Source organism: Melanotaenia boesemani, chromosome 12, assembly GCF_017639745.1.
Source record: "Melanotaenia boesemani isolate fMelBoe1 chromosome 12, fMelBoe1.pri, whole genome shotgun sequence".
Classification (NCBI taxonomy): domain Eukaryota; kingdom Metazoa; phylum Chordata; class Actinopteri; order Atheriniformes; family Melanotaeniidae; genus Melanotaenia; species Melanotaenia boesemani.
Window position 1 is genome coordinate 5,817,001 of NC_055693.1, and position 60,948 is coordinate 5,877,948.

The following is a 60,948-nucleotide window of genomic DNA, read 5'->3' on the forward strand; positions in this document are numbered from 1 at the left end:
AAAAACTTTCACCTTCAACAATAAAGTTGCAGCCTTATAAATTTGGTACCATGTGACAGAAAGATCTGTTTGTGTCTTGTGTTGCTCTTCTACTTCCTGGTTAGAGAGCCAATCATGTTTCAGCACCAGATAGTACCTGGCAATGTGCATTCAATAGAACAGATAGAATTCAATTTGTTTGGAGTAATATGAATGCACATTCAACCCCTGGTGTGAATGAGAGAATCAAATTTTAGACCACTTGGTTTCACTTGCAAGTGACCCTGCGATTCACTTGCCTTGTGAATTCAAACAGACCAAGACCAAGTTTCCCTGCATTTTCTAAATCAGATGGGGTAGACTTGGTATTTCCTCTCAATAGATATTCCATCATTTTTTCTATTGTGTTTAATTTCAATCCTTCTTTTTTCATAACAGTTTCTTTTTCTCCTTGTTTTGTTTGGTAACAAAATTTCCTAATTTGCAGTATATTTGCCAATCTGATTTAAGACTTGATGAAATTTCAGTTGATTTTGCTTGATTCCTTTGCATTAAATGTTCTTTTAGTCCCTCATCCAACCATGGGCTGTTGGTGTTTTTAACCATAAACTTCTTTAATGGTGGATGATAATCTACTGTCATAAAAATTTCATTAAAATCCTGAAATGGTTGTACTGGATCACCTTTGACTATTTTGCATCTTTAACATCTTCATATGTGGCCTGATTAAATCTCTGAAATGATCTTTTACTTTGGGACCAGGCTCAGGGACTTTCGTCTTCCTCACAATTACAATGAGATTATGGTTGCTGGAACTATTTACATGGATATTGAGTTAGTGCAAAGTTCTGGTGTATTTATAAACATATACAGTTAGCTTAGCATACAGTTAGCATAAGACAGTTAGCTACTCGAGTGCCATCACTCTAAACCAGGGCTACTCAATTCGGACCTACGAGGGCAGACTCTGGGGAGGCAAGAGGAAAAACAATAGTTATACATTTCTGTAGAAAGGATCCTCCTTCCTGAAGACCTTGGGTGGACACACAACTCCAAGAGCTGGCGTCAAAACAACCTCACATAGCTGTGTCTCCACCAATGAAGCTGGTTGGAGTGTGCCTACCTGCACATACATGTATGTGCATGCGCAGTGTGGCATTGGGGTGAAACGCCGTCGTGTGCAGCACAGAAAGTGTGTAGAGAGAAATGAGAAGCTGTGGTGTAGATAAGATAAATAACATCAGTGTTCTGGCCACAGGCTGCATCTTGCAGCTGGTAAATGAGCATCTCAACTTTAAAGTGTAACCACACTTTTTGCATAACTCCACTGACTGCCGAATTTGAAAAATGCCTGAAACTGAAAGGTTGAGGAGGGAGATGTGGGGTGATCAGGGAGCGGAGAGTGGGTGGGTCGGAATGCAGGCAGAAATGATTGACATACAGCAGCTCATCTCAATGGCAAGATGCAAAGTAGGGGTCTAATGACTCATTTAAACAACAATTCGATTCATATCATGGATGATATTGGTTCATTGGTCAACATGATTTGGCTGCAAGACACTTCTCTGTAAATTGACTTTGTCACCAGCAGTACTAAAAACTCACTCCGCTGGTAGACTGGGGCCGGGAATGCAAAGGTACTGTTTAGTAAGGGTTGATAGTACAGGTGGCTATTTCTCCTGAGGTTTCCACCATTGCACTGGCATTTTCAGTCAAAGGCAACACATCATTTGCTTGGTACCTGATCACCTCTGTTCTGTCTCACTTGTGGATTTGCTTTCTCTTTGGGTAAAGGAATCACCAAACAGTTCATCCAAGGCCTTCTTTTTAAAAGGATAATATAAGAAATGTATTTCAAAATACAGTCATGTAACTCATTTCTTTTTACAAATTTTCTCAGTCACCACTTTGTCTATTACGGGTCGTGGGTAAGCTGGAGCCTGGAGCCTATCCCAGCATTTGAGCAGGTGAGCGGCAGGATACACCCTGGTCAGGTCACCAGTCCATCACAAGGCCAACACAGAGGGACAAACTACCATTCCCACACACACTCACTCCTAGGGAGAATTTAGACTGACCGGTGAACCTAACATGCATGCCTTTGGACCAGGGGCATTGCTAGGCTTAAAGTTCTACTGGGGCACAGGTCCCCTACCACATATCCCCTGTCTCCCATACACACACACACACACACACACACACACACACACACACACACACACACACACACACACACACACACACAACTACATGCCACTGACACATTCCTACCAAAACTACTAATTGAGATATTAATGAGTGTAAGAGCGTATTTATTTTAACAAACATTTAACAAACACTTTCAACATGGCAGCAAAAGCATAAATGCCATAAAAAGACAATGGTAAGTCAGAACTCTCTTCATACACATTCCAAAGTAATGGTTATTGTTTAGTTTTCAGGATGATTTAACTAATTCTTAACAGTATGTTTAATTAAAATATGAAGCAATTCAAAAGATTTAGCACCCTACATGTTATTTCTCTGTTTACGTCAGAAGTCCGCTTTTTTTAGTATGAAAATATTGTTTTATGTCCTTTATGAGGATTTATGAGACATCAAACTGCACTGTGCGCTCACCGCTCACCCAACACAGGGAGAGCTGCATGACGTGTGTGTGGTTCACTTGCTGCTCGTGCACGGTGACATGCAGAGACAGAATGTGCTTCTGAGCTGTTTCTTCTATTGGAGTTAACGCTCTTGCTGCGCATTTGAGTTGAAATATATATCTTCTCCCATTTGACTTATTTGAATTAATGTAAGACAAACATTTATTGTCGAAAAATAATCGTAGCATTTATACTGGGGCACATGCCCCAGTAAATGGGGTCTGGCGGTGAGAGGAAGAGAACCAACACATACACGGGGAGAACATGAAGACAACATGTATAACATATATATATATATGTATAACATATATATATATATATATATATATATATATATATATATATATATATATATATATATATATATCACAGGTATGTGTGCTTGTGTGTGTGCGTGCTTATATGTGTGTGCCTGTGCCTTGCCCTTCCCGCTAGGTAATAATCAGTAGATGAGAATCACCTGGGCAGAGAAAAAGGAGCAGAGGGACTGGCTCGTCGTTTGTGTGGTGTGTTTCTTTGGGTGGATTTAGGTGACAGGGCAAACGGCGCAGCGGAAGACGGTCCGAGGGACTGCAAGCGAGACCTGGACAAAACGAAAGTAAGAAGCTGTAGAGGAACAACAGCGGAAACGTGGAGCAACCTCATAGAGTCACATGATTCTTTTCTAGGGGTAACATCATTTTTGTCCAGGCCTGTTTCGCAAGTTTATTTTTCTAAATAATTCTGCATGGCTGAAAAGCCTTCAATGATGGAATAAATGATGTTACATAGTTGTTGGTGAGACTAACACAACTCCACAGTATCTCTACACTACAGTATATTGGTCTCTCGGGATCCAGGCTGCAGGATCTGCAGAGTGACAATGAGTTTAATCGCTTTTCTGAACCAGGGGTAAAACAGAGCATAGATCAGTGGGTTTAGACAGGAGTTAAAATAAAACATAAAGGCCAAAGATGTTGCAACTGTAGGATTAATAATATTAACATCAACAAGCATGTAACAGTAATATGGGCATAAACATGATAAATATACAATGACAAGAATACCAAGAGTCCTGGCTGCTTTCAGCTCAGATTTCTTTGATAAAGTCCCTGCATGGTGGACTGTAACAGCTGTAATGTGAGAGCGCATGGCCCGAGCCTGAGACACAGCCACCACAAATACTCTCATATACAGAACTATGATCACAGTAACTGGAAATATGAAGGTTAAGATAATATCAACAGTTACTGTAATATAAGTGTATTTAAGCACACATTCTCCATAGCAGGAATTACCCGTGCCTGGTTGAATCAGCTCATCTTTCATGTAGATCATACTGTAAACAAAACACCAAAGCCAACAAAGACAAACACAGTTTTTGGCTCTTTTTAAAGTGATTATTTTGGAATAATGTAGAGGGTGACATATAGCCGTGTAGCGGTCAGCTGATATGATAGCTATGCTACTGATCGAAGAAGTGAGAGTTTGACCACCCAGATAACAAAATATAGCACACATGACATCCCCAAAAATCCAGCAGGATGTGTATCTAAAGATTTCTCCTGGCATCAACACAAGACCTACAAGTAAGTCAGAAACAGCCAGAGAGAGGATGAGGATGTTAGTAGGTGTGTGAAGCTGCCTGGAAGGAGACAGAGAAACATTGATTACCAACAAATTATGTAAGAATATGTGCAATGAAAATTTTACATAATCAAATTATGTCAGTATAACCATATAACATTATTTATATAATTAAAGTTAAGATTCTGTTTAGAAGTTAATCTCTGCCTGAAGTGGGAGACTGAGATGATGACGAGCAAGTTGATGGCTATGGTGGTCAGAGAGATGAAGAACAGCAAGAGTTTCAGGAGCACAGTTTCAGACCAGCGAAGTGTTGGCTTCCTGCAGGACATGTTGAATAGTTGTGGAAAGCAGAGTTCAGCTCCGTCCTGGAGCTCCATCATCAGACAGCTGCAGCTCCAGCAGCTCTCTGACCTAAACTCTGTCCTAAAGCTGATTTATCTTTTCCAACCGTCCCTCCTCTCTCCACCTTTACTCTCTGTGGAATACTGTCATCACTCTTACATGATTTTACACAACCTTTTGTTGTCTTAGAAACCAATTCACTCTCTAAACTTTTTTTTTTCATCTCCCAGTTATGACTACGTCTCTGCAGGGAATTAACTACTATTTATTACACATTACAAACAAATAAAGATTTATGAAAGAAACTATGTAATATGTAGGGCTGTCAAATTATTAAAATTTTTATTCATATTAATTACAGCTTTCAAATTAATAATTCATGATTAATCACAGCTTTCAAATTGATCATGATTAATCACCATTTGCGTGTATGCTTGAAGTTTGCCTGTTTTTACTGTATCAACAGAAAGAGCCAATGCTACAAATATTTACTGTTAACTGACCTTCCCTTGGGTAAATGTCACATGTTCAAGGGTCAGTAAATGCATCATGTAATATACTTAAATAGGTTTTTCTAAATTGTCTCTACCATATTTTAGATCATAATTCAAAATTCCTTCAGCATCATCTCACCAACCGTCTCCATGGTGATAATTTCTGTCATAAACCCAAATGTGACGACTGAAATTCAATAGCCAACATTGGTGAAGAAACTCTGATTAAACTGATGATCTGGATAAAAACATGTTTTTCCTTTTTACTGCTTGTCCAGTAGTGATAAAAGCTGAAGCCACACCCGGGAAACCATATGATAACCGTATAAATCCTGGTTAGGCTGCAGGAGCATAAGGTTAAGCTAAACTGTCAAGCTAAGAATGCAAAGTTAGAGAATTTATAGGCAAGAAATCTGGATATTGAAACACTAAATTGGCATGGATGGAAGTTATTGTGCTTGCTGTGAATATTTCTCTCTCCTCACAATCTAGAAGCTGGACAAAAGAAAGCAGGATTCTCATCCTGCTTTCTGTCTGTTCACCGGATGGCTGATATTAATGATATATTGTTCCATCTGTTTAGAAGGAAGCAGCTTCACAGCTTTAAATCATCCTGGTGACTTTTTACCTTTGAGTTAGTAAATACTGAACATTTCATCCTTCTTTTTCATAAATAGTTGAGTTTATATGTATTAAGAAACATTTGAACTGTTGGCGTTTAGAGAAAACTGCTGCTAAATTCGTTTTTGTGTTGAGTGCCATTTTCCCTCAGCCAGCTAAATAAAACTCGTTTAGGGCAGCCTTGGCGGAGTCCATCCCTCACTGGAAACAATACACACACACACACACACACACACACACACACACACACACACACATATATATATATATATATATATATATATATATATATATATATATATATATATATATATATTTAATGAAGTGCCACCATAGAATATTTGTTATTTTTGAAGAACCACATTTTTTTTCCATTATTTTGGTTTTAAAATAAAGAACTACTTAAAGTATTATAAAAAGAGGTCCTGGGGGGGATACCAAGACGTTTCCAGGCTAGCCGAGAGATGTAGTCCGTCCAGCGTGTCCTGGGTCTGCCCCGGGGCCTCTTTCCAGTGGGACGTGCCCGAAACACCTCACCAGGGAGGCGTCCAGGAGGCATCCTAATGAGATGCCTGAGCCAACTCCTCTGGCTCCTCTCGATGTGGAGGAGCAGCGACTCTACTCTGAGCCTCTCCCAGATCACCAAGCTTCTCATCCTATCCCTAAGGGAGAGCCCAGCCACCCTGCGGAGAAAACTTATTTTGGCCAGTTGTATTCGCAATTTTGTTCTTTCGGTCACTACCCACAGCTCATGACCATAGCTTTGCCTTTTGGTTCAGCTCCCTCTTCACCATGACAGACCGATGCAGAGTCCGCATCACTGCAGACGCCACACCGATCCACCTGTCGATCTCCCGCTCCATCCTTCCCTCACTCATGAACAAGACCCTGAAATACGTGTACTTCTCCACTTGGGGCAGGATCCCATTGCCGACCTGGCACGTGGATTTTTTGGGTGTCTTGGTGGCGCTGTTGAGCCACTTTTGCATTGACGTGTATGCGGACCTTAGAATATCGAAATTTTCCCCGGGCTTGACGTGTGTGCCAAATTTCACACCTTTTCATAATAATAATAATAATAATAATGGATTAGATTTATATAGCGCTTTTCAAGGCACCCAAAGCGCTTTAAATTGTGTGAATCCATTATTCATCCACTCCTCACTCATACCTGGTGATGGTAAGCTACGTGTGTAGCCACAGCTGCCCTGGGGCAAGCTGACGGAAACGTGGCTGCCAGTCTGCGCCTACGGCGCCTACGGCCTCTCCGACCATCACCGAACATTCATCCACACATTCATACACCAGCGATGCCAACACTGGAGGCAAGGAGGGTTAAGTGTCTTGCCCAAGGACACAACGACAGATGACTGCGGGAGCGGGAATCGAACCGCCGACCTTCCGATCATTGGACGACCTGCTCTACCGCCTGAGCCACTGCCGTGGGTGTTTAGGGGGTCATATTTGGCCTCAGAGCGCTTAAAAGAAGGAGAAGAATAAACTTCGTATGGTTCGGACCCTAATAATGCTTGACCCTTGCTCGTTACTGTTGACAGGCTAACTAATCCTCCTGTCAGTGACCCCAGAACTTTTATCAAGCTGGGCCTCTATTGAGTTAGCTTCTCTTTTTACTGACAAAATTCAGGCGTCCAGTCTGCGCTTCAATGCCAGAGGTAAGAGATATGTCCCTGTGTCCACTCGGAAACATGAACACCTTTACACACTTTTCTCCAATCAGTTCTAAAAATCTGGATGAGATCATTGGGCATCTGAAAACCACCACGCCCTGCCAACCAGGTTTTTTAAGAATGTTTCAGGATGAATGGCTTTAGATATCTTACAGACTGTAAACATGTCTCTGCTTTCAGGTGTCTTCCCACAGACCCTAGAAAAAGACTTGTCACTTAATAGCAGGTACAGCAGCTACCGAGCCTGTGCCTCGTGACCGTGGGGGGCTCTGATTGGGCCCTTCCTTTGTCACCCTCATGGTGGGTCCGGGATAGTCTTTGTGATGAGGTGGCTTGGGGTCATGCTCTGGGATTGTTGCTGATCGCCTGGGTCTCTAGGCCACCCTAGTCTGCCTCTACCCTCCGTAGAGGCGTGGTCACATTTCCATGATCACTCATCTCTGATCACTCCTTACTCCTCATACTCAGCATGCTGACACAGTCACTGAGTTGTCCAGTGGGTTTGTACACTAAGAGCTACTTTTGTTTAGTTTTTTTTGTTAGTTTGTTTGTTTGTTTTGTGTGTGTGTGTGTGTGTGTGTGTGTGTGTGTGTGTGTGTGTGTGTGTGTGTGTGTGTGTGTGTGTGTGTTTGATACATTGGTTATTGTGATCTTGTTGCTGTCTTGGTTATTTTATTTACAAACTCCTGATGATTGTCAACTTAGTTTACTTCAGAAATTCTCTGTTGTGTTTCTGTGCAGGTGTAGCAGCTGGTTGTCTGGTGTTAGGTTAAAAGGTTGTTGCCTCTGTCTACTCTGTCTTTGTGTCTTCCTTTTGTCTACTTTCCTCTTTACTTTTCTTTAATTACTCTCCTTTTTTCTGTCCCCTCCTGTCAGGTCAAGCAAGATTATATAAATTCCAAGAATCGAAATGAATAAGATAAAAACATATTTAAATAAATATAGAAATAAAAAAAATTGTTTAACAAGAGGAGCATTATACCCATAAAGCTCCCCTTGGAAAAACAAATTTGTTCGGCATAACACAGCAGCCAGACCATCATTCTGCTGCTATAATGCTGGACAAGTTAAAAAATAAATAAATGAATAAAAATGAACCAACCAGGGGGGTATTCCACGAAGCTGGATTAAGGGAAAGCCGGGCTTATCTTGATAAGTCTGGCCCATTTAAGCCAGAGTTCCATTCCATCAACGTGGCTTATTTGAATGCCCGCTGAGTAACCATGGTAACTTATGCACCAGAACTAGCCTGCTCGGTGACAGGCTAATGTTCAAGCTTAGCTTAGCCATGTCTCAAAGGTCTGATACAGACTCCCAAAAGAAAGTTACACCTGGTAAAATGCTGCGCTTCTATCACTCATTCTAGTATAAAAGTAACAACAAACAAAAAAAAAAACTGAAAAAAGTTAAAACACTTATCGTATCACTACTTTGTCTTGAATAAATCAATAAAACTGTCAGTGCCAATGTAATTAAAGAAACCTAATTGTACAAGTACTGAACAAGAAATTAAATTAAAAATAACATGGTATTCATTAAAACTAATTAATAGCTTATCAACCCCCTCCCCAATTTCACGAACACCTGATCTCCACTGTCTCTGGTTGGCTAACAATAAAACTGGGATCAGCTGAACCCTGTCCATACAGGCCGAGGGTATTTAAAGCGCAGTGCAGAATTAATGTAGGTCACACACACACACACACACACACACACGATAATATATTCACAAAATATGGTGATGTATATTGATTATTGGGATATTAATAAACTGCTCAGGGCCAGTACATCTTATACAGAGACAAATCAGCAATTATTTGCCATGCTGCTTTCCTCGCTTTATTAATCACGGCTGTATTTAATTTTCTGGTGATGACACTTTTAAAGTCCTCATAGATCAGTGCGGTCAGGAGAGGCAGGTGAGGCTGTGCCTCAACTGTCACGATAAAAAATAAAAAATTTAAAAAGTACATTAAATAAATATTAATATTTTCTACTGATTTGTGTTAAATCTGCATTTTCAGTATGACTCTACACAAAAATCGCTGAATTTGAGGATTTCCTGATCAAATACAGGGCAGAAATCCCAGGTGAGGCAGTGGCGAGCTGCGCGTCACCTCTGGCTGTGTGATCAAACACATAGCTATGGCGCGTGCTCGTTTCTGTTCCTCAGCATATCACCAATATGAACTTTACAGAAATATTTGTTATACAGCATGACTCTCCACAGTCTGTGTAATGTCTTTAATGTACGTGTGAGAGAATAAAGTGCAAAGAAAAGTCAGCAGTTGAGACAGGCAGTACTCTGCCTCACCTCAAGGGGGCATACTTGCATGCTGTTGGATGAATGGTAAAATAAGATGTTCTTTTCAATAGTAAATCTGACTCCAGATGAGTCAGTGCCTCACCAGCCATGAATCCCACCGCACGTCACTGAGCTCCATCAGCATTCTTTGTTCAGCTGCTGAGAAAATGACAGCTCTGGGCTTGCTCTCTTTTTCTGCAGCTCCTCTTTTCCACCATCCACTTGTCAGGACTTCCTACGTTCCTCAGGACCTCCCACATAGCCAGGCTATGTAAGCCTTGTTTGGATTAGCCTTGATTAGATGCAGCTGAAATGTGTTAGTGGAATGGCTTGAGCCTTAATTCAGAGATGGCGTTAGCTCAAGCAAGTCTTTCTTGATACAGCCTGGCTTTCTTTAGCAACGTTGGTGAAATACCACCCTGGTCCCTCAGGTCATCAGTGTCAAATCTACTTTCTGTCCAAGAGTCAAAACTAAATGTGGAAAGGCAGCTTTCAGCTTTTATGCTCCCAAAATGTGAAACAAAGTCCCAGAAAACTGCAGATTTGCTAAAACTCTCAGTTTTAAATCAGGGTTTAAAACTTTTCTATTTGCTGCCCATTATCAAAAAAAACTCTTCATTGCACACAAGAACTCTAAGAACTTTATTTCTAGCATTTTATCTATTTTATTTGAGTTTTCTTCTTTCTGTTTTTATTCAATTTCTTTCATTTCTTTGAAGTTTGTTTTAATGCACCTGTTATTGCTTCCTGAACCCCACTGTAATGCTTTTAATGTTTTATGTAAAGCACTTTGAATTGACTTGTACATGTGATGTGCTATACAAATGAACTCACCTTGCTTTGCCTTATTTTGTTATTTTACCTCTGCACATAGGGTATTAGTCAAAAGTTTCCATTAAAGCTAATGGAACTGTGTCTCAAGCTTTGGACTAGTACTCTGTTAAAAAAAGTAAAATTAAATATTTTAGAAAAGAGAAATTAAGTGACACCTGCAAACTAGTTTAGGCAGACAACTCAAGCTGCTGTGCTGCATCCCATGTGATCTGCCTCAAACGTTCATGCTACATATCAAATATACCCATCCAATCTTGGCAGTCTATTTAACCTGCACACTTCCTCCCCTGCTGATGTGTCTCAGGAACCTGTCACCTGTTAGCTTGTGCATTTGTGGAAGTAATTTTGCTGCATATGGTAATCACTCATATAATAATCACACATGAATTCAATTTTCTTTATTCATTTGTTATTGTTAATCCATTCACTATTATATTTTCATATTGTGTGATCTCATTTTACAGAATATTGAAGTTACTGTTTTTCTGCAGGTTTATTGTGCATGCTTGTGTGGAGTCAGACTGACCACTCTCTTCTCAGACCTTGGATATGGGAAAGTTAAGACTGGTACTTAGACGACGCACATCAGTTAGCAAAAGTTGTTTAGGATACCAGTCTGTCCTACCATGCCAGGATCCAGGATGAAGCGACGAGGAATCCAGGAACGATCCTCTGGACTGTAGCCAACCCAATCGACCAGATACTGGAAACACCGACCTCGGCGCCGGACATTCAGGATGTGACGCACCAAAAAGGCTGGAGCGCCATTAATGACCCAGGTGGGTGGAGGGGGCCTGGCCGGAGGGCACAAAGGGCTAGACAACACTGGCTTGACTTGGATGCGTGATTTTCCAGAGAACTGGGGAGAGTGGCGCCATCTAGTCTCCTTGCATTGACTTTATCAGCTTTGTCGCTGACCTTTTAGCTGGGGACCAGCTGAATAAAACTGATTTTCTCTGATGAATTGAGAGAGTCCTCTTACGACTCTTCGTGGGTCATAAGACCGCTCTGAACTTGCAAGTAATTCTATATGATTCAATACTTCTCCTGTAAGAAACCTCTTGGTAATTTTTTCTACAACGCATTGCATTTAGAAAAGCTTTACTCATGCAACATTCTGATGCCTGTCAGTCTGGGTCATGTGGGGATCCTGGCAAGATGGCGCCAGTGTTTGTGGCTTGCCATTTGCCACTGCCAACATTTGTGTTTTTGTTCATTTTAATGCATTTCAGTCAAAATGTCAACTCTCTCCTGGTGTATGTAAGTGCCGAACATTGGTAGTTCTATGCAAGTCTGCCAATATTCTGGTTAATAATCCAGAAGATGGATACAAAACATTGCCTCCATTACAAAACATTGTTTTCCTGCTTACCTGTTCCGCGGACCTGTGCCACACCTTAGGAAACCGCTGTGCCAAATGTGGTGGGAGTCATTTCATGCTTGTCTGGTACAGATTGTTGACTCTGAGCTGTTCCTGTCCCTCCACCCCTCCTCACCTCGTCCACGGCAGCATGGAGTGGATTTGCAGAATCTCCGGCATGTTGCACGGACTTCTCGGATTGCAGACAACCCGGTTCCTGTCAGGTTCCGCTTGTTACCAGATCACTGTCGAACAAGACTTTTATCCTTAAGATTACTTTATGGCCAACAAGTTGGATTTCTTCTGTATAACAGACATGGGCTAAAATTGGTGTTTTAGCTGAACTTGTGCCTCCGGATTGCAGCTACTTCAACTCACCACTATAACTCACCATGCGCATCGGGCCGAGTGGGGGAGTCACCACTGTTTACAGAGATACGTACAGGTTTCCCTGCCTATGGTTTTTTCCAGTTTTGAACTGTTTTTATTTGAACTGGTTTGCACTCACCCTGTACGCTGTGTTTTACAGACCTACAAAATACAAAAAGGATTTTATTTAGGACTGCTGTTTATTTGGCTGAAATCATGACAAAGTATGACTCTTTCGTTACTGTTGGGGATTTCACCATTCATGTGTGTTGCCTCGACAAACCCATAGTTAATTTATTTTAGTTAATTCTGTGTCTGCACCTACTCAAGAGCATGGCCATATACTTGACTTGGTGTTATCATCTCTGTTGTATTCTGAATTATACAAGGCACAGTTAACAGATTAGATCGATTCACCCCACAAACTGACCGTCTTCGATTCCTTATCTTTCTAACACAGGAATCTACTGGGTCCAGGCTTGATCTCAGAACAGCTGTCAGTAGTAGCAAAACTACAGTAAGAACCCTGAACGCATCATGGCATGTTATCTTTGCTGTGAATTCTGCTGGTGCTCTGTGAACCTCCTGCACATCGTCCTGTGCCCTTTCATATGTACATCCAATATGAAAGTTTAAAACTTTCACAAATGAAAAAGAAGAAAAACTTCAGTAATTGGTTGCATCACATGCAAATGTGCAGTAGCTGCATCGTGTGTTTGAACTGTAGCTCATTTTCTTAACACCTTTAATTGTTAATGTCGTCATGTGACAGTCATTCATGAAGGTGAGAAAAACTTCTGTCTCCAGGGGTTCAGCAACTACCATTAGAACAGCTGATGGGCTATAAACCACTGTTTACAGAGAGGCATGTTTATCCCCATGACACTTCTCTATGTGTATGTGTGTGTTTCTGCATTATCAGGCTGCTAATTATTACCTTCAGAAGTTCATGTGTATAATAACAGTTGACCTTGTTCAACAAACACTGGTGTCTGGTGATTTCAATTTTCACACCTGATGTATGTGCTCATTAAGGCCACACAAACATCCACACAAAATTCAAGTTAACTTTGTATCAGATGGAAAACAAGAGCTTGTTTCATATCTCTAATGGTTTTATACCACAGTGACGCTGATGAATTTCCCTGACTGGTGTTTCTCAGTTCAGAGCCTGTTAGTTTGAGATTTCACACAAACAACAATGACTTTCTAAAAGGACTATGATATATAGATAAAAAATAAAATCCCTCACCTACCTGTAGGTTGTCTCCAGCTGTCACTGAGCACAAAACTATAGAAGAAACCTAAACTCTGATCTCAAAGAAGGGAAAAGAGTACAAACTGTGACGGCTGATGAAAAGAGCCTTTCTGAGCAGATGAATGTAAATATTCAATACCTGCTACCTTTTCCTTATATCAAGAATTAAATGGTATACTTTAGTATATGTTGAGATGTGTGTGAAAAAAAATGCAGAAATAATGTTTAAAAGTAGTTTTATTGATTTTATTGATTACACACATTATTTATATTTACATTATGTTCCATCGTACTTTCATATAAGCCCATCTTCTGCAGACCAAAGACCAGGCTGTAATAAGCAACAAGCCCAGGCTTTGTGATGGTATGAGGTTGTATCAGTGCCCTTAGCAAGGCTCATTCATGGGCTCAACACACAGGAGGCGACGTCGCTCCTTCTCCATTCATTTCCTATGGAGCTTGCAAAACAAGGCCAAAATCGCTGCCCTCCTCCAGCCAAGCGACAGGCAACATTTGTGCATGTGAAGTGCTGCGCTCGTTCAAGTAGACGTGCACACGGGGACTTACAACAAGAAAACAGAAAAATGTTCAATTTTTGTCACCGTGGTATGGCACTACAACCAACCAGCGAGGGTTTCATTGACTGGCCAATGAGCTGAGAGCAGGCTAGACACTTTCAACATGGAGGAACAGATCATTTTAGCTGTGTCCTCTACTCCCATCTTCTCCCGTTAAGCAAACTGCAGAGGGTCAAGAGCGTGGTGGGTCTGCGGCCTCAGGTGATGCAGCAGCAGCCGTTCCATGGTCTTCATCACATGCAACCTCTGGGCGACTGGTTTGAAGTCGTTGAGCTCGCCAGGGTGTGGTTTCTTAGGGACTGGAATGATGCAGGCTGTCTTCCACAGCTTGGGAACCCTCCCCTGTCTCATCTCAAGTTGAATTTGCACTGAAGGGGGTGTCCCAGCTCCCTCGCACAGACCTTCAGTAGTCGGGCCGATACTCCATCTGGACCTGCAGCTTTGCTGGGGCGCAGCCTCCTCAGCTCTCCACAGACCTGAGCTGCTGTGATCGTCGTGGGTTGAATGACTTCCTGCTACTGTTCCCTGCTGACGCTTTGCTGCTTTGCTCTAACCTCTACTTGAATCTTTCTGCCAATATTCTTATTTTTCTACTCAAAAAATTTATGAGCAACGGCTTGTGGATACTTATTAATCACTGGGACTGTATTTTGTAGTAGAATTGGTTGGATACTACTATTTTTTAAAACTCTTACAATCTTGTCAGTGTCACATCAGTGTGGCCTACAAATAGCAGAAGCCCTATCTACAGTTACTCAGGAGCTAAAGCTGACAAGCTGCAAGATGCCTCCCTTCTCTACAGATGACTATTACAAACTTCTACAGAAGATCAACATGCTGCAAACAAAGATTCAATGGCTCGAGGTGAATATGGAAGTAAATAGATTGTGTGGAAATTAAACAACTTTGCCTTTAATAAAAAAAAAAAAAACAGCGAACAAGATCTTGCTAACACACAGCTAACTAGCACAAACTTAGCTGGAAGGAAGAAAGGACATGTACAAGGTAATAACTCTTTCACTGATAGTCCTCCCTGGAATGCTCTTGGTGCAAAGCAGAAGAGTAAATCATCTCACAGGGAAATGGGAAAAAATTGGCAATTTTTTTGTAGAATCATACTGAAAATGCATTTTTAACACAGATGAAGAAATGTGTTCTAAACGTGTTGAGCTGTAAATATGTTGCACTGTAGAGGCCGGAGGCCAGTCAGAGGCCACTGCTACTGAAACCTGAATGCCTTTTGAATTAAGCATGCGCCCTCTGCCAGAGGGTCATCAATAAAAGGGCAAGCCATGGTTACCAAAAGGGAACTCTTTCTCTATCAATCTTAAATCTTTCTCTGTCCGTCTCTTTAGAATAGCTTTCTCTTTCTCTATCTCACTCTTTAAATACCCTAGGCCTGTATGAACAGGGCCCAGCCGATCCCACTTTTACTGTTAGCCAACCAGAGGCAGTAGGTCGGGTGTTTGTGAAATTGGGGAAGGGCGTTAATAAGGTATTAATTAGTTTTAATCAATATCATGTTCTCTTTAATTTAAATTCATGTTCATTGGCACTGACAGATTTCTTGATTATTTAAGACGGTCAAAGTAGTGATATGATAACAAGTGCTCAGGCGCAAGCTTGAACATTAGCTTGCGCCTGAGCAGGCTAGTTCTGGTGCATAAGTTACCATGGTTACTTAGCGGGCATTCAAATGAGCCACGTTGATGGAACGGAACTCTCTCTTAAATGAGCCAGACTTATCAAGATAAGCCCAGCTTTCCCTTAATCCAGCTTCATAGAATACTCCCCAGGTATACAAAGTCCAAAGAAATATGTAAACACAAATTATGGCTCCACGTGTCCACTCGACGGCATGAACACTGACAAACGACACCTCTACTGAAAGTTCACACAGAGTCCACAGCTGTAAGTTTCTTCTCACTATGACCAAGGTTTACCAAACCAGAGACAGAAGAAGGCCCGATTTATGCTTCTCGTTTGGAAAACATAGTTTCAAAACATGTCTTACCTTTGCTGTCTTGCCTAAATAAAACCAGATTTATTAAAAAATAAATCCATCCATCCATTTTCTGCCTCTTATCCGGAGTCGAGTCATGAAGGCAGCTGCCTAAGCAGGGAAACCCAGACTTCTCTCTCCCTGGCCACATTCACCAGCTCATCTGGTGTTCCCAGCTGTAGGTGTTCCCAGGCCAGCCGAGAGTCCAGGAGGCATCCTTACCAGATGCTCGAGCCACCTCAGCTGGCTCCTCTCAATGCGGAGGAGCAGCGACTTTCTTCTGAGCCCCTCCTGGATCACTGAGCTTCTCACCCTATCCCTAAGGGAAAGCCCGGCCACCCTGCAGAGAAATCTCATTTCGGCTGCTTTTATTTGCAATCTTGCCCTTTCGGTCACTACCCACAGCTCGTGACCATAGGTGAGGGTAGGAATGTAGATTGACCGGTAAATCAAGAGTTTTGCATTTTGGCTCAGCTCCCTCTTCACCACGACAGACCGATGCAGAGTTTGCATCACTGCAGACGTCGCACCGATCCGCCTGTTGATCTCCCACTCCATCCTTCCCTCACTCGTGAATACGTGAACTCCTCTACTTGGGGCAGGACCTCATTCCTGACCCGGAGAATGCACTCCACCCTTTTCCGGCTGAGGACCATGGTCTCAGATTTGGAGGTGCCGCTTCACACTCAGCTGTGAATCGCTCCAGGGAGAGCTAAAGCTCACGGCCTCATGAAGCCAAGAGAACAACATCATCCACAAAGAGCAGAGACCCAATCCTGAGGCCACCAAACCGGATCCTCTCAACACCTAGAAATTCTATCCATAAAAGTTACAAACAGAATCGGTGACAAAGGGCAGCCTTGGCGGAGTCCAACCCTCACTGGAAACGATTCTGATTTACTGCCGGCGATGCAGACCAAGCTCTGACACCAGTCGTACAGGGACCAGACAGCTCGAACAAGGGGGTCCAGCACGCCATACTCCCGGAGTACCCCCCACACGGGTCCACACTGCTCCTCAATCCGAGGTTTGACTATCCGATGGACCCTCCTCTCCAACACCTGAATTAGTGTTAGTTTTATCAGCCATTTTTAAATGTAGCCTCTGTTTTAGTCCAGTTTTAATCGCACTTATTAGTTTTTATCACATTTAGTCAACCTCATCCTGTTTTTTAGTCCACTATAAGTCAAGCATTTTAGTCTTTATTTTAGTCCAAAAAACATAATTTTATTTGTCTAGTTTTAGTCAACAAAAACTGTCAATATTTTAGTCTAGTTTTAGTCAGGACAATTATTTACCCTTTTACTTTTTTGTCAGGAGATAATATTGAACATTGTTAGTAGTATATTACATTGTTAGTAACTAGTAGAAAATTGCTAAACTGCATTTTAAATAAACATTTAAAACTCATAATTAAAACATTATCCTATTTTACGCAAAAATAATTGCAGGCATTTTTTTTTCTTTTTTTTTATGTTTACGTGCATTTAGTTATATTAATATTGATTCCAATTCAAATCAAATGTCCTTGTGACGGTAGCCTGAAGACAAACAGAACAACATTTCATGTCACCAAATAAATACATTGGGATGCAAACTCCTAGAGCAGTGGCTCCCAACCTTTTTTAGCTTGGAACCCCATTTAGATATCACAAAACTCTGGCGACCTCAGACATTCAAAACACAGACAATTTCACTTACTTTTATACCACATTTATGCTATTTCATGAATTAAAGTGTAGGTTAAAGTTGTTTTGAATTAAATGTGGCGTATTATTTTATTTTATCTAGATGATTTGTTTTAGTACATTTTAGTTCTTAGTTTGCATCCATGTGTAGCGGCCCAGGTGTTTTGTGTTCACTATAGTTCACTGGCAGCTCCTAGATTAGCTCAAACTTCTGTCTGCTTTAATCAAACTTGCAATCCAACTAAAAACATAGTTGTCCGACCAGTATAACGTATCAAAGTTAGCATATATTCAACTTCACATACAATTCTATTAACAAGTGGCTATCACAACAAGCTACGAAGCTAGTAAGTTAGTCCGCGGTTTGCGGTCGGTTTAAAGTTATTGTTGGAACATTAAAGCCGTTGAGTTAATGTTACGTTATAAAAAACCACCACCAAACTTTTTGTTTACTTACCACAATGTCTTTGTGGTGAACTGCGACGTGTCTCTTCAGGTTTGTTATGTTTTCTCCAGCTACATTTCCAGACCACATTCCTTCCCTTCGACTAAAATCAAGCCTAAGGTTTATTTCTCCACTTCAGTGTACCGAAAATGGGTCCATATATCACGTCTTCTCTTTCTCTTGGGCCCCGTGCATGGCCATTAATGTTTTACTTTTAACTTTTCGCCGTGAATTTCCTGTCTATCCCATGTGTTTATGCACCTGCCTGCTGCAGGTTTGAAAGGGTGTGTGTGTGTGTGAGTGAGTGGCAGAAGAGCTGAGGAGGAGACAGGATTTGACTAAATCATATCATATAATAATATAATTTTCGTCTTGTCTTTGTTCGAGAACTAAAATGTCCATAGATTTTAGCCCAGTTTTTATTTAGTAAACTACATTTTCGTCTCGTCTTTATTAGTCCATGAAAATGCATTCTGATTTAGTCCCAGTTAATTTTTATTAATGGGAGTTTTAGTCTTGTCTAGTCTAGTTTTCATCCGGTGAAAAATGTGCGTTGACTACCCTGAATAGACCTTACCAGGGAGGCTGAGGAGTGTGATCCCCCTGTAGTTGGAGCACACCCTCAGAGTTCCCCTTTTTGAAGAGGGGGACCACCACCCCAGTCTGCCAGTCCAGGGGAACTGTCCCTGATGACCATGCAATGCTGCAGAGGCATTTCAGCCAAGACAATCCTGCAGTATCCAGAGCCCTAAAGAACTCCGGGTGGACCTCATCAACCCCCGGCGCCCTGCCACTGAAGAGATTTTTAACCACCTCAGCGACCTCAGCCCCAGAGATGGTAGAACCAACGCCATGGTCCCCAGACTATGCTTCCTCATCGGAAGATGTGTTGATGGGATTGAGAAGGTCTTCTAAGTATTCCCTCCACAGCCTCATAAAAGTCGCAAGTGGAGGTCAGCAGCCCCCCATCCCCAATGTACACAGTGTTGATAGAGCACTGCTTTCCCCTCCTGTACCGCCGGACAGTGGACCAGAATCTCCTCAAAGCCGTCCGGAAGTCATTCTCCAAGGTTTTGTCTTAGGGACCGGCGAAGCTGCGTTCCGCTTAGCCTGCCGATACCCATCAGCTGCCTCTGGAGTCCCACATACCATAAAGGCCCAATAGGACTCCTTCTTCAGCTTGAAGGCATCCCATACTGCTGGTGTCCACCAATGAGTTCGGGGATTATCGTCACGACTGGCACCGACGACCTTACGGCCACAGCTCCAGCTGGCCGCCTCAACAATAGAGGCACAGACCACAGCCCACTCAAATTCAATGTCCCCCACCTTATATATATATATATATATATATATATATATATATATATATATATATATATATATATAGTTAACAGTAAATATTTGTAGCATTGCTCTTTCTGTTGATACAGTAAAAACAGGTAAATTGTTGACATAAACGCGAATGGTGATTGATCATGATTAATTTGTAAGTTGTGATTAATCATGAATGATTCATTTGAAAGATGTAATTAATCTGATTAAAAAATTCCATCTACATAGCTATCTAGTTATCTTCTCACTGGTTTTAGCAGAAGACAACATATTACACCTGTTTTAGCCTCACTGCACTGCACAGTTTTACTGATTACTTTTAAAAGTTGTTTAGGTATGGCACCTGGCTACATTACAGATTTACTGACACTCTACGAGCCTCCCCGCAGCCTTAGATCCTCAAGCAGGTCCTATTTAGCTGTGCCAGGGTCGAAACTAAAGACCAAAGGTGACCAAGCTTTTTTGATCCGAGACCTTCGACTCTGGAACGACCTGTCCGAGGAGATAAGACTGGCACCATCAGTATCCTCTTTTAAGTCACTTCTTAAAACACACTTTTATCGACTGGCTTTTTTATAACATTTTTATTTACTTTATTTATTTTCAAAATGTACTCGTGCATGTATCTTTTCATTGTTGATTGTATTACCTTACTTTGCTGTGTGCTGTTCAGCACTTTGTAAACCTTGCTTTTTTACAAATTTACAAATAAAGATTTATTATTATTATTATTATATAGTTTGTTTATTACATTTTTATTTGCAATGTGTAATATACCAGTAGGTATTTCCCTGCAGAGACGTAGTCATAACTTGGAGATGGAATGGAGTGAACTTGTTTCTAAGACAACAAAAAGTTGTGTAAAGTGAAGTAAGAGTGATGACAGTGTTCTATAGAGAGTAAAGGTGGAGAGAGGAGGGATGGCTGGAAAAGATAAATCAGCTTTAGGACAGAGTTTAGGTCAGAGAGCTGCTGGAGGTGCAGCTGTCTGATGATGGAGCTCCAGGACGGAGCTGAACTCTGCTTTCCACAACTATTCAACATGTCATGCAGGAAGCCAACCCTTCGCTGGTCTGAAACTGTGCTCCTGAAACTCTTGCTGTTCTTCATCTCTCTGACCACCATAGCCATCAACTTGCTCGTCATCATCTCAGTCTCCCACTTCAGGCAGAGATTAACTTCTAAGTAGAATCTAAACTTTAAGTATATGAATAATATTACATGGTACAATTTGATGAATTTTCATTGCAGATATTTTTACATAATTTGTTGGTAATTAATGTTTCTCTGTCTCCTTCCAGGCAGCTTCACACACCTACTAACATCCTCCTCCTCTCTCTGGCTGTTTCTGACTTTCTTGTAGGTCTTGTTTTGATGCCAGCAGAAATCTTTAGATACACATCCTGCTGGATTTTTGGGGATATCATGTGTGCGTTATATTTCTATGTAGCCTCTCTAACACTCACTACTTCAATCTGCACAATTGTTATCATATCATGTGACCGCTACACGGCTATTTGTCACCCTCTGCATTACTCCAAAATAATCACTTTAACAAGAGCCAAATACTGTGTTTGTCTTTGTTGGCTTTGGTCTTTTGTTTTCAGTATTTTCTACGTGAAAGATGAGCTTATTCAACCAGGCATGGGTAATTCCTGCTTTGGAGAATGTGTGCCTAAATACAACTATATTACAGTCAATATTGATATAATTTTGACCTTCATATTTCCAGTTACTGTGATCGTAGTTCTGTATATGAGAGTATTTGTGGCGGCTGTGTCTCAGGCTCGCGCCATGCGCTCTCACATTACAGCTGTTACAGTCCACCATGCAGTGACTTTATCAAAGAAATCTGAGCTGAAAGCAGCCAGGACTCTTGGTATTCTTGTCATCGTATATTTATCATGTGTATGCCCATATTACTGTTACTCTTTTGTTGATGTTATTATGATGAATCCTACAGTTATACGATTTTTGATCTTTCTGTTTTATTTTAACTCCTGTCTAAACCCACTGATCTATGCTCTGTTTTACTCCTGGTTCAGAAAAGCGATTAAACTCATTGTCACTCTGCAGATCCTGCAGCCTGGATCCCGAGAGACCAATATACTGTAGTGTAGAGAGACTTCGGAGTTGTGTTAGTCTCATCAACAATTAAGTAACAGAGCAGGTTGGATCTACAGCGGGGCAAAGGTGTGTGTGTGTATGGTGGTGGTGGGGGTTGTGTCAACTGTCAAAATGCTTAATTGAAATAAGAGATTGATTCACAAAACATAATATATTTTTTTTAATTTTAGGGCTCTCCAAACCTAAGTTAAGGCCCTATTAAATTAAAATTTTATAATGTAGTTAACTACAGTCTTCTGATGCTAATTTATAAAACTTGTAGAAAATGTTCATCAATCAATATTCAAAAAATATTTGAACAAACACAAAGTAATTGTCATTTAAAAGGATGTGAGATACTGTCATGCCCTCCTCTCGGGTGCGCTCCTCTTTACCTGAGTTCTAATCACTAGCCACAACACTACAATACCCAATATCCCTCAGCTTCGGACATCTTGGACACACCTGCCGTCAATCACAATCATCATCAGTGTACACCTGGTCTTCTCCCTACAAAAGCCCCAGTCCTGGACTACTGCTTTGTGTGTTATTTTGCCTTATGGTTGCATTCTGCTCAGCATTTGTGTTTACCTTTGAAGCTTTATTAAAGCTTGATTTCCTTGTTACCTGCGATTGTGTCCGGCTCTTCCTGGGATCCGCCTGACAGATATTTATTAAACCCAGTTTCAGAACAAATGTGTTGTATTGATTTGTTTTGGTCAGTTTATGGAACAATCTAAATAAAGTTATTAAAGAAACAAAATCAAATATTGTCTTTAAAATAAATGATTAAAGATGCTTTGATCAAAAAAACCTAATAAAGGGTTAATTTGTTTTTGTCTGGTTTGCTCCGTGGTGACCTGTAGATAGGAAATGAAGTGTACAACATGAAACATCTGTTGGAAATATATAGCATTTTGGTCCACAACAATTTTTAGTTCAACTTTATTAAATATTTGGTGCAATTAATTTTTTTGTCTATGTGGGGCAGATTATAAGCGTTTTTCACTTTCTGCACCTTTTTGTATGTAATATATATATATATATATATATATGTTTGTATATGAGAAAATGACAATAGTACATTCATTGATTTCATTGATTTATATTAAAAAGCATCATTGATAATATGATTGATTATAGTTTATTTTCAGCCATAATGTGAAAAAGCTTAAAAAATTAATTTATGTTTAGTCCCTAAATACACTTAACTAAATATGACGTGATGGAATTAGTTCAATTTCAATAAATGTTTTGTGTAATTAATCATTTGTGTGTGGGTGGCAAATTATATAAGATTTTTTTTTCTCCTATTTTCTTTAAGCCTTTATGCATTTATGCATGTATTTGTATTTGTCACCTCTTCTTTATGGACGACATCACGCCGCAAGCTAAAGCAGGATTTATATTCGCATGGCGTCTACGTCTGCATCACTGCTGTAGGCGCTGCTTAGCTTCACGGAGGCACCTCTTCCAGACCTGATGTGCACCCCTACTACGCAGACAGTTACACGGAAATACTCCTTTATGATTGATCAATTTGGTATTACAAGTTTCCGGATTTCTGGATCTTCTCACTGAATTTGTGTAGTAACCACCATTTTTGAAAACAACATGCAATGGATCTAGTTAATGAGAGGCTGATCAAATTATTTCTTTGTTTTCCTCCACAAGTTAATAAAGCCCATTCACCTGGGCTGGGTGGAAACTGACCCAGATTCAAATGATTAGAGTTGCCAGTGAGACCACTGAGAGACTTAAGGCAGATGAAACAAGCTCTAGCCTAAACCAGTACAAATACTGTTATCTTAATCTGGCTCCCTGAACTGGCCTTGGATGGCTGGTTATCAAGTTCCCCTGGAATGTTGTGCAGATGGATTTTCTGTCCCCATCCTCCTGTAACATACATTGGTTGATGGTAAATCCTGAGAATAAGACCCCTTCAAGTTTGTATGGGAGCACTATTGCCTCCTCTATGTCTTTCCATGCTGCCTGAGAGAAGCGACCGAGTCATGTCCTGAGTGGGTGTAGCCGAAAGGCCTGGTGATACCTCATGAAATTTGGAAAGGCCAGCCCACCCTCTTGCTTTGACCGCTGTAGAGTGGGGAGTTTAATTTTGGGAGGTCCACTATTCCAGATATATTTTCGTAACAGGGAGTCAACTTCTTCCAGAGGCGGGAGTGGAATCATCATGCTAACAACGTTGAGGCGCTGCAACACATTCATTTTGACGGAGGAAATCCTTGTTTGCAATAAGGCTGGGAATTTAGTCCTTATAGCTATGTCATGTTCCACCTCTTTAAAAATATTCTTGTAATTCGTTTTAACTATGCTGTGCAATGAAGGTCGAATCTGGATGCCCAAGTATGGGATCTCTGTTTTAATGGGAATATCACAAGGCAAAGTTACCGTTCTAGCAGATTCATTCAAGGGCATCAGGGCTGACCTTGTCCAGTTGATTTTATAGCCGGACAGCATCCTGAACTCTTCAAAAATGGTTAGCAGAGAGGGTATTGACTTTTCAACATCTGATAAATACATAATTGGCGAAAGCTGATATTGTGTGTAGCGAGGTTTTAATTTGAATCTGGGCAACAACCTGGTTCTCCCTCAGATGCTGGGCTAATGGTTCCAGCGAAAGACTAAATAAACTTGGTGATAAACCGCATCCCTGTCAGGTCCCACAAAAGATGGGAAAGGGGCTGGAGTGTAACCCATTCGTGGACACCATGGCAATAGGGTTAACATACAAAACACGAATCATGTCAATAAACCCCATCCCTAGGTTAAATCTCTCCATCTCGCCAATCGAGCCTGTCAAAGACCTTTTTGGCGTTGAGTGACAGTATCACACATGGAGCCTTTAGTTGTTGAGTTTTATGAATTACATGTATTAAACTTTGGAGATTGTCCGCTGCTAGACGCCCTTTTTATGAAGCCAGTCTGGTCCTTATCAATTAATTTGTCCATGTATCTTTCCAAACATAACACCAGCACCTTTGAGGACAGCTTCTTATCCGAATCAGTCAATGAAATCGGTCTGTAACTAGAGCAATCTACTTTGTCCTTTCCCTTTCTAGGGATTAACGAGATTAGAGCATCATTAGTGGGAGTAGGGAATGCGCCTTTATTAACCACCAACTGGATTGACCCCAACAGAACTGGTCCCCAAAATATTCCAGAAATGTAGCAATCGCTCTGGTGGTATGCCATCTGGGCCTGGACCCCGAAATCATCCATACCGGTTTGGAATGTCGATCTACTCCATGTCTTTTTCCTCCAGTCGTAGTGCCTCCCCCGAACCGGAGGTGAACAGCTGGCGGCGTAGCGACAGTCGCTCATCGCCCTCCCTCCTCAAGACTTGTGCGGCCTCGCTGATGTAAAGGTACATTGTTCACTGTTGATCGTCATCCTCGGTGTGGCCGGGTAGATTAGAATGGCGGGATGCCCCTCTCATGCAGCTCCTTCATCACCTTACCATATGCCTTCCTCCTCTCACTTGTGAATGCGCTATAATCCACATAGAAACATATTGTTCTCCCAGCGTCCTGTATAATGACCTTTTTCCTCTTCTCTCGGGCTCCTTGTAGGATGGCATTGCAGTCCTGGTACCTGAGCACTTTGAATATCATGGTAGCCTGCCCGTTGTTCTTGATACTGCCACGTATTTAGAGGCATTGTGGAAGGTCCAGCGAGCCACTTGCAGCTCCAGAGCAGCAGGTTGGAGACCCCTGATGTAGTGTTTGTGACAGAAATGCATCACATTTGTCTCTCTTCTTACCCTGATGTTCCCATCACTCTGAAAAGGGTAAATCTGGACATATCAGACCACATCACCTTCTTCCATTCCTCCAGAGTCCAGTCTTTATGCTTCTTTGAAAACTGAAGCCTTTTTCTCTGGTTAGTCTCACTGATTAGTGGTTTTCTTGTGGTTACACAGCTGTTCAGTCCCAGTCCCTTTGAGTTCCTGTGGCATTGTGCATGTGGAAAAGTTCTTACTTTCACTATTAGTGAGGCAGGCAGCTGTAGCTCAGGAGGAAGAGCAGTCGTCTTTCAACCGGAAGGTAGGCGGATCGATTCCAGGCTTCCACTGACGTCATGCTGAAGACACTTTACCCGATGTGCCTATCGGGGTGTGAATGGGGGAATGTGATAAGTAGTGTAAAGCGCTTTGAGAGGTCAAACTGGCTGGAAAAGCGCTATATAAGTAAATAAGTCCATTTACCATTTCCATTTACTGACCATAGACCTGAGTTCTACTGGTGTTTTTCTTTGATTTGATTTAACCAAATGCTTAAGTAATTGCCGATCACAATCATTCAGGTTTATTTTTTCAAACCACATTTCTTCCTGGAAGATGTTGGATCCCCTCTATCCTTCCAGTTGTCAATAATGTGTTGGACAGTTCTTAACCTAGTTGTGGTAGTTTCTGCATCTCCGTAAATATTTTCTCTGCTCAATGCCAATGATCTGATCTGACCTTCATAAACATCTTTTCCATGACGACAGGATGTGTTTTTCCACAAGGTTGTTTTAGGTTTGTTATGTTTTCTCCAGCTACATTTCCAGACCACATTCCTTCCCTTCGACTAAAATCAAGCCTAAGGTTTATTTCTCCACTTCAGTGTACCGAAAATGGGTCCATATATCACGTCTTCTCTTTCTCTTGGGCTCCGTGCATGGCCATTAATGTTTTACTTTTAACTTTTCGCCGTGAATTTCCTGTCTATCCCATGTGTTTGTGCACCTTCCTGCTGCAGGTTTAAAAGGGTGTGTGTGTGTGTGTGTGTGTGTGTGTGTGTGTGTGTGTGTGTGTGTGTGTGTGTGTGTGTGTGTGTGTGTGAGTGAGTGGCAGAAGAGCCGAGGGGGAGACAGGATTTGACAAAATCATATCATATAATAATATAATTTTCATCTTGTCTTTGTTCGAGAACTAAAATGTCCATAGATTTTAGCCCAATTTTTATTTAGTAAATACATTTTCGTCTCGTCTTTATTAGTCCATAAAAATGCATTCTGATTTAGTCCCAGTTAATTTTTATTAATGGGGGTTTTAGCCTTGTCTAGTCTAGTTTTCGTCCGGTGAAAAATGTGCATTGACTACCCTGAATAGACCTTACCAGGGAGGCTGAGGAGTGTGATCCCCCTGTAGTTAGAGCACACCCTCAGAGTTCCCCTTTTTGAAGAGGGGGACCACCACCCCAGTCTGCCAGTCCAGGGGAACTGTCCCTGATGACCACACAATGCTGCAGAGGCATGTCAGCCAAGACAATCCTGCAGTATCCAGAGCCCTAAAGCACGCCGGGTGGACCTCATCAACCCCCGGGGCCCTGCCACTGAAGAGATTTTTAACCACCTCAGCGACCTCAGCCCCAGAGATGGTAGAACCAACGCCATGGTCCCCAGACTATGCTTCCTCATCGGAAGATGTGTTGATGGGATTGAGAAGGTCTTCTAAGTATTCCCTCCACCGTCTCATAAACTTCGCAAGTCGAGGTCAGCAGCCCCCCATCCCCACTGTACACAGTGTTGATAGAGCACTGCTTTCCCCTCCTGTACCGCCGGACAGTGGACCAGAATGTCCTCAAAGCCGTCCGGAAGTCATTCTCCAAGGTTTTGTCTTAGGGACCGGCGAAGCTGCGTTCCGCTTAGCCTGCCGATACCCATCAGCTGCCTCTGGAGTCCCACATACCATAAAGGCCCAATAGGACTCCTTCTTCAACTTGAAGGCATCCCATACTGCTGGTGTCCACCAATGAGTTCGGGGATTATCGTCACGACTGGCACCGACGACCTTACGGCCACAGCTCCAGCTGGCCGCCTCAACAATAGAGGCACAGACCACAGCCCACTCAAATTCAATGTCCCCCACCTTATATATATATATATATATATATATACATATATATATATATATATATACATATAGTTAACAGTAAATATTTGTAGCATTGCTCTTTCTGTTGATACAGTAAAAACAGGTAAATTGTTGACATAAACGCGAATGGTGATTGATCATGATTAATTTGTAAGTTGTGATTAATCATGAATGATTCATTTGAAAGATGTAATTAATCTGATTAAAAAATTCCATCTACATAGCTATCTAGTTATCTTCTCACTGGTTTTAGCAGAAGACAACATATTACACCTGTTTTAGCCTCACTGCACTGCACAGTTTTACTGATTACTTTTAAAAGTTGTTTAGGAATGGCACCTGGCTACATTACAGATTTACTGACACTCTACGAGCCTCCCCGCAGCCTTAGATCCTCAAGCAGGTCCTATTTAGCTGTGCCAGGGTCGAAACTAAAGACCAAAGGTGACCAAGCTTTTTTGATCCGAGACCTTCGACTCTGGAACGACCTGTCCGAGGAGATAAGACTGGCACCATCAGTATCCTCTTTTAAGTCACTTCTTAAAACACACTTTTATCGACTGGCTTTTTTATAACATTTTTATTTACTTTATTTATTTTCAAAATGTACTCGTGCATGTATCTTTTCATTGTTGATTGTATTACCTTACTTTGCTGTGTGCTGTTCAGCACTTTGTAAACCTTGCTTTTTTACAAATTTACAAATAAAGATTTATTATTATTATTATTATTATTATATAGTTTGTTTATTACATTTTTATTTGCAATGTGTAATATACCAGTAGGTATTTCCCTGCAGAGACGTAGTCATAACTTGGAGATGGAATGGAGTGAACTTGTTTCTAAGACAACAAAAAGTTGTGTAAAGTGAAGTAAGAGTGATGACAGTGTTCTATAGAGAGTAAAGGTGGAGAGAGGAGGGACGGCTGGAAAAGATAAATCAGCTTTAGGACAGAGTTTAGGTCAGAGAGCTGCTGGAGGTGCAGCTGTCTGATGATGGAGCTCCAGGACGGAGCTGAACTCTGCTTTCCACAACTATTCAACATGTCATGCAGGAAGCCAACCCTTCGCTGGTCTGAAACTGTGCTCCTGAAACTCTTGCTGTTCTTCATCTCTCTGACCACCATAGCCATCAACTTGCTCGTCATCATCTCAGTCTCCCACTTCAGGCAGAGATTAACTTCTAAGTAGAATCTAAACTTTAAGTATATGAATAATATTACATGGTACAATTTGATGAATTTTCATTGCAGATATTTTTACATAATTTGTTGGTAATTAATGTTTCTCTGTCTCCTTCCAGGCAGCTTCACACACCTACTAACATCCTCCTCCTCTCTCTGGCTGTTTCTGACTTTCTTGTAGGTCTTGTTTTGATGCCAGCAGAAATCTTTAGATACACATCCTGCTGGATTTTTGGGGATATCATGTGTGCGTTATATTTCTATGTAGCCTCTCTAACACTCACTACTTCAATCTGCACAATTGTTATCATATCATGTGACCGCTACACGGCTATTTGTCACCCTCTGCATTACTCCAAAATAATCACTTTAACAAGAGCCAAATACTGTGTTTGTCTTTGTTGGCTTTGGTCTTTTGTTTTCAGTATTTTCTACGTGAAAGATGAGCTTATTCAACCAGGCATGGGTAATTCCTGCTTTGGAGAATGTGTGCCTAAATACAACTATATTACAGTCAATATTGATATAATTTTGACCTTCATATTTCCAGTTACTGTGATCGTAGTTCTGTATATGAGAGTATTTGTGGCGGCTGTGTCTCAGGCTCGTGCCATGCGCTCTCACATTACAGCTGTTACAGTCCACCATGCAGTGACTTTATCAAAGAAATCTGAGCTGAAAGCAGCCAGGACTCTTGGTATTCTTGTCATCGTATATTTATCATGTGTATGCCCATATTACTGTTACTCTTTTGTTGATGTTATTATGATGAATCCTACAGTTATACGATTTTTGATCTTTCTGTTTTATTTTAACTCCTGTCTAAACCCACTGATCTATGCTCTGTTTTACTCCTGGTTCAGAAAAGCGATTAAACTCATTGTCACTCTGCAGATCCTGCAGCCTGGATCCCGAGAGACCAATATACTGTAGTGTAGAGAGACTTCGGAGTTGTGTTAGTCTCATCAACAATTAAGTAACAGAGCAGGTTGGATCTACAGCGGGGCAAAGGTGTGTGTGTGTATGGTGGTGGTGGGGGTTGTGTCAACTGTCAAAATGCTTAATTGAAATAAGAGATTGATTCACAAAACATAATATATTTTTTTTAATTTTAGGGCTCTCCAAACCTAAGTTAAGGCCCTATTAAATTAAAATTTTATAATGTAGTTAACTACAGTCTTCTGATGCTAATTTATAAAACTTGTAGAAAATGTTCATCAATCAATATTCAAAAAATATTTGAACAAACACAAAGTAATTGTCATTTAAAAGGATGTGAGATACTGTCATGCCCTCCTCTCGGGTGCGCTCCTCTTTACCTGAGTTCTAATCACTAGCCACAACACTACAATACCCAATATCCCTCAGCTTCGGACATCTTGGACACACCTGCCGTCAATCACAATCATCATCAGTGTACACCTGGTCTTCTCCCTACAAAAGCCCCAGTCCTGGACTACTGCTTTGTGTGTTATTTTGCCTTATGGTTGCATTCTGCTCAGCATTTGTGTTTACCTTTGAAGCTTTATTAAAGCTTGATTTCCTTGTTACCTGCGATTGTGTCCGGCTCTTCCTGGGATCCGCCTGACAGATATTTATTAAACCCAGTTTCAGAACAAATGTGTTGTATTGATTTGTTTTGGTCAGTTTATGGAACAATCTAAATAAAGTTATTAAAGAAACAAAATCAAATATTGTCTTTAAAATAAATGATTAAAGATGCTTTGATCAAAAAAACCTAATAAAGGGTTAATTTGTTTTTGTCTGGTTTGCTCCGTGGTGACCTGTAGATAGGAAATGAAATGTAAAACATGAAACATCTGTTGGAAATATATAGCATTTTGGTCCACAACAATTTTTAGTTCAACTTTATTAAATATTTGGTGCAATTAATTTTTTTGTCTATGTGGGGCAGATTATAAGCGTTTTTCACTTTCTGCACTTTTTTGTATGTAATATATATATATATATATATATATATATATATATATATATATATATATATGTTTGTATATGAGAAAATGACAATAGTACATTCATTGATTTCATTGATTTATATTAAAAAGCATCATTGATAATATGATTGATTATAGTTTATTTTCAGCCATAATGTAAAAAAGCTTAAAAAATTAATTTATGTTTAGTCCCTAAATACACTTAACTAAATATGACGTGATGGAATTAGTTCAATTTCAATAAATGTTTTGTGTAATTAATCATTTGTGTGTGGGTGGCAAATTATATAAGATTTTTTTTTCTCCTATTTTCTTTAAGCGTTTATGCAAATATATATATATATATATATATATATATATATATATATATGTATTTGTATTTGTCACCTCTTCTTTATGGACGACATCACGCCGCAAGCTAAAGCAGGATTTATATTCGCATGGCGTCTACGTCTGCATCACTGCTGTAGGCGCTGCGTAGCTTCACGGAGGCACCTCTTCCAGACCTGACGTGCACCCCTACTACGCAGACAGTTACACGGAAATACTCCCTTATGACTGATCAATTTGGTATTACAAGTTTCCGGATTTCTGGATCTTCTCACTGAATTTGTGTAGTAACCACCATTTTTGAAAACAACATGCAATGGATCTAGTTAATGAGAGGCTGATCAAATTATTTCTTTGTTTTCCTCCACAAGTTAATAAAGCCCATTCACCTGGGCTGGGTGGAAACTGACCCAGATTCAAATGATTAGAGTTGCCAGTGAGACCACTGAGAGACTTAAGGCAGATGAAACAAGCTCTAGCCTAAACCAGTACAAATACTGTTATCTTAATCTGGCTCCCTGAACTGGCCTTGGATGGCTGGTTATCAAGTTCCCCTGGAATGTTGTGCAGATGGATTTTCTGTCCCCATCCTCCTGTAACATACATTGGTTGATGGTAAATCCTGAGAATAAGACCCCTTCAAGTTTGTATGGGAGCACTATTGCCTCCTCTATGTCTTTCCATGCTGCCTGAGAGAAGCGACCGAGTCATGTCCTGAGTGGGTGTAGCCGAAAGGCCTGGTGATACCTCATGAAATTTGGAAAGGCCAGCCCACCCTCTTGCTTTGACCGCTGTAGAGTGGGGAGTTTAATTTTGGGATGTCCACTATTCCAGATATATTTTCGTAACAGGGAGTCAACTTCTTCCAGAGGCGGGAGTGGAATCATCATGCGGCAACACATTCATTTTGACGGAGGAAATCCTTGTTTGCAATAAGGCTGGGAATTTAGTCCTTATAGCTATGTCATGTTCCACCTCTTTAAAAATATTCTTGTAATTCGTTTTAACTATGCTGTGTAATGAAGGTCGAATCTGGATGCCCAAGTATGGGATCTCTGTTTTAATGGGAATATCACAAGGCAAAGTTACCGTTCTAGCAGATTCATTCAAGGGCATCAGGGCTGACCTTGTCCAGTTGATTTTATAGCCGGACAGCATCCTGAACTCTTAAAAAATGGTTAGCAGAGAGGGTATTGACTTTTCAACATCTGATAAATACATCATTGGCGAAAGCTGATATTGTGTGTAGCGAGGTTTTAATTTGAATCTGGGCAACAACCTGGTTCTCCCTCAGATGCTGGGCTAATGGTTCCAGCGAAAGAATAAATAAACTTGGTGATAAACCGCATCCCTGTCGGGTCCCACAAAAGATGGGAAAGGGGCTGGAGTGTAACCCATTCGTGGACACCATGGCAGTAGGGTTAACATAGAAAACACGACTCGTGTCAATAAACCCCGTCCCTAGGTTAAATCTCTCCAGGACCGCCCACAGATACTGCCACTCGAGCCTATCAAAGACCTTTTTGGCGTTGAGTGACAGTATCACACATGGAGCCTTTAGTTGTTGAGTTTTATGAATTACATGTATTAAACGTCTGGGATTGTCCACTGCTAGATGGCCTTTTTATGAAGCCAGTCTTGTCTTTATTAATGAATTTGTCCATGTATCTTTCCAAACGTAACACCAGCACCTTTGAGTACAGCTTCTTATCCGAATCAGTCAATGAAATTGGTCTGTAACTAGAGCAACTACTTTGTCCTTTCCCTTTTTGAGGATTAACGAGATTTGGGCATCGTTAGTGGGAGTAGGGAATGCGCCTTTATCAACCATCGATTGGATTGACCCCAACAGAACTGGTCCCAAAATATCCCAGAAATGTAGCAATAGCTCTAGGGGTATGTCATCTGGGCCTAGCAATTTACCTTTATTTGTCATCCTACAGCAGAGTCTCCAGCTCCTTTAGGGATATGGGACAAACTTTTGGGTCAGGTGTAAATTGATTATCAGCCATTTTGATGGTATTGATTGATGCTCTAGATTCACTTTGCTTGAGTTTCAACGCCAGTAATCTGCTTGGTTTACTTCCGTTAAAATAATAGCCCTGTCTAACTCTGTGCATCATAAATTCTGCGCGTCTCGTCAGCAAATCACAGAGTTCCAACCTCATTCCCCTCAATCCTCAATCTCAATCCAAGCATACAAGATTGTAAAGTCCCTGATAAAGCCCTTGGTGACCATCCAAACATATGAGGTATCATTTACCATGCCTATATTTTTGGCTATGAATTTCGTGACCCTTTTCCTGAGTTGCTTTACAAACACCTCATTTTGCAGAAGTGTCGTATTAAAGCGTCATCCAGGTGTTTTATTAAGTTTGTGGCTGAGATCTATAATCATTAACAGCAGGTTATGGTCAGACAGTGTCGCTGGCAGTACCCGTTCTAAATCTGCACCATATTTTAAACTCGCATAAAGCAGAAAATAGTCAATTCTGGAGTGTAATTAATGTGGAGAAGAATGTGTAATCCCTAATGCCCTGGCTCTGAATGCGCCACATATCGACTAGACTGATAATCTCAGCGTTCATGTCCCCTCCCACAATTAGCTCATAGTCTGATAGGAACAGTAACTCCTTGGTAAGTTCCGGAAAAAAGAGAGGGTCAAAAACTGCTGGTGTGTATAACGATACAAAGGCTACCTTCTTTCCATATATAGATGTACATAAATACACTATGCGACCTGATGTCCCATTGTTAGTCTTTTCCCCCTCTAAGGCCAAGAACCCCCCCCCCCCCACACACACACACACACACACACACACACACACATACCCATCCAAATGGTGGTTCTGACCCATGTGGCTTCTGCATAACGCAGTTCAGCAAAACTTCTTAAATTCCCATCCATCCCTCAAAGATAGTCAAAGTAACGTGCAGGTGGAGACAAAAATAAACACAAAGATGTATATATATATTGAGAGCTCCATCCTCAACTATGATCAAAAATCAAAATATTTAGTAGACCCAGCGGTCTTATAAGCGGGTCTTATAAGCGGGTTTTATAAGTAATCAAAGGTAGCCTTACCAACATGTGGTGGATATAGCTTGCCCCTTTCAACTTAGTGACAGAGTCCGGGGTTGTTACGAACAAATCATCCCCCATGCAGCCACCCACCCCTTACTGTGGCTGTGATGTCCTCTGATGTCTTCAGTCCCCAGGCAGTGCACTCCGTGTGATCCTCACCAGCACAAGATATCAAAACAAATCAAGTTTTTCTACCCGGGGAATCGGCGAGTGTCGGTGTTCAGCTCTCACAGTCGATCGACCCCGAAATCATCCATACCGGTTTGGAACGTCGATCTACTCCATGTCTTTTTCCTCCAGTCGTAGTGCCTCCCCCGAACCGGAGGTGAACAGCTGGCGACACGGCGACAGTCCCTCATCGCCCTCCCTCCTCAAGACTTGTGCGGCCTCGCTGATGTAAAGGTACATTGTTCACTGTTGATCGTCATCCTCAGTGTGGCCAGGTAGATTAGAAAAGCCGGGATGCCCCTCTCATGCAGCTCCTTCATCACCTTACCATATGCCTTCCTCCTCTCACTTGTGAATCCGCTATAATGCACCCCGACATCTTCTAATACTTTGTTAGTTCAGTAACCTAGGTTGATAAAATGCGTAACCTGACTAAATAACAGAAATGAGAGACAGATTGTAGGAACTCTAGTGTCCTCCGACCATTGCGCCTGCTGGTCACTTCCGGTTCCCTGTTTTTTGGTGTAAATAAAAAACAACATAAAACTTTTATAAAAAGAGGATAGACTATCTTCTATATTTGTGGAAAATGATGTAAAGTAAAAAAAAAAGTCCATAGTTTCCAACATAATGACAAGAAAAATAGGTTTGAAAAAGTTTAGCCACATATTTAGAGGCATTGTGGAAGGTCCAGAGAGCCACTTGCAGCTCCAGAGCAGCAGGTTGGAGACCCCTGATGTAGTGTTTGTGACAGAAATGCATTACATTTGTCTCTCTTTTTACCCTGATGCTCCCATCACTCTGAAAAGGGTAAATCTGGACTTATCAGACCACATCACCTTCTTCCATTCCTCCAGAGTGCAGTCTTTGTGCTTCTTTGAAAACTGAATCCTTTTCCTCCGGTTAGTCTCACTGATTAGTGGTTTTCCTGTGGTTACACAGCTGTTCAGTCCCAGTCCCTTGAGTTCCCATTGCATTGTGCATTTGGAAAAGTTCCTCCTTTCACTATTAGGGAGGCGGGTGTAGCTCAAGAGGAAAAGCAATCGTCTTTCGACCGGAAGGTAGGCGGATCGATTCCAGGCTTCCACTGATTACATGCTTACATGCAAGTGTCATGCTGAACCCCACGTTGCCTCCTCAATGCCAATGATCTGCTCTGACCTTCTTAAACATTTTTTCCTTGATGACAGGATGTGTCTTTCCACATGGTTGTTTAAGAAATTAGAAGCTACTCACTGCATCGGGGCAAAATAACTTGTTGCCAGGTGAAAGATAATCTCCCATGCGGTAATTATCTAATAAGAGGCTCGTACCTGTGTGCTTAGTTAAATCCAGGTGGCATCCTTTTTTAGAAGGCTTTCACACAACTCTGAAATGCTGACTTGTTGCCTTTAAACAAATAAATCCTGAAATTTTCATACTTCTGGGTCACAGCAAGTCCTGATGGCTGGGCAGAGCTGGAGGGGGGCACTGGCTATGGCATTTTGATCCAAAAATTTGGTGTGTGAAACTTGATGTCCTTATTTGTATTAATTTCTTAAAAATAAACAGTAACTGTTTTAAAGAGATTTTTAAAGCAGAAAAATGCTGTGACAGAAACTCTAATCCGTAAATTTTGCTTTTGAGAGTGAATTGCTTCCACATTCAGTTCCAGAAACATTAATTCGCTTAACGTTTTGTGTGTGTGTGTATGTGTTTGTTTTTGTTTTGTTTTGTTTTGTTTTCAACTGAAAAGGATCCTCAGACAAGGAGTTAAACAAAGCTCCTCAGGTTTGCATTGCATTAAAGAAAACTATGAGTAAAGACCTTTGAGGATTGCATGGAGCTGTAGCTGTAGATGCATCCTGGTAATTTGGTTAAAGTTATTTCCAATTGACTGATCAAATACTATATGTAAGTCCAATATAAAAGCTTAAAACTTTCTCAAGTGAAAAAGAAGAAAAACTTCAGTAATTGGTTGCATCACATGCAAATGTGCAGCACCTGCATCGTGTGTTTGAACTGTAGCTCATTTTCTTAACACCTTTAATTGTTGATGTCATCATTCGTGAATGTGTGAAAAATGTCCCATCTCCAGGGGTTCAGCAACTACCATTAGAACAGCTGATGGGCTGTAAACCACTGTTTACAGAGAGGCATGTTTATCCCCATGACACTTCTCTATGTGTATGTGTGTGTTTCTGCATTATCAGGCTGCTAATTATTACCTTCAGAAGTTCATGTGTACAATAACAGTTGACCATGTTCAACAAACACTGGTGTCTGGTGATTTTAATTTTCACACCTGATGTATGTTCTCATTAAGGCCACACAAACATCCACACAAAATTCAAGTTAACTTTGTATCAGATGGAAAACAAGAGCTTGTTTCATATCTCTAATGGTTTTATACCACAGTGACGCTGATGAATTTCCCTGACTGGTGTTTCTCAGTTCAGAGCCTGTTAGTTTGAGATTTCACACAAACAACAATGACTTTCTAAAAGAACTATGATATATGGATAAAAAATAAAATCCCTCACCTACCTGTAGGTTGTCTCCAGCTGTCACTGAGCACAAAACTATAGAAGAAACCTAAACTCTGATCTCAAAGAAGGGAAAAGAGTACAAACTGTAACGGCTGATGGAAAGAGCCTTTCTGAGCAGATGAATGTAAATATTCAATACCTGCTACCTTTTCCTTATATCAAGAATTAAATGGTATACTTTGGTATATGTTGAGACGTGTGGAAAAAAAATGCAGAAATAATGTTTAAAGGTAGTTTTACACACTACCGTTCAAAGGTTTGGAGTCACTTCCCTATTGAATCCTATGGCAAAGTGACCCCAAACTTTTGAACGGTAGTGTAGGTAGTTGATTACACACATTATTTACATTTACATTATGTTCTCTCGTACTTTAATATAAGCCCATCTTCTGCAGACCAAAGACCAGGCTGTAATAAGCAACAAGCCCAGGCTTTGTGACCGTATGAGGTTGTATCAGTGCCCTTAGCAAGGCTCATTCATGGGCTCAACACACAGGAGGCGACATTGCTCCTTCTCCATTCATTTCCTATGGAGCTTGCAAAACAAGGCCAAAATCGCTGCCCTCCTCCAGCCAAGTGACAGGCATTTGTGCATGTGAAATGCTGCGCTCGTTCAAGTAGACGTGCACACGGGGACTTACAACAAGAAAATAGAAAAATGTTCAATTTTTGTCACTGTCGCATGACACTACAACCAATCAGCGAGGGTTTCATTGACTGGCCAATGAGCTGAGAGCAAAGTAGACACTTTCAACATGGAGGAACAGATCATTTTAGCTGTGTCTGACGTTCTCATACTTTACAAAACTTCACGCAAAGATTATAGAGATGTAAATAAAGAGGCAGCCACGTGGTGCCAGGGTGAATTTGTCCGAACGTAGGTCCTGGATTTATCTGGATCAGCCTTGAGGTCCATCAGATGATGATATTCACTTTGCTGTTTCCTTGTTTGTAAATGAAAACTGAATGAAAACAAAAAATATATAATAAAGATGTGCACTAAAACTTGTTTGTCTTCATTTTTATAGATTTTGTATAAATTTCTCACTATGTGGTTATGAATCATATAAATGAGATTCAAATGATATAAAAGCAGATTTATGTTGAAATGGGTAATAAATTACTCCTGAACTTGGACAGCGTTCTGGTCCCATGAGCGCGTTAGGATGAGCGTTCTCTTGGTGTAGCCTACCTTCTACAGTTTGTAAAGCAAATTGCCTCCCGCTGTGGTTCCTTCTAAGATGCGGTTTGCTGATAGAGTGAGTGTTGGTGCATCTGCAACTGCAACTTTATTAATATCACACTTAAGAAAAATCTAAGTGCAACAATATGCACATAGCATTAACAAATGTTAAACTAAATAGGATGTGAAAAATGTAAACATTTTTAAATACATTTAAATTAAATAATTATAATAAACTAAAATCAAATGTCATTTTGTACTAAAGGCCAAGGTAAACAGATTTTAAGAAGATATATAGAGGAGGCTTCTCCAATGTGTAAAGGCAGCTCATTCCACGCAAAGGCCCGGTCCCCTCCGAGCTTCCGGCTAGTCCTGGACACACTCAGCAGGAGGTGGTCAGCTGACCTGAGAGGCTGAGAAGGTGTGTACGGATGGTAGAGCTTAGACAGGTACAACAGGGCAGCACCATTCAAAATCTTAAAAGTAAATAAAAGCTATGTAAAAATCTGAAAAATCTGTAAAAATTAAACCTCCAGGTGAGTTGGTCAGGCCATACAGGCCATAACCGATTTCCCCACAATATAAATCATTAGATGCAATACAAAAACACACAGTTGTATTATATTTAATTATGAACGATCCCATTCAGCAGGTGGAGTCACAGGTGAGTTGGACATTTGAAGAGTCAAAAGAGAACAAAATCAGTTCTTTCATTTTATTATTGTATTTTAATAAATAAAACAGCAGAAAACAGCACAAAAGATGACTTTGTTCTAACATGTCAGCGATCAAATGTTTGTAAGAGTGCTCCTTATTGTTCACAGGATGTTTTCAGCTAAAAGCAAATCCAAGATTTTCACAAATACCACAAATTTCATAAAAAGTTCATGAGTAGGACTTAAAACGCATTTGTTGGCAAGAATGGTTGGTAAAAGAGGCCCAGTATGCAGACTGGTGTCTGTTTGTACAACATAAAGGTTAATTGTATGTATAATCTGTGTGCGCTGTATTCCTGCTTCGCCGCGGTTTCGTTCCAACCGTCAACTCATCCAGGAAGCATGTCATATTGTGCAGCACCAGCGAGTGCAGTATGCATAGCTGGATCTGTGAGACTGAAAACAATTACAGGAAAATCTTGTGATGTACCGAGATTAGTGCTGGGCAACGATTAAAATTTTTTAATCGCGATTAATCGCATGACATGCTGTGATTAATCGCGATTAATCGCATAGTTACGCGCAAAATGTCTCTTTCCTTTAAAATAAGGCCTACAGCTATAAAAAGAAAATGCAGTAAGTTTTCATTTACAAACACTACATCAGGGGTCTCCAACCTGCAACTTTGGAGCTGCAAGTGTCTCTCTGGACCTTCCACAATGCCTCTAAATACGTGGCTAAAATATTTTTTTAAATCTATCTTTCTTGTCATTAGGTTGGAAACCATGGACTTTTTTTTTACTTTCTTGTACATCATTTTACACAAATATCTACATTCCTTAGCAGAAAGTCTGTCTATCCTCTTTTTTTTAATAAAGGTTTTATGTTTTTCTTTATTTTAAAACCTTAAAAATGGAAATAAAAATGTGGTTCTTCAAAAATAAACATCCTATGGTGGCTCTTCATTAAAAATATATATTAACTTGCCTTTTTGAAAAGTCTCGTAACATTTGCGTCTCTAAAGTAGTTTTATTTAGCTGGCTGAGGGAAAAATGGCTCTTTGGATTGGAAAGGCTGCAGACCCCTGCACTAAACACATAAACGGGTTTAGCAGCAGTTTTCTGTTTAAACAGCAACAGTTAAAATATTTCTTCATATATATTTATAAAATCAAATATTTATGAGAAAGAAGGATGAAATGTTCAGGATTTACTAGCTAAAAGGTAAAAAGTCAGCAGGATGAATTTAAAGCTGTGAAGCTGCTTTCTTCTAAACACAGAAGGAACAATATGTGATGAATATCAGCATCAGGTGAACAGACAGAAAGCAGGATGTGAATCTCACAGCTTCTAGATGGTGAGGAGAGAGAAATATTCACAATATGCACAATAACTTCCATCCATGCACCTTCAGTGTTTCATTATCCAGATTTCTGGCCTACAATTTCTCTAAACTTTCATTTTCAGCCTCCGTTACCGGGAGTTAAGGGGTTAACATCTCGTTCCGGGTGTAACGTCAGGTCTGTAGATGTAAATATAAACATGTGTGGTATCCACAGAAAGTCCAGAATCTCAGCTACCAGCTCAGTAAAACCATTTCTATCACCAACAAACACAGTTAAGACAACAAACAATTTAAAGAGCAGCTACACAAAGTCCGAAAAATATGTAAACACAAATTATGTCTCCCCGTGTCCACCCCACGGCATGAACACGAACAAACGACTCCTCTACTGAAAGCTCACATCTCACAGATTCCACAGCTGGAAGTTTCATCTCGCTATGACCAAGATTCACCGAACCAGAGGCAGAAGAAGACCCGATTTATGCTTCACGTTTGTAAAAGTCAGAAAGCATGTCTTACCTTTGCTGTCTTGCATAAATTAAAACCGCATTTATTAAAAAAAACACAATGATAAAAATGCTTCCCATCCAGAAATTACAATGTTCTGTCCATCTGCATGTACTTTGACAAAGAGAAACGTCTGTTCTTTTTTTCTTCTTCCTGTTCCTGACAGAAAACATCTCTTTATTTTAATAAACCTGCTCTCTCCCGATCACGTCAGATGCACCGCTGCAGCAGGGAAGGGAGCAATGTTTCTGTCATCAAAGCCAGCGGCCAGAAAAAAAATAAATAAATAAATTACCTTGCGATTAAAAAATTTAACGGCGTTAATTAAGCGTTGCGTTAATTAAGCGTTGCTTTAACGTGCTATTAATGCGTTAACGTGCCCAGCACTAATCGAGATGCATCTAGACACCGTGCCCAGTGTGAACCAAACCATCGGTTAAAAGGGCAGCGATTAACTCCAGAGGCTGCAGCACAGCTGGAACGCAGCGCACATGGATGTGTTATCCGACATGTTGCTGCGCAGCAGGTCATACGTTTGCTTTCTTTGATCAGTGTCCTTTTCCCACCAGAGTTGACTTGCAAAAGTACCAAGACACCTGATTTTCAATCTGACCAGAGACTACTAGACTATCAATGGAAGCGGACTAGGACTCAGCACCACAAGCCAAACAGCACCAGTGTTAATGCGCCCTAAATTAACAGTTGAAAGAAACTGATTTTAGCATTAGTCTCAAGCTGAAAAACAAGATTTAACTACATGTTTGACATTAGCATGAAAACTAAAAATAGAAACAAATACCTAGATTTTAAGCATTGTGGGCGATATGATTTAAAAAACGAGAAAAATTAGAGTGATAGAATTTCTAGGACCTTGGATTTTTTAAATTGGAATTTCATGAAATGTTGGGTCATTCAGAATCTTTGTCAAAGAATAAGCTGTGAGCCTCAGAGTTGCTGGGACTTGTGTGTTTTATTGGCATTTACAGGAATTTCTCAGACAGTTTATTTATTTTTTAAAATCCCCATCCGGTTTAAAGAAGTAAATGCCAATGCCCCACTGCAAAGCACCACAGGACAGCCTCATAAGCCCTGTTGTGATGCCCTGAAAGAATAACAGTGTTTTAGAGGTTTTATTTACCCTCACTTGCAAATATTTTGGTATTTGGTTATGAGGGGATTCTTTTGCTCAACCTACCATTTTTTATTGATACCTTAAAAACACAGTCCTCTACGTCCACTTTCAGGTTAATCAAACATTAGCTCTTCTAAATCCCTTTGTACTGCTGTTTCTTGGTAAGATGGTGTCAGTTTTCTGGGTTTTCTGGTTTACCCTTTTTTTCAAAACAGCTGCTTCAGTCAAAAACGAGTGAACTAAACTGTGAAATTTGGCATTAAACAAAAGAGTTAAGACAGTTAACGACTGCACGGAGCTGAAGGGAACCAAAGAGTTTCTTAATTCTCTGTGGATGATTCTTTGAAACTTGGTAACAGATTTCATAGATAAAACACAATAAGTTCACTAATAAAGTTCATGGTTTTAAAAAGAGTAATACATGGCATGTATGTGTGGCAGTTGCATCATGTGTTTATTAACACCTTTGATTGCTGATGTCGCCATGTGAAGGTGTGAAAAACTTTCCATCTCCAGGGATCCAGCACACTACCATTAGAGCAGCTGATGGGCTGCAAACCATGTTTACAGAGATGCAGGTTTAACCCCGAAAGACTTCTCTCTGAGGTTCGCTAGTTAACTTTGTTCAACAGACGCTGGTGTCTGGTGATTTTAATTTTCACACCTGATGTTTGTGCTCATTAAAGCCGCGCAAACATCCACACAGAATTCAAGTTAACTTTGTATCAGATGGAAAACAAGAGTTTCTTTCAAATCTTTAATGGTTTTAGTGACTCTAATGTTTTCTGTCTGGTGTTTCTCAGCTTGGTACCTGTGTGACTTCTGCTCTGCACTTTATACAAAACAATAATTCTAATAAACTTTTTTTAAAACGGGAAACGTAGCTGTTAATTTGAACATATATAAATGTGTAACTGCAAGAAAATTCTGTACCTGTGTAGAAATGGTATAAAACTAATAATTTACCAGATGCGTAACATTCAGCACCAACCTGGATGTTATCAGACGTGACCTGCTGTCACTGAGCACAAAACTACTATAGAAACCAACACTGAGTGTAAGTGAGGTAAAAGAGTTATTATTGCAAATATTCTATACCTTCTACTCTTTCCTCTTATCAAGACTGGACGAGTATACCCAACTCCAGGCACATGTCATGTAAAACGAAGTAAAAATGCAGACATAATAAATATTTACATTTTGTTACCCTGTACTTTACAATGTGTTAATCTTCTCCAGACTAAAGACAAAAAGAACCATCCAGACATGTCCAGAAGCCAGACTGTGATGGTATGGGGTCATATCAGGGTCCTTACCAAGGCTGATCTCTACCCTTAAAACAAACATCTTCGTCTGGGATGTCCTTGAATTTTTCGTTAAATCAAAATCACAACCTACACACACTACAAACGCATGACTGAGGAAGTAGAGGGTTTGGGTCCCTACTGAGTTTTCCTAGAGAGAATCTCTAGACAATTACACGTTCCAGAGTAACAGGAAAAATGGGAAAAGATAATTCCTGAAAAGCTTCATTATTTTAGTATCTTCAAAGCCAGAATAGCTTCTGTGTACAAGCAAAGAACGGTAACATTAAAAGTGTGAAACATTACAAAATGTTAAATTAATATAAATGAACAACAGCAGTTACAGAAACTAAATAGAAATTATTTGGGTTTATGATAATTCTGCAGTTCTGGACCAGCATTAAAAACACTTTGGCTGAGATCTGTTAGCCATGTTTTAGTTATTTCTTTTACCTTTAATGCCATTAACTGTTCCCTACCATCAGGAACTGAACTGTTAGATTTTCAAAACTCTTCATTGCACCATTTTTGAATGAGCTAAAATCATTCATCTGTATATATAAAAGAAAAACCTGAACATGATCTTTCACAAAAAAAAAGTTTTCCAAGAATAGTTATTTTAAAACATTAGAAACTTTTTTATTTCAAAACACAACAACAATGCTTCTACCCAACAAATTTAGATGGAAATAAATAACCACAACACACAAGCAAAATAATAACAATCCTCGGCCATCAGCTGATGGTATTTTATTTGCAGATCGCAGTCAACAAGCTGAATATCAGCCAACTCCGATGCTGGGTCCATATTCCGGTTCATCCCTGAAATTTATACTGTCTGCACGGAAATAGTCTAAATAAAAATGTTCATTTTCCATCCCAGCTTTTCAGATTTGGCTGATTTTTACAATTATTATTAAAATATCTTTTTAGTCTGACATGTACATGTTAAATCTACTGCATGAACTTTGGGCAAAGGTTTCTGAAGCTAAATTCATGGCCATGGAGACTGTGATGGAAAGTTAAATCATCTTTATGCTGATTTCCAACTTCTCCCAGTTCAGTTCTGCACTTCATATCAGTTATTAAACCATAAATCATTGTAAAAGATTAAACTGTTCCTTCCTGGAGCTGCTGCATCTAGATGTACTTGTTATAAATGAACAAGTTATGACACCATGAACCCCTACCACTGAATCATGTTCATGTTTGGTCAAGCCGAGGCTGGAAAGACTGTGATCATAAATCAAACCCCCATTTGGGCTGGTTACCGCATGTGTCTTGTACTCAGGGGCGTTGTGCAATTGTGGAGCCTTTATTGGCTGAATTTGAAGATTTTCTGAGGTGAAATTTTCAAAAGGTAGCGAAGGGTTTATCATTGCTGATTTAAGTTAAACTTGAGCTGCTACACAAAGAAAGAATCTCAACCCAAATATGTGATATGGTCTAATTTAAAAAACTGAAAGTGAAAGAGGACCAGGTTTTATGAGTACCAACCTATTATAGAGGCATGAGCATTTATACAAGAACCACAAAAAAAGGGAATAAATTTTTAAAAAGTGTTTTGCACAGATGGACAAACTTTAGATTGAAGCTTGGGGTAAGAATGTCTTTTAATATCAAGAATATAAACCATGACATTTTAGCTCAGTGATGGTTTAAGTATAAAAGTAAACATGTTAAGTGTTCCTCTGTTTATAAAAGTAACAGACGTAGATTCAGTGTTAAATAAAACATGGTGGTGCTGAGCTGCAGCTGCTCAGAGCTCACATATCATGGATGAAGGTGGGCTTTTTTCCGTGACTGGATCCGTGCACATTTTGGACACTTTTTCTCAGCAAAACAGTTTTTATGGAAGCATGCCCTGCACACTGGGGAGAGGGAAAATAGGTCATGTATGTCATAACTGTAAAAACAATGCTGTTAAATATGCTTCAATATTTATTCCCCCTTAACGTTTTGGAGAACAAAGAGGAAAGCCATTTGATTGTTGATTAAAGTCCCCTTCAGCTTCTATGGAAGCATGAGACAGAGTCAGTTCTATGTCTGCACTTTTGTACTTAAAGAAAAAAGTTTATGAAAATTCCTGCATAAAAAAAACTTGCTAACTTTCTTTGGGATCAGCAATTCTTTCTAGATCAATATTTGCCCTTCCGCCACCCGGCCATCCTGCCTGAGTTCAGCTCACTTGTCAGCACATTTTCATTTAAATAATCAGCATTTTCTCACCTACACAGCGCTTACAAATGTCCTTCTGAAAAGGAAAGATGATGTCTCTTTCATGACAAAACTCGCAGATGAAACCTCGGGCCATACAGAGCTGTGTGGGAAAAGTCAGAAATAACGTTAGAGGCTGGTTTCCTCAGTCAGTCCAAATAATCAAATGAGTACGCTTATCTGTGCAAGTTTCTGGACAACCTTAGACTCTATTTTAAAAAGTGACATAATGCACATTAATGTACAAAATGTAAATGTTCACATAGTTAGTATAACAGCTCAGCTGCATCTGTTGCTCTTTGACCCTTTTGACTGGGGGAGTTTTACTTTCATCAGTCTGAATTCAATTAGGCTTTTTTATCTATGACTTCGGAGCACAGTAAGACCTTTATTTTTAAAGAAATGTTTCAAGTGTCACTCATGGCATACAATATACTCACACTTAGTCAGATTTACTTTGTTTTTTGTTTTTGTAATAAGATATAGCGATTAAAAGTAGCTCTATCAAATGACTGAGCAGGTCATTAAAGGGTTAAAACAGTTGTGAGGGGAATGCAACTTTGGCTTGGATTTGCATGACTCTGCTTTTTCATTTTAGTTCTTTACTTTGTGTGGAAAAAATCTGATATTGTACAATATCAGCTGACTGACCTCGCACTTTTCAATATGATGGATGGCAGATTGCAGCACTGTTCGGAACTGCACCACCAGCTGACCCTTCTTTATCCTCAGCAGGTCATCCATGGAGAAGACGAGTGGCTGCTCCATCAGGTGAACAGGAAGCTGCTCGAGCTCAGCCAACACTCTGCAACATGGACACAACAAGAAACAATCACATGAAGACAGCTCTCTCCTGTTAATCTGTCTGCAGGAAGGAGTTCAGTGAAGAAACAGCAGGTTTAATTTGAATAAGCTTCAGAAAGATGGGTTTAGCGAGGCAGTAAAAGTCCTGCAAATCTACTGACTGATGCCCACACAATTTTTACTTTTTTCCCTTGTCCTACACTAAACACAAAATAACTACAGAATAACAAAAAAAAAAGTGTGAGCCCATTTGATGTAAGAGATGTCTGGTAAAAATATGCCCCCTGCTGGTGAAACCTTTAAAACCAAAGATGCAAAACAGTGGACCAGCTTTATATACATATATATATATATATATATATATATATATATAAACTAAGTACTTTAAATGCCATGCTGGAAGGAATAAGACTATATAGATCTGTTTACCTCAAGAGGAACACATACTGACTGTTTCTGACGCTACATCACACATCACATTTCCTGAGAACTGAAGACATGTTTACTTCTGTTTTCACCCTTTGTTTAATTTTTTTCAGTACAAATGAGAAGTAAAAACACTTGATGTTGAGGCAGGAACATGCATTCATGCAAGTCTGTTTTTTCCTCACTATCAGTCAAATGTAGTAATTCATCTAAATTCACTCAAATTAGCCTGTAAAGTATCTAATCTGATTTAGTTTTTGTACAGTATGTAGGAAAAAGCAAAGTATTCTACCTGTCTGATAATCTGCAGGCTTTCAGCAGCTTCTTGATTCCCATCAGATGCTCCTGCATCTCCTGATGGACACATGAAAAAGAGAATATCATGGTCTGAACATTTTGGTTTTTCACTCTTGTCATGTTTAGTTCTATCTTTCGTGTTTTATTTTGTCATCATTCTCTTGTGGTGATTGTAAATGTTTGAACCCATCTTTATGTGTATATGTGGAGGAGTTTGTTGATGAAGTCTTGAACTTACGCTGAACTTGTCCAGCTCTTTGACTCTGCTGCGCAGCTTCTTGCCCACAGAGGTCAGGTTGAACAGAGGCTGATGCCACACCGAGTCCAGCAGCTGTTTGGAGAAATCACTCACAGAGTACCTGCAATGTCAACACGACAGCGACGCATTTAATCCTCAGCTCATCTGTCTTTCTTCCTCTTACTGTCTGACAGCAGCTGTTCAGCTGATGCTGAATCTGTCATTTATTTGGGCTCACAAAAAACTCAGAAGGGCTTTCTGTAGTCCTCGATGAGTAATTCAAACCAACACAAGAAACCAGCAGATGGCAGTGTTTGTTTAAGACAGGGACCAGTTCTGAGACATTTAAACCACCCAAATGAAAACTAAATAATTACATTTGACAAGTTGGATTCAGATTTATGGATTTAAAGAAAAAAACTCTGGAATTACTTCATACAAAGCATTGATACAGAAAACTGTTTATAGGAATTTACAAAACAAGAACTTTTTTTCAGCTAAACTGCTGCTGCAAAAGATAGTCTCTAATTTATTTTATTTTTTTTTATGAGCCTAAAGACTCACAAGATGAGTCAACAAATATCCATTTCCCATGTGTGGATGGATGAAGAAGAAAAAAGTAAAGTTAATTTCACTTAAAATGAACGGAGTAGAAAGTGTTGATTGGAAAATCTTCGCCTCTTCTGTGTCTCGTGTTGATCTCATTGCTGCCTGAAGCCAAGTAGCAGGAGTGAAATAGCCACGAGTAGATAAACTAACCCATTATGGGGCGAATAAAAACAAAACCTAGCTGTTTCTGTTTTGTTAAAACATAGAACTGCTTTTCTTACCTGCTGAAGTCCCAACAGGTCAGAACTCGACCAGGAATGACAGCCTCCGAGCCGCTGTGGCAGCAGTCGCAGAAATACCTGCCAGAGGAATTTAGATCATACGATAAGCAAGAAAGACCAGCTGGATTTATTAAATAAATATTCTATCATTGTCAGGTGGAGGTAATACAACCATAAACTGTTTACCTGCCAAGGTATTCACAGTACCGGAGTTTCTTGATGTATCCTGATGGTAGAAACAGATGCAGAACTCAGACATGTTTTTAATCAGTTTGTAGCTCTGATGAATTTTCTTTTAAAAAAGTGAACTCACATCTAAACTGTAGGTCTTTTACTATACACTCACTGGTTACTTTTTTAATACCTGCTTGTTAACACTAATATCTAAACAGCCAATCACATGGCAGCAACTCAACACATTTAGTCATGTAGACATGATGAAGACGACTTGATGAAGATCAATCTGAGCTGAGGAAGAAAGGAGATTTAAGAGACTTTGAACGTGACATGGTTGTTGGTTTCAGTATTTACTGGGATTTTCACACACAACCATCTCTAGGGTTTACAGAGAATGGACTGAAGAAGAAAAAATATTCAGTGAGCAGCAGTCGTCTGGACCAGAATGTCTTGTTGATGTCTGGTTGGTGGTTTAATGATGTGGGAATTATTATCTTGGCACACTATGAGACCCTTAGTGCTAATAAGTGAGCCTGGTTTTACCACCACAGCCTAACCAAGTACTGTTGCTGACCATGTCCATCCCTTTATGACCACAGTGTAGCATCTTCTGATGCTACTTCCAGCAGGATAAAGCACCATGTCACAAAGCTCAGATCATCTCCACCTGCTTTCTAGAACATGATAATGAGTTCCCTGGACTCCAACGGCCTCCACAGCCACCAGATCTCAGTCCAGTAGAGCAGCTTTGGGATGTGGTGAAACGAGAGATGGGTGATACCAACGTTTTTTCTGTTGATACGATACAACTTAGTTTATGGTACTTTTTTATTGATAGACAAATATCAATACTTTTTGGCCCCTGAAGAAAATTAATTTTTGTACACTGTGCAGTAGTATCTTTATTGTGAGGGCAGTATGAAATATAAATAAACTCAATAAATAAACTCAAGAACATCAGTACTCAAAATGTTTTTAAAACAATAATAAATTATACTGTTGAGAAAAATTAAACAAAAATAAGATAAAATTAATAATTTTTTGTACTAACAGCAGCAGCATCTTTAGGACATCTGACAGGCTGCCATAATCATGTGACACAGAAGGAATACACGGTGGCTTTGCTACACAAAATTTTATTACCTAAAACTCACAGACGTGAAAACAAATGGCATGTTTTCTATCAGCAGAGTGGACTTTTTTATATAACCAAAAAAGTATCCAATCTGATATCTTGACTGGGTGATATCAAAGTATAAACTCTAGAGCAGTGGTTTTTCAAAGTGGGGGCCACTGATCCCTGGGGGCCCACCTGGGGGTGTTAGGGGGCCTGAGAAAATTAGAGGGAAGCTAAAAAAAAAAAAAAGGTTTGGCTTGATGACATCATAATCTGTGTAGGCTTGGTGGTTATCAGGCTGCTTTGCTGCTCAAGCTAGTACGTAGCTAGCTAACGTAAAATGGAGAGGTTTTTTTTTTTATAACAAATAGACCACAGGAGCAGACCAACAGCCCTGCTGTGGAGGACACTGCTGCTGCAAAAAAAAAAACTTAAGAACTCAAGGCCGACTAAAATCCTAAAATATGATGAAGGTTTGGCTTTACAGCCACAGAGAAAAATGGCTATGATTGCCCGAGATGCATCCTCTGTCTGGAATTCACTAGTGTTATCTCTGTCTGTCACTCCCAGACACCCCCACTTGCCACACACACACACACACACACACACACACACACACACACACTTGAACGCATACACATGAGAGAAGTTTGATGTCTTTGTTCTGTTCTTATCTGTCAACAGTTTGTTGACGTCTGTTATTTAGTGGGAATATACAGGTGAATGATTTTCTTATGCTAAACAAATGTAATATTACTAATTAGTGAATAAAAGTAAGAAAATGCACTCTAAAAGTTTATGTTTCTTAACACATTTCATAGCATTGTCTGTAGGTTTGGGGTCCCTAATGCTGTTTGGGGGGCCTTGACATGGAAAAGTCGGCTCTAGAGTATCGATCCGCCTGTCCACAGGTGGAAGGTGAGATTTTTATCATGAGCTGATAAATCTGCAGCAACTGTGTGATGCTGTCATGTCAAAAAGGAGAAAATCTCTGAGAATGTTTCCAACACCTTGTTGAATCTATGAAACCAAGAATGAAGGCAGTTCTGGAGGTAAAGTTACGGGTGAGTGTATAAATACCGACTTCAGCAAAGGTATTCTCAAACAGACAGCAATGCTACTAATCAGTTTTTCCTTTACTACTTTTGTTTAGCTTCTAATAAACATCACTTGTTGGTACCGAACTTCTATTATCTGTCTAGCTCACATTAACCATCTTGTTTCAAACCTCCTGAAGCTTCTTTTTTGTCATATTTTGAACGTGAGCTGCTGATGTTGCATCATCAGGTCTGAAACTGGCAATTTGACCCATTTTGTTGAAACATGCAAACCTTTGTCTCTCACTGTCCCTCAAATCATAAATCCCTCACTAGTCAGACATGCAGATTCAGTGTCATGCAGTACTTACTGGGCTCTACTTCTGTCCCACAGCCGGCACACAGAAAGTGTTGCAAAGCCACCACCTCACTGCGTCTGGAAATTAAAAGGAGTCAGCTGTAAATGAGCTCATTGATATGAGCAGCAGTTAAACACCATCTTGCTGGGTTGCAGTGTTCAGATTCTCTCAGTTAAAATGAAGACCTGTGTGTTGGGTGAGCGGTGAAGATGATCTGGAAACGTGGCGGTGCCCAATTCAAAGATCCTCTCATCCTGGTCCTGAGTCGGATCTCCTCCGTCAGGCTGCTGCTGCTCACCACCACACCTCCGGTACCTGGCAGCTAGCAAGGACAGAGGTTTTATTATCACCAGTGTTACAGGGTGCTTCACTGAAATGTGACATGTTTACGATTGATGACCAAAACAGGCCTGAAGGCAGGAAAGAAACTTTGGACTGGACATACAAAGAACCAATCAAATGTTAAAAAAGAATAAATATATAAAATACAAATGGAAACTTTGCTGTAGGTGAAGTGGGTACTTTCTCACCTCTTGAAGTGAGCTGCGGAGGCTTAGCCGACCCCGCCGAAGCTCTTGTGGAGGAAGCCAACTCTTTTTGAACTCTGACACCAGCTGCTGGGCAAACCACTCTGCACTGCATGGATCAGACACCGCAGACAGGTTAGAGATAAAACACTGACTCTGGATGCATGTTTTCTGAGAGTAATAATTATTCTTACTTTTTCAGGGAATCTGTTGTTGTCAGTGTTGTGTCAAGTGCACAATCTGAAATTTATGTACACATTTTGCACACATAATTAGATGAAACTTTTCTTTCAGTCATAAATGATAAAGTTTTCATGTCTTTACAATGGCTACATAGTGGTGTGATGATAAGCTAGTATATGATACAGTATATAATCCATAGACGGTGGATGATGAACAGGTTCATTGAAATGCACTTGTCTCCCCCTGCTGGCTGTTAGCAAGAATGCAATTTTAAGAGCATCTTTTTTTAAATCTTCTGTAAGACAAACCCAAGATTTCTACTCTTGCAACAGTAGGAAAACCCAACATGAAGGAGGAAAATCATTTTACCTTCAAAGCCGCTGTCAGTGGATAGAAAAGAAAGACTCTTCATTTGATGTTCCGCCTCTTCAGTCCCTGATTCCTCATCTTCTCTACCCTGAGTGTGTTGATTTCCATGTGATAAGTTTGTGTCCGTGTGTGTCATTCTGGTGTGTTCATGTGAAAGTCTGTGCTTGTTATTCATTGCTTTAGGATCAGCTGTGCTGCTGTCCTGTTCTGGTCTGTGTGGTTTACATGGCGGACTGCCCTGCGGAGAGCTTGTGCTTCTCTGTGTGCGCATCATGCAGTCTGTGTGTTTCCATCTCTCCATCGTGGAGGTCTGTTGGTCAAAGCTCAGAGTCCACTTCACACCTTCCAGCACCTCCAGCACCATGTCCACCACAACAAAATGAGCATTCTCCTGCAGATGCAAAAAGAAAGATGAAACAGGCCACTCATCATTACTCAGAGAGTTTCAGCATCTACTGTTTCCAGTCCTCTGGAAGCTGCTTGTAGACATCATAAAGTCATGCTTTAAGCCTTAAACTGTTTGATTAATATATTAATCCAAAATAACATATATCACACTGAACTACAAAAAAGCATATAGTTTTAAAAACGTAAAAGTTGCTGGTCATGTTTGTGATTTTTGTACTTTCTTGGTACCACAGCTTGTCTTATGTGGACAGAAAATATTCAAGAAACACGTTTTTTATTAACACTGTTTAGTAATTTAAACAAACGGGCTGATATTTAAATTTATTTTCTTTTCATTTTCAAATTAGAGCATTTGATTTAAGAAATTCTGCTACAGAAACAGAATTTTCATTATGCTAACATCTTTTAGCTAAAATATTGATAGAAATATAGATGAGGGAACATTAGACTGTCATCAACATAAATGAGTCTTTTGAATTTAATTTACCTAGTGGTATCATTTTTTTATGAGTTGTTAACATGGTATTAAATGGCTTTTTGTTTACACCTCATAAAAGAATGTAAGAGTGGTAGCACTGGTTGAATATGTTATTATGACAGTATCTCAGGCAAATAAAAAACCCTGTTGTACGGTCTGATACTTGTCTTCTGCCCCCTGATGGATGCACTACAATAATTTTGACTTGTCACATGGTAATAAATATACAAGAATGATTTTTTTTTTTTTTTTTTTTTTTTTTTTTTATGGTCAAACAAAATCTTTGGATTAAAACAATTAGAATTTTTCCCTGTTTTATCTTATAGGCTTTAAAGAGTTGAGACATTCATGTTATTCTGCTTGATTCCTGGTTATCCTGAACTCTAACAAAGATCTAAGAAAGACCTCACTGTCTCCATTAAACCATTATTTGTAGATAACAATTTGATGTAAATTATTCCATTATTTTCAAGAAATCAATCTGATAATGAGTTAACTCATTTTCTGAAAAAAAAAAAAACAATATGTTTGTCAGTCATGGCTGCTCTCAGCTTCTGTGTGAAACAAATATTCTTCTTCTAATTTCAGATTTGATAAGGAAAAAAAAAAATGTGTCACGAAGAAAAAAATTCCACAAACTTATAATTTAATGAATGCTGCACTGAAAAAAACTGAAAATGGAAGCAGTACCAGACCTTTTCCAGCTCACAGCTGGTTTTGAAGATGTCTGCAGGGAAATCTGGGAAACTTGTGCAACTTCTCTCTTTCCATGAGGCTAATGTAGAGAGACCGGACACAACACACACAAACACACATAATCATGGTGAAGCATTACGTGAAGCGTTAATAGAGTTCTGTTGTTGATGTAACCATGAAATCAAATACTAGTTTCTATAATAAGCCAGGATTACTAGAGCTATGCTGATTTCTGAGTGTGAATATTTATCAGTGAACATTGTTCTGTCTCACAGACCGATAACATGATAATAACAACATATTGTTTGCTTTTTAGGATGCACCGCCGTGCTGGTGTAAAGTCTCCCACCGGTAGCTAAACCTTTATGAGTCACCTTGGACCACAGTTCATGGCTTCTGCTGAGATCATTAAGTCTTGACATCAACCTTCAATAATTTAGCCTAACCAAGAAAATCTGTCTCTCTTTACTAAAAAAAAACAAAAAAAAAAAACAGATAATGAAGGAAAATCTGTTCATGGGCTAACTCGTAAAACATAAAAGAAATTCAATTTAGTTTTGACTATTTCCTGAAAAATAACTGTCTGTTTGATGTAAAGATGGGCTGAGGTCCAGCAATCTGCAAACAACTTTGTCTGCAAATTGTGGAGCAATTAAAAAAAAAAAAATCCTAAATGTAAAATTGTGAACAATAAATATACCATCATTAACAGCACAAAATAGCAATAATATTAAAAAGATTAGGAGAAGAGACATTTTGTTGAGCAAGGAACACAGACAAAAATAAATACTGGATATCCATAATCTCTTAACACTCAGGCTGGTAGACTTTAAAACCTGACTTGGAAACCACTGCATGAGCTCAGGGACAGCTTGAGAAATGGTTTTTAACACAGTTCACTTTGTCATCCACAACTGCAGGTTGAACCTCATGCAAAGCAGATGTCATATCATAATTGAGAAACAGACTGAGGAGAAGTGGAAAACTGTTCTGTGATCAGATTAAAATATGCAGATTTTAGAGCAACACATCCAGACAACGTATTTTTCCAGGAAGGTTTTGCATATTTCATTAAGATCATGTAAAACTACATACTGACTGCATTACAACAGCATGACTTCATAGTCTGGTTTACTTGCAGTCCAGAACATTCACCAATAAAAAAATAAAAAAATAAAAATCTGCTGCGTCATGAAACACAAAATACTAGAATGCACATGCTAGAATCAGACTAAAAAGAAACAACACTCTTCTCCCAAATGTCCAGCAGTTGGTCTCCTCAGTATGGTGGCCCGAAAGGACAAATCAATAATACATCAAGTGAAACACTTTTAAATTTCCTTGATACAAATTTACATCATAGAAATCATGTTTACGTTTACAAAACAAAAGCACCATGCCGAAACACTTTTACCAATGACTAAACAACTTTACATTCCAGAAAAAACTAATGCACAAAACATGAAACTTTTACAATCTTTGATGCAAACTTACATGAGCAACTGAAAAACATTTTACAAAGTTATGAATACACAGCTGAAACACTTTTACCAACAACAAAGCAACTTTATATTGACGTGAAACACTTTTACGAGTTCAGGAAACACAATTACAAAGATATGACCCGGTGTTGTACACAGAAATGTACACTATTGCCCCCCTGTGGACATAGATTCAGATGGGTCACAGACTTTGGTGAAACACCGGTAAGGTTTGTTTGTTGATGGTAAAATGTTTCAGCAATGTATTCAGAACTTTGTGAAAATGTTTTGCAGACAGTTGCACATGTAAGTTTGCATCAAAGATTGTAAAAGTGTTTCATGTTTTGTACAGTTTTTTTTTTCTTCTGAAATGTACTTTTTTTTGTTTCTATCAGGTAAATGTATATATAAGGACTGTTGTTGAAAGAATAGGGGATGCTACGCAGTGGGTAAAATAGACCTATCAACATTTTAAAACATGCTGATGCTACCAAATTCAAGATCAGCTCAAAAAGATTCATAAAAAAATAAAATGCTTCACTTTCAACATTTAATATGTTTTCTATGGATCACTGCTGCCTCTTCATTCTGTTTTACTGACATTTTAAACAGCTTCCCAAGCTCTTGTGAAATGAACTGAGCAAAGCTTTATTACCTGGCGTTGGAGGGGTGTTGGAGCTATTCAGGCTCTGCCCTCTGTACTCCTTGGCCTGTCCCTGCTGACATCTATTGGGAAGGTTGTGAGGACTTTGGAGGCTGTTCAGACTTGATGACAGAGAAACGCAGCTCTGCTTCTCATCCACCTGGACTGGAAATGAGGTCAGACAGGAGGTTGGTTTGGATTCCTGGTCGCTCAAACTGGTGGCTGTTAGACATCCATGCTGATCATGAGGCGGTGAACCAGAGGAAAGGGATGGAGAGTCTGAGCTGGGAGAAGAAAAATGGAGGGTATTTGAATAAATAAATAATAATTAAATGCATAAGGCAGAATAATGAATTATTATTGATAACAGTAATAATATTAGGAAACATTTTGCAGAGTAACACTGCTGTAAAAATCTGTCTTGGGTTGGTGTGAACAACACCCAGTGTGCCGATGTGATAATTATAAACATGTAAATATTTTTCTGTTAATGTACGTAACAGCTGTGAGAGCTTTAAAACAAATATGTTAACATATTAACTGAAGGTAATTAAAGCTCTTGCCATTTTTGTTTTTTGAATGTTTTAAGGGTGTATTAGAAAAAAAATTTAAATCTATTTCCTTTAAGCCATGACTGTTTCCATAGAGATTAATATACAGTATATAGAAAAGAACATGTGATAGGAGCAAATTCAATACATAACTAAATAAATAAAACTTGCATCAGAAAACAGTTCTTACATTAGATAAAGCTGCTTACTGGAGAAGTAATATACTTATCATGGTTGTACAAGAGCAAGATTTCTCTGTTAGGTGGCATTAAAGATGGTTTGGCTGGTGGATTTTCAACAGAACTTGAAAGTCACTGTTTCTCCTTTTTTTAAAAATATTTTGAGGAATAATACATTCATTGTAGAAAATAAACATTTCATTCAGCCTGTGTATTTATCATCTCAGTTCCTTTTTCCTCATAGGATGCAAGGTAACCACAAAACCTTCATGACTTTATACTTCATGTCACTGAAGTCTGATTCTTTGGAAAGTGCGGCATTCACAGGAAGAAAACTACATGCAAACATGAACATTATTGTGGTGGTTTTTGTGATATTTCTTTCTCATCTTGTGTTAATGTTTTCAAGTTTTAAAAAAAAGTTGGCATTTTCACCCAGTTTTTTGCAAACAAGGAAACAACGTTCTGCACGAAACACGACTATAATCATTAATGGCACTTTAGGAGCTCCATATTTTCTGCTGTTTAATCACATTCCAGCATCAGCCTTAAGGTGGATTTATGGTTGCACGGTGTTTGCGTCTGTGTAACCGCCGTAGGCTCGGCGTAGCTCTGCAGAGGCTTGACGTGCACCCCTGCTTCACAGATGGTTACACAGAGGTACTCCCTTGTGATTGGTCAGTTTGGGATCACATGTTGCCGGATAGCGGGATCTTCTTGTGAATTTGTGTGACAACCACCATTTTTAAAAACAATAACCAGTGGATCCAGTTGATGAGAGACTGATCGAATTATTTCTTTGTTTTCTCCCACAAGCTAATAAAGACACTGAACCAAACTGGACGCCATTGTTGTTTTAAAACAGAAAATACCTATTGAACTGAAGTGAACCATCAAAAGAGGTCTGACCTGATAAGTTTACTGGTCGATACCACCCCTGATGCCACCTTCAGATTAGGAGGAGGAACTGCAACACAACACCAAAGCTATGCGTACCCCCTACGCTCAAATGCGAAAGCTAACTCACCAGCGTCAGCTACGCCGTAAACGACCACACTCAGATGTCGCCGGATTTATGCTGGACATAAATCCGGCGACATCTGAGTGTTACACAAAGACATCACAGGTGGAAAACTAGATTGTCAAATTCTCTGATAACACTGCTCTTCTGACCCTCCTTCATGGCCAAGATCCAGGCCAGGTTCATGGTCAGGCCACCTTACTTTATTAAATGGTGCGATAATCATTTCTAAAGACTAAACAACTAAAGAACTGATCCCTGACTTTAAGCAAAGTCAAAGTCAGGATGCACCAAGCAGCATCCACAATAACGAGGTTCAGATTGTTGACTCTTGGCACTAAATTTGACTCACAGCTGAAATTCAAAGAAAACACAAAGCTGATTGTCAAATAATTCATTTAATGCTGAAAATAAGTTCTGTTAATGTCCGTGATACTATTTTGAGTAACTTTTATCACATTTTTATTGAAGGCCTTTTGCTGCTGGTTCAGTAAGTTGAGGGAAAAGAACAGCTTAAAAACACTCAGAGGTTGTTGATTTTTAGCAGAGAATTTGGGGACAATCTGGAAAAAGCAGGTGGCTAACCAGATCACATTTTGTGGACAGAGTTTTTATTCTTGCCCACCAGTCGATGCTATAATTTGACTAAAAGCAACTCATTGTTCAGTCATTTATGCCATCTTCTATTAAGCTTTTAACCCCTGTGGTTTGCTTCGATTTACTACCCTTTTGGGTCACTAAAGGACAAAAAGTCCAAAAACTGCTATGAAAACATTACATTACATCATCTGTCAAATCAGAGTGGGGTGGACCTGAAGGTCAGAGAGGCCGTGCAACAGGTTAAACGATGTGTATTAAATACAAACCCCTAACTTACTAATTCAAGATGGTTCCTACACTCCAGCCCATAAACAAACTTAAAGTAAAGAAACCGTTATAATAAAACAAAATCTAAATATATCAATATACTTAGGAGCATAATCCATGTTTCTACAAACATCACTAAAAGTAATCTGAGCCTTTTTATTAGAAACAAATTTATTCAAAATATCTTTTTATATAGTATCCTGGGTTAAATTAAATTCAAAACACTTTATTCATTCCACGAGGGCCAATTAGGAGGCACAGAGGGAGCTCTACATTGGGCATAAAACACAAACATAGAAAACACGAGTTTAACACCCAGTAAAGCTAAAGTAAATAAACAAAGAGCTAAAACTGCTAAGTGCAGTTCAGTCAATATGGGAAGTTCCTCACAGAAAGTGAGATATGCTGGTGTGAATTTAAACAGAGGGAAGTACCTTGATGGATTAGGAGGATCGGTTCCTCCTCTAAGCCAGGAGATGGGTCGGTGGTGTCTGGAGATGATCGGACTGCTCCTGAGTAACGGGTATTTTCCATCCTCAGGATGAAGAGCAGACACTTCCTCTCCGCTAGGTGTGTTGTTCTCGGGCTGTTTCGGGTTCTCTTTGTGGGTTTTCAGGATGATAACATCATCCTCACCTGCCTCGCTGTGACTTTTAGTGAATTTTTCAGCATTGTGGAAAGCAGAGCTGGTCTTTGGGTTTGACAGGCAGTGATGTGAACGTCTGAGAGCTTTCCGAAATTTCCTTTTTGAGAAAGATGCCAGTGGACATGGATGCTTGAATGTTGTCTTCTCGTCTCTTTCACCATTTTCTCCTGCTGACAGAAGAAGTGGGATCAAACCCGATCCAGTCGGCTGCAGATTTTTATTAGAAAAATCTTGTGAGTCTGCAAATAGAAAGCAAGAAGGGGTTGACGGAAGAAAAAAAGTCAAGTAATAAAGTATGCATCTTAAATACACACATAGATGAGACTGATCTTCCTGGACACAGACAACTAAGAGCTCAAGCTGGAAAAAGAAAGAAATGGCTCCGGAGAACATAGTTCCAGAAATTTCTAAGTAAAAACCAACCAGTAACTGAATGTATTTAGGGGTAAAACCTGCTCAGAGCTGGAAATCAGCTGTCATGTGTTTCCCGTGCAGCTGCAGCTGCAATAATCTGATAATCTGCTTCAAACCTGTGTGAAGAAGTTTGCATATCTCACCTGCTTCAGTTGGAGCTGCAGTTGTAGGAGCTGTTGTCTCTTCAGTGTCCACACACCAGCTGACATACCTGCATCTGTACGGTGAAGAAGACATGTCGCTGCAGCTTCCCATCTGTAGTCAACAAAGACAAAGTTTCCTGGTGACAGTTTTCTTACACCAACACCCACCAGCTGTTGTAATAACTAGTGACACCTACATACAACTTTTCAGCTAAGTTTCCAAACTCGTGTGTTTAGTTTTTTTCTGTTTGAATGACGTTTTGTGCATTACCTCTCTTAGAGAGTGATCTGGATTGTAAGACTTTAAATGTCAAAGTCTGAAGTCTGAAGGTCAGAGCATTTATTAACTCTGACAGATGTTTTTATCTTTATGATTCATGTTGTGTGAGAGTATTTCATACACCAACTCAAATATGTCACTGGACCTCCCAATGTGGAGCAACACATTATCACGCAGCCATTTGCTAATAAACATGACATCAAAAATAAAATCTCTACAATTTGTCAGTAATTCATATCGGAAAGTACATAAAGCAGCGATTTGCTTCTCCCATCACAGCTTCTAAATACTGTTTTTTTACTTAATTCATTTAATTGAGTTTTAATTTAATTTAATTTAATTTAATTTAATTTAATTTAATTTAATTTAATTTAATTTAATTTAATAGCCATGATATTCCAGTTTAGTCATTCTTTTGTACCAGTTGACATCTACAAATATGTTTTATAAAACCGGATGAAGTCTTAACTCATTTGTGGATGTTCCAATGTTGAGGGGACATATTGTCAACTTCTGTTTTTAGTTTCCTACCTGGAAACATTTGAGAAAGTCCTCCCTGCTGGGTCTAATGTTGGTTTTAATTTTTTACTGGGTTGTTTTATACTGTTTGATTTCCTTTTGATTGCTTGAAAAAGTTGCAGGTGGACTTGAAACGTGTGAATGACACGATATCACATGAGCCTGTTGCATTATGACATAAATGAATACAAATTAAATATTTAAACGTAGTTGTTCAGTATTTACTTCTGTCTGTTTCTGCTTTAAAATCTACTTTATCAACCTAATTTCCATCTAACATTGTATTAAATTATTTTATTAATCATTGTCTATTCAGCCATTTACATCCATTATATGAGAAATGACAAAAACAAAGCCTCTAGACATGAAAGCAACAAAATATCCCAAATAAAACAAAAGTAGTTCCTAAAGATCCAGCAGCAGCATGTTTATAAGTAGATTTTATATAAATTCAAACCTCACTTTAAGAAGCCGGTACGCTTTAAGCTTTAAATAGCTTCCTGTGTGACAGCAGAAGTTGGCTGCGATTGTGAATGATAACATCTTGAAGAGTTCCTATTTCCCCCCCCAAACATAAGCAAAAAGCTAAAGTCAGTCAGGAGCAGTAAGTGAGGCGGACTGACCACAGGACATGAAGCTCCTCACGGCTCACCGTGATGTGGACTCTGAAGCTGGAGCAGCAGGAAGCCTGTCAGGAGTCCAGATGGGCTGAGACGAGTCTTCATCCACCAGAAAGTGTGGCAGCTGCAGAAAGGAAGAGAGGCGGTTGATATCAGCACTTCCTGTATTTAACAAGGGTTTGAGCTTTTTGTGGCTGAACAGTCAGCAACTTTTTTTTTTTTTTTTGTTTTTTTTTCTGACAGCGCAGAGGCCAGAAATCTCATAGGTTGCCACAGAACACTTTCTTCCTGTAACTTTCCTCATGTGCAATCACAAACATCTCAAAAAGTGTTATTTAATCATAAAAAGCTATATTTAAATATACACTGAAAAAAAATGGGTCAAGTGAGGTAACTTCCTGTCATTAACAAACATGCAAATTAAGGCTGAAATTAAACTAAGAGCTTAAAAAAAGAAACAATAAATCTTCAAAACTGACTAAAATGAGGCTGTTTCATTGTAAAATGGATCCAGTGTTAAAGCTGTGATCAATACATTGATCAGTG

The 60,948-nt window shown here is 39.7% G+C and overlaps 4 protein-coding genes across 7 annotated transcripts; 2 read left to right on the forward strand and 2 right to left on the reverse strand.

Moving 5' to 3' along the window:
- Positions 1 to 3,437: 3,437 nt before the first annotated feature.
- On the reverse strand, positions 3,438 to 4,663 carry LOC121650363 (trace amine-associated receptor 13c-like). Its single transcript, XM_042001842.1, has 2 exons — positions 4,401 to 4,663; positions 3,438 to 4,251 (listed from the first exon to the last, which is right to left on the reverse strand). Exons 1-2 carry the CDS (start codon positions 4,574 to 4,576, stop codon positions 3,438 to 3,440), a joined length of 990 nt encoding a protein of 329 aa, XP_041857776.1. The 5' UTR covers positions 4,577 to 4,663.
- Positions 4,664 to 20,454: 15,791 nt separating this feature from the next.
- On the forward strand, positions 20,455 to 21,630 carry LOC121650362 (trace amine-associated receptor 13c-like). Its single transcript, XM_042001841.1, has 2 exons — positions 20,455 to 20,682; positions 20,817 to 21,630. Exons 1-2 carry the CDS (start codon positions 20,507 to 20,509, stop codon positions 21,628 to 21,630), a joined length of 990 nt encoding a protein of 329 aa, XP_041857775.1. The 5' UTR covers positions 20,455 to 20,506.
- Positions 21,631 to 28,440: 6,810 nt separating this feature from the next.
- LOC121650522 (trace amine-associated receptor 13c-like) lies at positions 28,441 to 29,616 on the forward strand. The gene is made up of 2 exons (XM_042002076.1): positions 28,441 to 28,668; positions 28,803 to 29,616. Exons 1-2 carry the CDS (start codon positions 28,493 to 28,495, stop codon positions 29,614 to 29,616), a joined length of 990 nt encoding a protein of 329 aa, XP_041858010.1. The 5' UTR covers positions 28,441 to 28,492.
- Positions 29,617 to 44,470: 14,854 nt separating this feature from the next.
- rubcnl (rubicon like autophagy enhancer) lies at positions 44,471 to 60,622 on the reverse strand. Of its 4 annotated transcripts, none has more exons than XM_042000906.1 (17): positions 60,435 to 60,622; positions 58,984 to 59,095; positions 58,215 to 58,665; positions 55,175 to 55,446; positions 53,038 to 53,117; positions 51,457 to 51,847; positions 51,099 to 51,144; positions 50,908 to 51,013; positions 50,563 to 50,699; positions 50,390 to 50,454; positions 47,874 to 47,913; positions 47,688 to 47,765; positions 46,858 to 46,978; positions 46,615 to 46,676; positions 45,744 to 45,897; positions 45,105 to 45,195; positions 44,471 to 44,746 (listed from the first exon to the last, which is right to left on the reverse strand). In XM_042000906.1, exons 2-17 carry the CDS (start codon positions 59,093 to 59,095, stop codon positions 44,649 to 44,651), a joined length of 2,304 nt encoding a protein of 767 aa, XP_041856840.1. In that variant the 5' UTR covers positions 60,435 to 60,622; the 3' UTR covers positions 44,471 to 44,648. The 4 variants fall into 4 exon arrangements, with proteins under 4 accessions (XP_041856840.1, XP_041856842.1, XP_041856841.1 ...); XM_042000908.1 differs by having other exon boundaries at positions 58,215 to 58,593; positions 60,406 to 60,622; XM_042000907.1 differs by having other exon boundaries at positions 58,215 to 58,596; positions 60,406 to 60,622.
- Between the last annotated feature and the right edge of the window lie 326 nt (positions 60,623 to 60,948).

Coding starts and splice junctions, on each gene's coding strand:
- LOC121650363 (XM_042001842.1), bottom strand. CDS start 4,576: ATGATGGAGCTCCAGGACGGAGCTGAACTCTGCTTTCCACAACTATTC. Junction 4,252..4,400: donor ATCTCAGTCTCCCACTTCAG/GCAGAGATTAAC, acceptor GTCTCCTTCCAG/GCAGCTTCACACACCTACTA.
- LOC121650362 (XM_042001841.1), top strand. CDS start 20,507: ATGATGGAGCTCCAGGACGGAGCTGAACTCTGCTTTCCACAACTATTC. Junction 20,683..20,816: donor ATCTCAGTCTCCCACTTCAG/GCAGAGATTAAC, acceptor GTCTCCTTCCAG/GCAGCTTCACACACCTACTA.
- LOC121650522 (XM_042002076.1), top strand. CDS start 28,493: ATGATGGAGCTCCAGGACGGAGCTGAACTCTGCTTTCCACAACTATTC. Junction 28,669..28,802: donor ATCTCAGTCTCCCACTTCAG/GCAGAGATTAAC, acceptor GTCTCCTTCCAG/GCAGCTTCACACACCTACTA.
- rubcnl (XM_042000906.1), bottom strand. CDS start 59,095: ATGGGAAGCTGCAGCGACATGTCTTCTTCACCGTACAGATGCAGGTAT. Junction 58,666..58,983: donor TGCAGCTCCAACTGAAGCAG/GTGAGATATGCA, acceptor TTCTATTTGCAG/ACTCACAAGATTTTTCTAAT. Junction 45,196..45,743: donor ATCATATTGAAAAGTGCGAG/GTCAGTCAGCTG, acceptor TTTCCCACACAG/CTCTGTATGGCCCGAGGTTT.